Here is a 72089-nt window from a genome sequence, read left to right as displayed (position 1 = left end):
TCTCTCCCTCCCTCTCTCTCTCCCTCCCTCTCTCTCTCCCTCTCTCTCTCTCTCTCTCCCTCTCTCTCTCTCCCTCTCTCCCTCTCTCTCTCTCTCCCTCTCTCTCTCTCTCCCTCTCTCTCTCTCTCCCTCTCTCTCTCTCCCTCTCTCTCTCTCTCCCTCTCTCTCTCTCCCTCTCTCTCTCTCTCTCTCTCTCTCTCTCTCTCTCTCACACACACACACACACACCTTGATGCACACACCTTGATGCACACACCTTGATGCACACACCTTGATTGCATGTAAAGATTAACTCAAGCTATAATTCCAGCGCGAGTTAGGGAGAGGCTCATGAAATCCAGTCTGTAATGTGACCACAAACTTTTATGCTTTCTCCTTTCCTTCCTTCCTTCCTTCCTTCCTTCCTTCCTTCCTTCCTTCCTTCCTTCCTTCCTTCCTTCCTTCCTTTTTTCATTCCTTCCTTCTCTTTTTCCTTGTAAATTTTGAAGTCCTTCCTTCCTTCTCTTTTTCCTTGTAAATTTTGAAGATGGAAAGTAGAGTCCATATTAGTAGAACGTTGCGGGGACCCAGAGAGCAGAGTTTATGAAAGGAGGCTAGAGAGATGGCAATGATCTGCGGAAATGACATTGCACAGATTTATGAATTTAGGAAGTACTGGATGTCGCTTCTGTCTCCGTCCCGCAGAAAGGAGCGACATCACGACATTCTTCTCAAAGCGGCTTATTCAGGAACCTTACAACATGCAAACAGGAATCTTTCTTTTCTTTTTTTCTCTCCTTCCTCCCAGCCCCCGAGCACACTCCCTTATATCCTCCCTCAACTCCACCTCCTCAGTCCAGACTGCGTAATCTCAGTTCATAGGTCCACGTCCATGGCCTGCTCTTGCGTCATGGTGCGCCTGCGCAGCTCTCACAATGGACGTGTCTAGTTTCAGGTGTGTGAGGAAGTCAGGTGCTAGTCATGAGACTTAGCTGCAGTCCCAGGCGCCATCTTGGGACTGCCGCCACACCCGCTCCGCACAACTGGAGACTTTAGATACGTTTGTAGACCACTAGGAGAATGATATACCAGGCAAGAAGTTAGATAATCTATAGCTTAAAGTTTCCTCTATATGTAGAATGATTAAAAGGATGGCAAGAATGGGCTGGAGTGATGGCTCAGTAGGTAACATCCTTGCACGTAGAAGATCCTGAATTCTGGTAAAAGCTGCACATGTACACACATCTGTAACTCCAGTGCTGGGTTTTGTGGGGGTGAGAAGGAGGCTGAGACAGGGATACCACTGGGGGCTTTTTGGACAGCCAGACCAGCCTAAATAGAAAGCTCAGGTTCCATGAGAGTCCCTGTCTCAAACATAAGGTGGAAAACGATAGAAGAATATCATGGGAGTCAACCTCTGACTTCACACACATGTGCAAAGGGAGGATGGACGGACAGATGGATGGACAGATGGATAGATGGACAGATGGATGGATGGACAGACGGACACGCACATGTGCGCGCGCACGCACACACACACACACACACACACAGAGAGAGAGAGAGAGAGAGAGAGAGAGAGAGAGAGAGAGAGGAGATGTTCATGACTAATGAAGTAGTTTGATGACATGTAGAACAGATAATTAGGGGAAAAATTGTTGCAAGTCACCCAGGCAACAGGGCTAAGAACTTAGTGTGTGAGCCAAAAGTCAGAAGGGAAAGGCAAGCAGAAGGCAGGGTTATCTCTCCTTGCAAAGATGAAATTCAATCTGTTTTGTGTAACAACTTACTTCTTATTCGTTTCCTTGTTTGCTTCAATCATTTTGCCTGATTTTCTTTTTACAGTTTTGTTTAGCTGAAGTAGGAATTCAGCCATAGTGTTATACTACTTGCTACATCAGGAGTCAGGTATTAGAGAGCTTTGACTTGTGGAATGAGCAAGACTACAAAGAATATGTTTTCATTGTAGAATATGGCCTATACCTTTTATCCCTTAGCTATCCATACACAAAAATACTCCAGTTAATCTATTATTCATGGTTGATTTCTGAATTGAATTAAGGCAAATTGTGAAAATACATATTTGTCAATATTTTATCTGTATTTCTACCTCTACTTATTTACTTCTGTTATATCTATTATCATCTATTACCTATATATGCGTCATCTATCTATCTATCTATCTATCAATCTCTCTATCTATCTATCTATCTATCTATCTCTCTATCTATCACCTATGATCCTCATTAACATTGTCATCTACCTAATAATATATTTATGAGACCCGATTGAGCCTGAGAGTCAGAGCATTAGTTTCTTACTGTCTTACAGTCCCGGGCAGTTCTGTAACAAAGCACTACAAACAGCATTTCTAAGCAACAGAAGCATAGTTCTCAGGGCTGGAAGGGCGGAGTCTGGGTGCTGGCAGGTTTGTGTTCTGTCCACTTCCTGGTCCATAGGTGATGCTGTTTGCTATTGTCCTCACTTAGTGATGGGGATGGTGCTGGCCCCATCTGGCCCTTTGGAAAGGCACTGATTTAACTCACGATAGATAGATAGATAGATAGATAGATAGATAGATAGATAGATAGATAGATGATGCTTCACGTTCTTGATCTGGTGACTCCGTATTAGCACCACATTGGAGACTTGATTTTAACACAGGATGTTTCAGGGGTGTGTGTGTGTGTGTGTGTGTGCGCGCGCACACACACGCGATTACTGTAGCCACTTGATTCTAAGCCTAGGGTTGCTTCAGTTCCTCTTGAAAACGGGACTGAAATCTTGTATTTACTGCTTACATGAAGCCAAGGACATCACAGTTTTCAAACTGTGCTTTAGGAGAGAAGGTGTCATGGAGTAGAGCAGTGTCCTTGATGGTTAAGGGTCAGCATGGTCTCCATGTAATGCCAACTCCCTAATGCTTTGGCAACTTATTTGCCTTTTTACATTTCACCTTTTTAATTTGTAAAAGTAAAAGTAAGATTAAGGATCTCTGCATAAGATCGGGCCCTTCTACATCCCATCACTGACAGAGAAGTGTGCAGGGAATTCTATACTTCCTTAGGCGGTCCTGATAGTTAATGATTGGGAGGTGTCCAACAGGACAGTAGGAAGAAGGGGTTAGAAGGAAAGGAAGGGAGACAGGAGAGGGAAATGAGGGTGAATATAATAATATTACATTACATACACAAGTATGAAACTGTCCAAACTAAAGGGAAAGAAATTAAAGTAACAGTCTTTACCTAGAAGAGTTGTTGGGAGAATTAATGGAATCGTATGTATTAAGCCTTGCCACAGTTCACCCAGAGAAAGGGTTTGATGGTAGGTTTCTTTGACACACATTCCACACCCCCCTGAAATCTGAGGAGGTTCTGAGTAAGGACAATGATCTTTTCATTTAGTACTAATACAAAATGATAGAAAAAATCAAATATAAGAGTCAGACAGTTTTCACAATGCACTGAAAAGAAGGTTGATAGATTAGCACTAACCATAAAATGCTGGACTGTGACAGATAACTGTGCATCTGGACCACAGGACTCGGTGGGAGAAGAACTGGTCCGAGTGCTCCCTCAGGGTCCTAGCAGGTTGCTGGCTCCCTAAGCTTGCTAGTGAGTCAAGTACTTCCAGCCCGACTCTAAAGATGTATGTGAGGGTCAGAGGAGAGATGGGGGTCACACAGATATGCTATATACATGTAAAGGGCAAGGCGTGATGGGTGAATGCAGGTGTTTGGGAAAGGACAACAAGGACACTATTTTAAAGACCCCCCACAGTCTGCTTGCTTTTATTTAAGGGCTCCTTCCCCCCTCCCCCCGATTCCCCTTCTATCTGGACCATCAATGAGGAATCCAATCGAATCATCCGGACGCTCAGTATTTGGTGTCGTTCACTGAGGTGGAGATGTAAGACATTGTTCAAAAGCAAAGCAAAACAAATACCATGATCTTATAAAACCGTCTGTGGCTCCTAGATTGTATTTGGTCACACACAAGGCAACAAGGATGAATGTATATAGGAAGTGAAAGTTGAAGAAGAATCCTCTAGAAGGTCAAAGGGAACAAATGGGAGGGGTAGGTGGGGGACCAGGTTAGAAGGAGAATATATTCAGCATAAATCTATATATACCACCATGAAGATAGATAAATGAGAGAGAGAGAGAGACAGAGAGACGGAGAGATAGAAAGAGACAGACAGAGAGAGACAGAGACAGAGAGACAGAGAAGGAAACAGAGAAAGACACACACACACATACACACACACAGAGAGAGAGAGGGAGAGAGAGAGAGAGAGAGAGAGAGAGAGAGAGAGAGAGAGAGAGGTGCCTAAGGGAGACTGGAGCAGGTGCTGCTATTAGACTGGGATTCTGTTTCTTCATCTTGTATATATCTGAACCAGATCCAGGGCAACTTTATCCTTCTGGGCATCCCTCAACGGTATCATCAGTAAGATGATCTGTTCTCTCCATCTCTGTTATGTTCAGGACCAAGTAAGTAGCGAGAGATTAATGTGTCCCGAGTAATCCACGGGGGTTGGGATTCACCTCAGATGCACATGGTATAGAAGTGAGGTAAGGTAATGTGTAAAAGGCCTGCGCTCCCTCCAGAGGACAGACTGCCTAGCTGCTCTGAGCATTTGTACAGAAAAGTTAATAATCTACAAAAAATATATGAAATAACATTGAGTTGAAGGATATTCTACACACACGCAGTAAAAGGGATAAATCCTGAGAAAGAGTAAAGCCAGCTGTCAATCACACTTATTGCTTAGAATACCGAGATTCATAAATGTATATGTTTTTCCATAACTTTAAAACTTTAGGTCTGCAAAGTTAAGAAATAAAACCAAAAGCACGTGGGATCAGTGAATGGCTCAGTAGAGAAAGGTGTGTTCTGCCAAACCCCATAACCACAGTTCCCAAATCTGACCCATAGTGGAAGGGAGACCCTTATGATGATAGTAAAGAACCAGCTCCCACAAGCTGCCCTCTGACCTCTGTGCGTGTGCCACGATACATACAACCCATACATTTAAACACACACATGTACCCAAAATTAAAAATAATTATATGTCATTGTTAAATAAGGAAAAAAAGTACAAGAAAACAAATATTGAAAAGCATAAGAAAACAAAAGTAAGAGGATAATGTGTCAAGAGCCCACAAATACCCTCATCTAGGTACCCACAGAATACGTGCTACCTCACTGGTGTTTGTTGACTCTAAATACAAACTCATAAATCACAAACGACAGCAGGAGAACGAATGCCTAGGATCCGGACATCCGAGGATGTTCAAAAGGAATGGAAAAACAAGAGCCATCAAACAGGCCACGGCTATGAGGTCAACCCCTTGAAGTCGACTTTAGGAAAAGCCTTGATCCCTGAGCCCTGGACAGATGCTGTGACTACCTCCACTTCCTTCAGGACAAACAATTAACATCCAAGCGTCTCTTGTTCTGCGTCCAATCAGAACCACCTGAAGGATTTAAAATATCACGGAGCACAGCGCTATGGAAGCAGCTGGCTGGCTGGAGGGGTCTCATAAATGTCACCAGGAGGACGCCTAGCAATCAGGAAGACAAGAGACAAAAATAATAACAATAATTCTTTGCCCTCACATAGCATCTTTCATCTGAAGGGCTCAAAGGCTCAACGTATTTTACAGATGTTGTAGCCATTAAAATGTACGCGGCAGACATTATTCTCCGTGGATTACAGATGGGGAGGGGACCATAATCCTGTCACTCAGACTAAAACTGGAATAAACATCTAATTATCCCTGAGAGGAATTCTTTCTAACGCAGCCCCCTCTTTCTGCAGTTTCTTATCGCTTCTGAGTGGACAGGACAGGTCTCCTCGTTCGGCTGCCAGTATCCAAATACTGAAATGAGATCAGATCAGAATCTTTGTCCCAGACGAAACATATTTAAGCTCTCAAATCTTTCTTCAGAAGCCCAAGCTGTTTCGTTCTCATTTTCCTACAACCTGGAGATGGTTTTCAACTACAGTAACTGAAACCAGGGCAGGACGCTGTACCCCAGATCAATCAGCAAATTTCACCTGAATCCTGCCGCCTGTCTCCAGGTTAGACCATTTTTGCAGCTGTTTCTCTTAGGAAGAGAAGCTGTTTTGCTACTTTTAGGATAGGGCAATGACTTCTAGTTCCCTTGTCCAAAATATTCATTGTTTCTTTTTCTCCAGCCCCCCTTTGATGTAGCGATTAAACCTTTTCGTTTTCCTTCTGCCTGGTTTTGCTTGTCTGAAACCAAGGGTAAAGTCTGAAGCTTTACTCAACATTGGGCAATCATCTTACCACGGAACTATACCTCTAGCCCTTAAATTTCTGTAAAAGGTGGGAAAAAAATGAATAGATACTATTAACTGAGAGAAAAACCTTTCCCATCTCATCCTATCATGATATTTTCTCATTTACTATTTTTCTTCACCCAGGTTAACCTTGTAGCCTCAGCGAGATGAGACTGTGCATTTTCTAGTATTTAAATAGCTTTCGAGATCACCTTACGCTACAGAAGTTTTCTCTACTGATTTTTGGAAAAGAAGCGCCACATTTAGAAGCAAGTACCAAGGAGTGAATCTGTAACGCAATCTGCTCAGCTTTTAGGAGAGAATAGATTCATCTCCACCCACCACCCCCTCCACTGCAATGAAAATGTTTTGTTAAACATCTTTGCATTCAAAGTCTTTTTTTTTCATACTGCAAGGAATTTCGTTAGGAGTCTTAGAAATCTATTTTTAAACAGCTTCTCAGATGGCAAGTAGTAATTTAAAAGCCCAGTGTCCATATCGGTTATTCTATATCCTGCTCAGGACCAACTTTTCTCATTGTTTGAATCAGTCAGATGTTTGTCGTGGTTTTAGAACTAAATTCAAATGTCCTCCCTAGCTCCACCCCCTCATTTATCTCCTTAGCAGACTGGATGCATTCTCCTTTGGGGGGGGGAACTACACTTGAATAAAGAACAATATATAAATCTAAATTAGGTTAATGAAACCTTGATATGAAACTAGCCACTATCACAAAATCTTGTGCTTACTAAACTTCTCTTGCCTGTGGGTCCAGGCCACCATTTTAATTCTTTAAAATATCCCCGTAAGATAAATAAGAAATACTATTAATAGGCTGTAAAGAAAACAGAGTGCTTGGTGTCTTGGCTGAGCCCAGTCTCGCTGTGTGGTGCTCTGTCTTCTAAGGCCTCTCCCGAATGGAAGTCTCAAAGCAACATTGCTGTAGGTTTTGGATCAACCTTTTTCAAATTCCCCGACATTATTGCCTTTCTTTCCTGTGTTTTTACTATTTGTACAATTATTTATCCTGTGCTCAGAGAGCGGTGAAAAGAAAAAAAAAAACTCATTTAAGCCAGTCGTTTGGCAATATGTAGGAGAGGAGAGAGCACTTGTGAATTTAATCTGTTCTTAGAGCTAAAGTGATTTTCATACATGTCAAAGAGTCAAACTAGTTTGTGCACGCACTCCCCGCCTCAGACAGACTGGTTGTTGAGGGCAACATATTTCAGTTGACTCTGATATCTTTGGAACCTTATTTATAATAAAGCTCTGGGGAAAAAACCATGGCCAGAGACTAGAATTCCTCACTCTGCCCTGCCGATGGGTTTCTCTTCTTTCTCACTCATTTCAAGGCTTTTCATGATCTCTGTACATCTCAGTTATATACATTGATTCAGTCTCTGTCTCTGTCGCTGTTTCTCCATTGTAGGGACATTGGAACCTAAAAATCAGTAACTTTGTAAGCTGGTGATCCTCCTAGGACCCTTGGAACCTCTCTTGTATGTTAAGTCCTGGAATTCTTTTTCTTTAACCCTCCATGATCCTTAGTCCCTTTTCAGAATACGAGTCAACCACAGCTGGAAGGAGAGGTATTTTTAGATAAATTGTAGTTTTGAAAGTTTCAGAATCAAATCCAGTTTTTCAACAGTTCACTACAGCTAGGCTGTGGGGGTCCCTCAAGGTGGTGCTCTCCTGTGCAACCTGACTTGGTTATGTTTATTTAGGGCGAAATGAAGGAGAGAGTCGTTGCAAGGCAGACTCAACCTGCAAGCTAAAAGAAAAAAAAATTGGAATTGGTTCGTTAGCAGAAATGCCGTAGATTATTAAACAATGAAACCTTTTCAAGTGAGAGATAAAGTAATAGAAGGTGGCAGGGGGAGAGGCAGGAATGTAAAGAGGAAAACATCAGGGGCAGACCCCGATAAGATCTTCAGGAATCTGAGACAGATGGGGTGCAGGCTTGCTGTGCTCTCTGCCTAGTGCTTTCCTTCTTTGCTCATGACTTAGTTCTGGAACTTTCCAGTAACTTCTGCTGTGACACAGACCCCATCCAGTTCCTTCCCCTTCCCTGTCTTACCCTACAATGGGGGAAGGTGGTGGGGGAGGGTAATGGGGGAGGGGTTCCTATTCATGGTTGCTGGGAAGCTAAGTTCTTGTCTGGCCTGTTTGACCACCTGAGAGTAATTAAGCAGTCTCTCCTCTGGTTCCAAAATTCTATTTTCCTGGAACATCTTGTTGAACTGGAATGCCTAGGCAGTTGAGAAACCACGACTCACACCTGAACAAATCAGTCTGTTTTTCCTGAAATGTAGTACACGCTCCCCTCCTGGCACCGGCTCAGGTAAATGGCAGATCCAATTGTCTGGCTGAAGCAGACCGTGGTGAGGTCATTATCGTCCTCCTGGAGCCCAAGGTTAGGAATCTCAAGGAAGCACTACATGGATGGACTGGTAGTCTACTTATACAAGCAGCTCACACAGAAAAGGCTAGAAGAAGAAAACATTTGAAGGCATATTCAATATGTTTAGAAAAGGCCAGTCTAACTCCAACAAAGGAGCGAATCTCCCAAAGAAAGAGAAGTTCTGGAATATAAAACCTTTTAATGGCATGTTTCAGACAGACAAACAGATACATAGATATGGAGACACAGAGAGAGACAGAGACAAAGAGAGACAGAAAGAGAGAGACTAAAAGGGACAAAGACAGGGAGAGACAAAAGAGACACAGACAGAGAGACAAAGAGAGGGACAGATTTCTATTGGAAAACAAATTCTCTAAGATTTGGAGTTTGGTTAGATCTTTATTACCGTTGTTAACGTTTATCATGTCCTTTTTGCAGACCTCAGCAAGTCTGTGGTTTGTAGGCAATTTGAGCAAAAGAGTGGCAGACTATTTGAAAACAAAAGGCTTAAAAAGGGCTTACCCAGGTGAACTTTTGAAAATATCTCACCCATATCCAGACGTAAAGGTGATAATTTTGGAGAAGAAGCACAAACAAGCAACTAGGAAGATGACTAGAAATGGAAGACATTTCCCCCGAACACTCCAGTCCATCAACTGAATTGTCCCCCTTTTCCTGGTCTCCTTGTAGGAGAAGTAGCTCTCAGAACCTGACAGATAATTGCTGGAACCAAAGCGCCAATTGCATTCTGGGATTGGTCACCTCGTTCCCTGTCTAGGAAATAGGAGAATCTCCTCATTGACCTGAAGTTGTACCATGTATGGCCAGTGGCAACTGCATGAAGTGTTGTTACTCTGGGCTTTGGCGCTCTTGCTGAGAGTGTCTCCAAAAATATCCAGTCCCTCATCAGGAACGACATGTGCCTGGAAACAGGACAGGCTGTGTTTTGGTCTGGCCTAATCTCATTCACTTAAGAATGTTAAGATTTAAGCCAAACTTGTTAACTGGTGACCTTCCAGCTAGTTGGGAGGCCGAGGCAGGAGGATCACAGCTGCAAAGTCATCCTTGACAGTCAGGTAGCCTGGGTAACTTACCTGAGAAGTTACCTCAAAATAAAAAAGTAGAACTAGGGCTGAGGGTGTGGCTCAGCGCTCAAGAGTTTGGCATGCGCAAGGCCCTGGGTTCAATACCTGGTACTAACAGCCCTAATTAAAACAAAGGTTTCCTAGTGCCAGTGCACTCTTTGCCCCCTGTGTGCTCTTCTCCAAACAGGAGCTCGTGTCCCTGCCCCAGATCAGACACTAGGCTAGCCCTCCTGAGCACCTACTCTCCCATCTTCTTCTCTTATGGAAAAAGGAATATCCACGTCATTTGAAACCTGTGCTTTTTGACATTTTTCACTTTAGAAGACATGGTTGACAGTGTGAACTTTAGTATATTCTGGGATCAAAGTTTAGGTTACGGTAAGCCAAACATGGTTTGGCTTTGGGCGGAAATAAATGCATAACTGTTTAGAGTAACCTAAATAGTGAGTCTTAACGCCAGTGATCATCTCTTCACTTCTCTACCCTTCCCTCTCCTCCCCAGCTCCTCCTCTCCTCTTTTTCCTCTCTCCCTCCCATCCTTTCCTTCCTCACCCCACTTTATCCTCCCCCCAAAACTTTTTGATATTTTGACATAGTATCTCACTATGTAGGTCAGGTCGGCCTTGAACCTGAGAACCTCCTGTTCTGTCCCAGTCCTCCCAGTGCTTGGATTAGACACATGACCCACCATGCTGGGCTCTGATGGTGATTTCTAAAAAGTCACAGAGCGAGCACACTGGTTCTCCGATGCTACTCGACTTTTCTTTTCTTTTAATCTAAATGCTAAATACAATAGCTTAGACTCACTGGTTCATTTAGGTCATTTAAAAATATATTTTAAATTCTATGTATATAAATGTTTGTCTCTGTGTGTATGTAACTCACATACACGACTTTGCCTGTAGAGATCAGCGGAGAGTGTCAGAACCCCTGGAGTTGGAGTTACTGACAGTTTTGAGCTATCACGTGGGTGCTGGAAAACAAACCGGGTCCTCTTCAAGATCAGCCAGTGCTCTTAACTGCTGAGCCATCTCCCCAAATCCTATCATTTTTTGTCATCTTATATGCAATGTGCAAAATTAGAGAAAAAAATCGGCAGGGAAGAGACAGTTCAGTGGGACTTCTGAGTCTGTATTGTGCTTCCCGCTTCTATGTTACTTCAGTTGGCAGTGCAACGCACACGTTTATTTCAGGAGACAGTTTTAAAACACAGTTACATTTTATTACTCCTTTAAAAGTACTTTCTCAAAGCCCACATCACCAAGGAGTGTGTTTGATTTAATCTTTTACTGAGTGTAGCCCTTGTCTTGTTTATGACCCAAGACTGATGCCTCAGCCCATAAATGTGGCTTCTCCGAAGCCATACTGAACACGCGTGCAGCCCCTCGGACAGGACAGCATTTAACAGCCATTTTTCCCCCCTTAAACTAATCGAAAATTGCTTCTCTCAAGTGCCCAGAGAGGCACGGGTGCTTCCATGGCCCATGCATTTTCTGAAAAAGCACAGGATGTTTTGGAGAAGGTAGTTCTGACTTCTGGGAAACATCTTGAATTGCTGAAGGTCTAATAGACTAGAGAAAACCCGGGAGAATCAATGGAAGAACAACACGATGTAATGGTTTTCAAAAGATGGAAACCAGAATGAAAAAAAAAGCTTTAATTCATCTCAGAAAGAGATGTCAACTCAGTGTTTGTCGATAAAGTTGCCAGATAATCTTTTTCGATTCCAAATTCATTGGGGGGGGGGGGGGGCGGGAGGGGGGCTGGAAACCAAAGACAGTGTCAGGCACCAAGAAAAGTCTCAAACAGCCAGCGCCATCTAGTGGTTATGTAGGACAAAGCCGGAACATGTCGCGCAGAGAGTAGAATCCCGGACTTCCATTCTGAGAATGCACACCTAATTCCAGCCAATTTCTGGAGAAAGCTGGCTTGTCGTTAAAGCTGTATTCAGTCACTGAATGATGATCTTTGAGTTCACGACAGAAGTCTAAAATATGTTTGATAATGAAAGCCTAACCAGAAACGTGCATTGCCCCCAAATCACAATCAGAAAATGAACTCTCCACGTTTTAAGTATGTGAACTTTGCTGGGTTCTCCACTGATTAAGCTAAACCGTCGAGTGAGGTTTTCAGAAACAAAGTGTCACCGCTTTCAGAACAGCGGGTCAGCCAGAGCTTTCTGTTACCTGAAAATAATAAGCACATCTTAAAGTTGAGCAATTGAACTAAGCCTGCCCAGGAGGACCGGGTTAGATGGAATTCAATGGTGCAGGGTCTTTGATGGGAATCAGCTAAATCTTTAGATACATGACCTTAAGTCTCACATTCAGCATTTCCAGTGAGTAGCTGGGGAAGCACAGCCATTTAGTAAATTTCAGACTTTGATACCCAAAGAAATCAGGTGTTTTTAATGTCATTGTTTGTGCTTTCTATGGCACTGAATGACAGCGTTTACTGACAATCACATGAGATCTTAACCTTCTATCAGTAACACACAGTCTGGGCACGATGGTTCATGCCTGCCATCCCAGCACTTAGGAGGCAGACGCAGGACTGTCTCTGAAAATTTCATACCAGCCTGGTCTACCTAGCAAGGTTCCATCCAGGCCAGCCAGGGCTACACAGTGAAAGCCTCCCTCAAAAACCTTAAATGATTGTTTTTCAATATAATTTATTCTCTTTACAACCTTATGCATTTTATTCATAAATGTTATTTTGAGGAGGACTCTGTGACCCTCGAAGCACTGCCCATTGGGCATCACGGAACAAATAAACAACAAGGGGGGTTAAATCCTGATGTTGAAACGGGGTTTAGGAGTCAGAAACTCATGTTTTAGATCCAGTTGTTTAAGTTAAACTCAAATTCCTAGTAGTGTCCCCTCTCCTTTGCCTCTCCCTGCCTCAGTTTACTCATCTGTGATACCTTAGAGGACAGCTGTGAAGTTTAAATGAGTCAATGAATATAAATTGTTGAAATGAGCCCTTAGAAGTCCCCAGAATTACTTCTTGTCAGCACTGCACTATGCAGTTAAGTAAAGCAAACCAAGCAGCACGGAGGTCTGGTTGGGCAGCTCAGCTGAGTACCTGAATTTGTGATCTAAGCAGCTGCCAGTTCTGAAGAGACAACGAATCTTGGCCAGCATTTTTTACTCCAGAAAACCCAGCTACCAATTTCATATGCTTTAATGATGCTTTCAAAATTAAAATCGTTACCTCCAGCGGCTTCGACTCAGGGTTGGTTCCCAATTAAAGACACCGGCGCAGAGGAGAGCCTTGGCCACTCGCACCAGTAAAGAGAGATCAGAGGGAGAAGCCACCTGAAGACATGGTGCTTGCATATTTGGAGGAAGTGGTGCTGGAACACAGCTGTGACCCACTTACCTAATGGAACCTGAAGCCGTCATCCTGGCCTGGGCTGTCTACCTTAGCAGTGTGATTGATTTCTGGACTGTCCCCTCAGAAAAGCACACCCGTGGAGGCTGACAGCTTTGGCCAGCCCAGGCTCATGGTGGAGCATTTTGAAAAGCTCATCTTTTTAAAGGTGAATCTCTCCTTACCATGCTTTCAGCATCGAGCTCAAGAGATGGAGCTACCTGACTGGAAATGGGCTTCTGAGCGCTAGCTTTTGTATCAGGGCTGGCAGGGCCATGTGGGACACCAGACCTGGCATCTGGGGCTACACCTGCCAGTTCTCACCGTAATGTCCACATGTGTCTTACTCCTCCTTTAGACTAGGTGTTGAGGTACGTTTTCAGAAGCCACTGGAAAGAAAGTCTTGGCAATAATGAAATAGGGTGATCAGGTTTAAAAGCATAAAGTTTTATTTTTTTTAAAGGAGGTAGTAATCTGTTTTACTAGAGTGGAAGGAAGATGTAAATAACTTTATTGGGCAGGGTTTTTATTCAGTTGTGTAAAGAAAACCACAAATTAGGTGCCACATTTTAATTAAATATTATTTTAATGGCAACAAAACAGCTTTTGTGGCTGTCAAATGAAGCCTGTAAATAGGAGGTGAAGGTTAAGCCATCCTGACTGAATAGTTCTTAACCACGGGCTCCAGGGTATGTTGAAGAGAGGATATTCTGGAAACTATTTACTGTGACAGAACCAGGCATTTGAAAACAAAGCTGAACTTGGGCATATCATGGAGTGTCAGTCACATGGCTAGTTGGTCATGAGAACATTCCCATGTAAGGTGTTTGCATTCAGGTTTTTCATGGTCAGTTAACTCAGAGATATTCCACCTATCATGAGCTCCTTGAAATTGGATCCAAGGTTTAAAGTCATGTTTCGGACTTTACCAATGCATGATATGACACGTTAACAACAGATGGCCTGCTGATCAGATCTCCCGGCCTCTGATTTATTTTTGCATTTCTATACAATAAAGCTATTTATTATGTATTTAATGTGTGTGTCCTCTCACAGTTTGAGCAAACTCTAGCTCAGATTCGACTTTGAGGAGGTAGCTTGTTAACGGGAGTTTGTTTATTGCAGTCACGAGAACACCCTTAGACATTTAGATTTTTTTCCTATGATAGGGAAGACTCAACCATCATAGGGACATTATAGAATCCCAAGGCTATCAAAATGAAGTATCAGCTATCAGATTCCTTACCAGACTCCAAAGCTTTTGATTATGTTTAAAAGAAAAAAGTTTTTCATTTTCCCATTTTAAATCAGTTAAAGATTACGGGTAAAACAAATCACTCATTTGCCTCTGACCTTTTAGGAAAAAAAATGTTTTGTCAAAATACTGTATGTAGGCTCAGACTGAATTTGCATGGACTACACTTTAGTGTAAATTTAAAAAATAATTGATAAATAATAATAATAATAATAATAATAATAATAATAATAATAAATGATGAACTTGGATTCTGAAATTAAACTTTTTATTTGGAATTTTCAAAAAAAATTAAAATTGTTTTATTATTGTTGTATTGATTGAGAGAGAGAGAGAGAGAGAGAGAGGGAGAGAGAAGGCAGGTATGCTCGTGCCACAGTGCCCATGTGGAAGTCAGAGGTTGAGTTTGGGGGGAAATAGCCCTGGAACTTTTTTGCATGGGACTCAGGGTTGCATGGTAAGTACTTTTAGTCACTGAGTTACTGGCTCTCATATGCTTACCCAGTAAACACTTAGCACAATCCTATTAGTGAAGTGTCCTACACTTTCTAGGACCTCAGAGAAGTACCCGATTCAAGGTCATACAGATGAAGTGAGTAGGCGACAGACTGAAGTCTTCTGGCCTTTCAAAAGCACACACTGTTTTCAAAGACCGTTTAAAAGGGAAAGTAGGCTCTTGGAGGGATGGTCCTTACACAGGACCACATCTCAGTTCCCACAATCCCAACAGGAGCCTCAGAATTTCCTGTACCTGAGTTCCAGAGGATCCAACACCTTCTTTTAGCTTCCTCTGGCCCCTGCACACACGTGGTACATGCACATATAAACATGAAAAAGAAAGTCTTTTAAAAATTGAAGGGGAATCTTTAACTAGATCCAGGAGACAGAACTAGTTTATAACTCTAACTCTAATTTGAGGGCCAGTCCCGCGCTGGAATGGGAGGAAGAAACAACTGAAAACACTCATAAATATGAATTCCCTTGACATTTGTATAACGTGTATACAGGGGTTTTCAAAGAATTATTTAAATATATTTTATGTATAAATATGAGTAGTCACCAAGGTGCATTGAAGCCTTTCCATCATCGAGTGACATTTCCAAACATGGAGGTGAGAAGACAGATAGGAATAAATCAAAGGGAAGCAAAACATGGCAGACTCCCTCCCCTGCTACGTTGTAGTAGTGAGAAAACAAAAAAGAATAAGGATATTGCTGACAGAGAATCAATGTCAAGGGACAAATGACAATTGATTGTGCCACAGCAGAGGGCCTGATGAGAGGGGTTTTGTTTTGTTATTTATTTTGAGACTGAGTCTCATTGTATAGTCCAGGACTTGCTCTTAAACTCACAGCAGACATCACGACTCAGACTCCCAAAGGTCTGGAACTTACAGGCATGCACGGCTGTACCCAGTACATAGAGTTTTGGTGTGTGTGTGTGTGTGTGTGTATGTCTGCATGTGGGTATGCACAGGTAAGTGTAGGTGCCTGTGGAGGCCAGAGGTGGCAGGTCCCTCTGTAACTGGAGGTGCTGTTGATTGTAACCTACAGTGTGGGTCCTGGAAACCAAACGATTATTGAACCATTTCTGCAGCCCCGAGACATGGTTTGTAGAGTGGAGACGTAGCAGTAACCAGACTATGCCTGTTTTGTTGTAGAAAGTGATCATGGACTTGGGTGTTTTGCTCGTCTTGGGTGTAACTAGATTTTAGGGAAGCACTCTGTGATTGGCACGGGAAGTGCCACCGAGTGTGAGCATTGTGGCTGAGCCCGGCATTCTCACTCAAACTGGGATAAAACTTAGAAATGTCTCAGAAGCTTTGGGGATGATTAAACAAGTCGGCGTTTAGGAGTTCCTGCCACGGAGGGTGGTCCTCAATAGGCACATGGCAGTGGATCTGAAGCTGGGCTTCTCACTTATTTATATATGGAGCTAACTAAGGGGGCAGTAGATTCCATGAAGGAAACAGTTCATCTGTACTACGGGGTGTTTTCTGTTAAGCAGGATCATGGGGAGGATTAGCGGGGGGGGGGGGGGCTTTTTAATACAATTTGTACATACAGTTTCCATTCTAACAGGAGTTGAGAAATGGTGTCTAATGTGAATTTATGTTGATGAGGACTCTATGTTGAACCTGACTATTTAAAAAATGTTGAGAATTTAGATTGAAAGATTGCTTTTTTAAAAAATGTGTATGTATGTGATGGTGTGTTTGTGTGTGTGGTGGGGGGGGTGCATACGTCCCTGTGTGTGTGCATGTGGAGGCCCCAGGAGTTGTTCTCCTTGGTTTTTGAGACCAGGCCTCTCACTGACATCTGGGGCTTGCTGCTTAAGCTAGGTTGGGTGGCCAGTGAGCCCCAGGAATTCTCTAGTCCTCCACACCATGTGGAGTTCTGGTTACCTGATTCGGGTTGCTATGCCCGTGTGGCAAGCAAGCACTTTACCAACTGGTTCATCTCTAAGACCAGAGACTATTAACGTTTTTTATTAAATGCCCAAATTGCAGAATACTTAGATGAAAGCGTTACGTTACAAACCAGCAGAAATGTTCAACTCAAAGGAAGATGCAGCAGTTACACTGACTGTAGCTTTTTCATAATTAGGAGCTCACGGGTCTTCATAAGTGCATCTCCGAATGCCTATGTCCGCATTTCAATATTTTCCTGGCTTCAGTAGGACCAGGAAGTCATGCACACACCAGTGATGGAGTACAGCATCTTTAGAGTAGAAAGCATTTCCAAGGAACAGACTGTCCCACGAACTTGACAATTATCTGCTAAGTGTGATCCTCTGCGTTGTACTTAAGACCTGAAAGAGAATGTGGTGTTACAGGTGCAACCGGATTGCCATTAAAGGGTGTGTGTGGGGGGGAGTATTTTCCAGCATTCTTTGGGAAAGTAGGAGTCAAGTGTGACTACCTGGCCTCATGTTGTCTTTACCAAGGTATCTATCCATGCTGAACAATTACCACTCCTAAACTTACAACATGGTACCTTGCCTAAAGACGGGATTGATGATGAAATACCAACTATTGACATCATACATCCAAGGTATTCTCTTTCTCTGAAAACACACAACACAACACGCATGCACGCATGCACGCATGCACGCACGCACGCACGCACGCACGCACGCACGCACGCACGCACGCACGCACTTTGAAGACCCAACAACTTTTCTTATTGTGGAGTCGCTGACAAATTTACCCAGCCTTCTTTGAATTCCTTAGAGAGAAATGAGAACGTTCTCTGCCCCAGAGATTTGGAGTTAGGGGCTTCTTGCTGTGTTTGCATCTCTGTTTGGGACGCTCCTAGAGATGGGAGCCTGGAAACCAAGCCGTGGACATCACCAGCACCGCTGACTCTCCTGGGTGGATGCAGCCAGAGCTCTTAGCGTCTTTCTTCACTGCATCCTGGTACTCCCTCCTCTGGGATCATTCCCTTCTTTTGAGCTGCTCTGAGCTTAATTAGAGCAAGCTCGGCTCTCTGCCGGACTCAACAGCTGATCTCCAGGTCTCTAATTGAGAGACTTTAAGCTAAATCAGCCCAGCAGGAAGGGGTCCCTAGCAGAGCCCTGGCTTTCTTATAGCGCTTTCCCGCTATCCATGGGCTAAAGATGCAGTTGGCCCTTGGGGTTCAGACCCCACTCCAGGGGAAACATGTAATTAAAGCTTTCGGAGGCTTATGGTGGACTTGCAAACAGATAAGTCGAAAGGAGGGAGGCCTGTTGTAAAAATTGCAAAGCTTGCTTTTGATTAAACAGTTTAAAGAGCACACTGCCTAGGTAATTTAGGCGAATTAAGCAAAAATCAGGCAGCTTACGCGGGGTGCTCAAACAACGAACATTTTCCCATTGCCATTCTGGCTAACGCATAGTGCAGCTTCATGCATGGATTTCCAGGCCGGCGAGAGCTTTTACCACACACTCACCAGCACGTAAAGAGAAACACCAGCCAGACTTCGAATACTTGGTGAGTTGGAGAAGAAATTATCTCAACCTTCTTGCTGGCTATGGCAGAGTCTCAGCCAGCCACGGGATTTGATTTTCACTTCTTCCTACACACATATTCTGTAAATGGTCAATAATTTCACACAGTCAGATGTACTCCATGGACCCCAGCAACCTATTTATTACACACGAGGTAATTTGGGTGGAGGTAGGGGGTTTGTAGGCCCTTGGATTTTAGAAAACACGTTAAGAAGGCAGAATTGTCTTTGGTACCTTTTCCAGCCTATGTAGAATCCATTCGTCATATCTTCTTTGAAAGTCACTAGGAATGAATATGATCTCTGACCCATGCCAGCCCCACCCCTCTCCTCCTCCTCCTCCTCCTCCTCCTCCTCCTTTCCCTCCTCCCCTTCCTCCTCTTAAAAATATTTTCCTTAGTCCATTTTGTTGATTGAAATCTGCCTTTTTTTTTCTAGTGTCATCATCTTACCAATTTTTTTTTTTGGCGTCATACTCACTTTTACTGCAGAACATCATAAACTGTTTCAAATAAGTAGTAAACAATATCGAATGTTTGTTATTTATTATGTATTATGTATACATTTATCATGTATAATATAACATTTCAACAGTGAAAGGACACAAATATTGGTTCAAATGCAGCAGGAAACCCATTTATTTTAGACATCGAGTAGCTGACTTAAGCCATAATCACCAGTATGTACCTGCACACAGGGAAGGAGAGTCCTTTAGCACAACACGCAAAATGAAAACCTGATTTTCTACAAAGGAGTGGTCAGCGTCAGAAATGGCAACTATATTACAGGTCTCAAAAGAGCATTTATTCTTAGTATTTGAACTAAAAGATAGTTGGCTGGTTAAAGTAACAATTGCCATATACTATGGGTTTTATAGTGCTCGTAGGGGCAAAGTGCATGAAAACGACTGTACAAAGGTGGGAAGGCTCCGGGAAGTAGGAATCTTTTACAGTTAATCGTGCGGGGATTGAGCCTAGGGCCTTGCACATGCTGGGCAATCTCTATTCACTGAGCAATTACACATGTATTTCCTCACAGCCATAGAGGAGTGCGCTTCTCATACTTCCCTGTGCATGGGAGTCGCTCCAGGCTCCTGGTAAAAGGCAGAATCATCCTTAGGTCATAGAGCCTGAGCAACTGCATTTCTTAGAAAACCTCCAGGTGGCGCTGTTGCTGCTGGCTCTGCTCCAAGGACCACACTAAGAGTAGCCAGGCAAATCAGATCTTCTGGTTAAAGGGATTCCCCTTAATTAAGGTGCAAATGCGTGTTAGGCCCAACACAGCTGGTGTTTGCACATTAATAGAACTGAATGCTTTCCAGGAACGCGTGTTACAGGAGGACTTGTAGAGCGATCAGGGCCGCCCAGAACCTTCTTTTCTGTAACTGGTGGTAATGTGTAAGGGGAGAGGAGGTGGAGAGTTGATTTCAGAAAAAGCTCAAGGTGTTCTGTAGCTTTCTGTCTCTTCCTGCCCACTCTTCATTCTTTCCATCTTTCTTTACTACTCACGAGCAAGGACTTGAAAGATCCTTTTGATCATATCCTGTGTCATTTTTTTTTTAAGGGTTTACATGATAAAGACTTAGTTACTGGTAAGTAGATCGGTTCTTATCCCAATTTTGTCAAAGGATTCGGGTGAAACTAGTGCTTTTTTTATTTGTTTGTTTTAATGTAGAATGGCAAAATAAAATATGAGATAAAAATAGCTAACCTGTTCGAATTGGACAGAATAAACAACAGAAGGAAAAGGGTCCAAGAGAAGGCAAGAACCACAACCCACTTGTTCTCACACACAGGAATCCCATAAAAACAGTGAACTGGAAGCCATAATATGTATTCAGGGGACCCGGTGCGGACTGGTGCAGGCCCTGTGCACATTGCTCCAGTCTCTGTGAGTTCACAGGGGCTTGCTCCTGATGATTTAGATGGCCGTGGGTTGGTTGGTTTGTTTATTTTTTGTTGTTTGTTTGGGGTGTCTTTGGGAAGGGGCTTGGCGTCCTCCATTTCCTTCCATCTCCTCTTGCACTCTGTCTGCCTCCTCTTCAGGCAGTTTTCTGCGCCGAGGTGAGAGATTTGATGGAGACATCCTGTTTGGACCAGAATGTTCCAAGTTCTCTCGTTCTCTGCATGCTATCTGGCTATGGGTCTCTGTGTGCCTTTCCATCTCCTGCAGGAAGAAACTTCTGTGATGTGGATGAGCAGGGCACTGACCTATGAGGACAGCAGGATGTGGTCAGGAGTCATTTTATTGCTATTAGGTGACTGAGGTAGTTTCAGGTTCTGGGTCACCCAAGCAGTGTCACGTATGGGCTCCAGCTAATGGAATGGGCCTTAAATAAAATCAGATGTATTGATCGGTTGCCCCGACAAGCATTGTGGCTATCTTTCAGTCAAGACATCTTTGTTGATCTAAGTCTTTATGGCTGTTGGTGCTTTTGTTTCTTTTTTTGGTAGTGTGCAGAGTACATTCCTGTACCAAAGTCATTAGAAGATAGGGGCGAAGGCTCCCTGTAGGCACAGGCTGGACCTCTTCATGTTCAGTGAGCCCTGTAGGTGTTGTTCTTAGCACTTTCTCTCATGTATATAATTTAGGAAGCTTCTACGGTATTAGGTGTCAGCTCTCTCCTCTCATTCCCTCTATTATCCTTTATTCTATCCCCTCCCCACTTGGTCCTCCCATTCCAGCCCCCCATCCACCATCCATCCATCCATCCATCCACCTATCCACCCACCCATCCATCCACCCATCCACCCACCCATCCATCCACCCATCCACCCACCCATCCACCCACCCATCCACCCACCCATCCACCCACCCACCCATCCATCCATCCATCCATCCACCCACCCATCCATCCATCCATCCACCTACCCACCCATCCATCCATCCATCCACCTATCCACCCACCTACCCACCCACTCATCCATCCATCCATCTATCCATCCATCCATCCATCCATCCATCCATCCATCCATCCATCCATCCATAACTATCTATTTTCCTTTCCTAATAGGATCTATCAGCTCCCCTAGCCCCTTACGCCATGCCTAATCTCTGTGGTTTTATTAATTGTAGCTTACTTATAATTGACTTAAAAGCTAATATCCACATGCAAGCACATACCTACCCTATTTGTCTTTTTTGGTCTAGGCTAACTTACTCGGGATGAGTATTTTTCTAGTTCTATCCATTTACCCGCAAACTTCATGATTTCATATTTTAAAAATGAGTAACATTTGTGTAAATGTATCACACATTTTCTTTATCCATCCATTCATCTGTTGAGGGACTTGTAGGCTGTTTCCCATGTCTGGCTATTATAAATAGATCAATAATGAACATGGTTGAGCAGGTGTCTCTGTGGTAGGATGGTGCATCCTTGGGGTACATGCTCAAGAGTGGTATAGCTGGATTTGGAGGTAGATCAATTCCTGTCTTCCTGAGCAACCACTACACTGATTTACATGGTAGACATAAAAGTTTGCACTCCCACTGGTAATGGCTGAGTGTCTCCTTTACTGCACAGCCTGGCCATCATGAACCGGTGCCTGTTTTTGTTTGTTTTCTTGGTTTTTAAAAATCTTAGCCTTTCTGATGGACGTAAAATGAGATTTCAAAGTACTTTTGATTGCATTTCCCTGATGGCTAAAGATGTTGAGAAGTGTTTCTCAGTCATCTGAGATTTTTTCTATTGAGAATTTTTAAATTGGCTTGTTTTCTCTATACCCAGTTTTTGAGTTCCCTATATATTTTGGATATTAGCCCTCTATTGATGTGTAGTTGGTGACAACTTTTTCACACCCATAGGCTGTCACTTAGTCTGAATAATGGTGTCCTTTGCTGGGCAGAAGTTTCTCAGTTTTGTGAATTCCATTTATCAATTGTTGATCTTTGCTGGTGGTGGTCTTTTCAAAGTCTTTTTCTATGCCCGTGAGTTCAAGGCTATTCTCACTTTCCCTTCTATCAGGTTCTATGCATCTGGTTTTGTGTTGAGGCCTCTGATCCATTTGGAGTTGAGTTTTGTACAGGGTGGTGAGTGTGGATCTCTTTGGATTTTTCTATATGCAGATATCCAGTTTGACCAGTACCATTTGTTGAAGATGTTGTCTTTTTTTTTTTTTTTACAGTGTGTATTTCTGGCTTCTTTATTAAAAGTCAGGTGTCCATAGGTATGTAGATTTATGTATAGGTTAGTCTTCATTTTGATTCCAATGATCAATATGTCACTGTTACGCTGTTTTGATTACTATAGCTTTGTATTAGAACTTGAATCAGGAATAGTGATACCTCGAACAGTTCTTTAACTATTCATATATATTTAGCTTCTTTTAGCGATCCTGTTTTTTTTTTTTGTTTTTTGTTTGTTTTCTTGCTTGCTTCTTTGTTTTGTGTGTGTGTGTGTGTGTGTGTGTGTGTGTGTGTGTGTGTGTGTGTGTGGTGTGTGTGTTCTATATGAAGTTGAAAACTGTCCTTTGAAGCTCTGTAAAGAATTTGTGTTGGAATTTTGATGGAGTTTCATTGAATCTGTAATATGTTTGGTTAAGATGATCATTGTTTACTCTGTTCTTCTGACTGATCCATAAGCATGTTAAGAGTCTTCTATCTTTTAATATCTTCTTCAATTTCCTTCTTTCCAGTGTCTTCAAGTTTTTAATCATAGAAGTTTTTCACTTGCTCGGAGTGGTGGTTTGAATATGCTTTGCCCAGGGAATGGTACTCTCTGGAGGTGATTGAATAGGTGTGGCCTTGGTTGGAGGAAGTGTGCCACTTAAAGCATGGGCTTTAAGACCCTTGTCCTGGCTTCCTGGAAGCCAGTCTTCTCCTGGCCACCTTCAGATGAAGATGTAGAACTCTCAGCTTCTCCTGCACCATGCCTGCCTGGATGCTGCCATGCTCCAGCCTTAATGATAATGGACTGAACCTCTGAACCTGTAAGCCAGCCCTAATTAAATGTTGTCCTTTATGAAACTTACATTGGTCATGGTGTCTGTTCACAGCAATAAAACCCTAACGAAGACATTTGGTTAGAGTTAATTTTAGGTATTTGATATTATTTCGGGCTATTGTAAAAGGTGTTATTTCCCTGATTTGTTTCACAGTCTGTTTCTTGTTTATGTTATAGGAAGGCTACTGATTTTTGTGAGTTAATTTTGTATCCAATTACTTTGTTGAGAGTGTTTATCAGCAGTAGGAGCTGTTTCCTGGTGGGATTTTTAAGGTCACTTATGTATACTATCATATTATTGAACTCCTTCTGTTGTCTCACTGCTCAAGCTAAGAGTTCAAGAACTGTACTGAATAGGAAGAGAGATTCTGGACAACATTGTCTTGTTTCTGATTCTAGTGGAATTGCGTTGGCCTTTTCTACATTTATATTGATGTTGGCTATGGGCTCGCTGTAAATTGCCTTTACTATGTTGAAGTATGTTTCTTGTACCCAGAATGTCTCCAGGGCTTTTATCATGAAGAGATGTTGGATTTTATCAAAGGCCTTTTCTACATCTAATAAGATGATCATGTGGTTTTTTTTTGTCCTTCAGTTTGTTTATATGGTGGATTATATTTATTGATTTACATGTGTTGAACCATCTCTACATGTCTAGGGTGGAGCCTACTTGATCATGGTGTATCTTTTTCATGTGTTCTTGGATTCAGTTTGCAAATTTTCTTGTTGAGAATCGTCTCCATTTTCCTAATAGAAATTGGTCTGTAATACCCTTTCTTTGTTGGGTCTTTATGTGGTTTGGATATCAGAGTAACTGTGGCCTCATGAAATGAATTGGGCAATGTTCCTTCTGTTTCTATTTTGTGGAATAATTTGAGGAATATTGGCATTAACTCTTCTTTGAAAGTCTAGTAGCATTCTGTGTTAAAACCATCTGGCTTGGTTTTTTTTTTTTTTTTTTTGGTGGGAGACCAAGTCACTCTTTTAATGACTGCTTCTAATTCAGTAGGGGTTATGTGTCTATTTAAATTGCTTATCTGATCTTGACTTAACTTTGGTAAGTGGTATGTATTGAGAAAATAATGTTTCTTTTAGATTTTCCAGGTTGGTGGATTTCAGGTTTTTAGAGCATGATTCTCTGGATTTCCTTATCATGTTCACATTTGCATTTCTAATTTTTTAAAAATTTTACATAGTCTATCTCTGCCTTTTAATTAATTTGGATAAAAATTTGTCAACCTTATTAATTTTCTGAAAGAACTGACTATTTTGTTGATTCTTTGTATTGGTTTTTTTATTTGTTTGTACTTTATTGATTTCAGCCCTGAGTTTGATTATTATTATTTCTTACCATCTATTCCTTTTGGGTGTGGTTTCTTAATTTTGTTACCTCAGAGCCTTCGGATGTGCTCTGAGGTAACTAGTATGAGTTCTTTCCAACTTTTTTATGTAAACATTTAGAACTCTTAGAACTGTTTTCCTTGTGTCCCATAAGTTTGGGGATATTGTGTGTTTATTTTACTTCAGTTCTCAAAGGTCAAATTTCTGTCTTGACCTATTTTTCACTCGGTAGAGAGTTATTCAGTTTCCATGAGTTTGCAAGCTTTTTTTGATATCTAGTCTTAATTCATGGTAGTCTGTTAGGATGCAATTTTCTTGTATCTGTTGAGACTTGCTTTGTGTCCCAGTATGTGGTCAGTTTTGGGGAAACAACAAGGTGCTAAGAAGGTATATTCTTTTGTGTTTGGGTGAAATGTTCCATAAATATCCTTGATGTTAAGGTATGGTTCTTGGATGCAGCAGAAGAATGGGTCATGATTTCACATCTATTCTGTTAGTCTATGTCTTTTCATAGGGGAATTGAATTAAAACCACTGGTGTTGGTGTTGAGAGATATCAATGAACAGTATCTGTTGATTCCTATTATTTTGTTGTTGTTGTTTTTATGGTGGTGGTGGTGGTGGTGGTGGGGTGTGTGTGTGTGTGTGTGTGTGTGTGTGTGTGTGTGTGTGTGTGTTTCTCCTCTTGTGATTTGCTGGTCTAGGTTTATTTCCTGTGTTTTCTTGGGTGTTGTCAAACTTGCTAGGTTGGAATTTTCCTCCTAGTACATTCTGCAGGTCTGTATTTATTGATAGATAATGCTTAAGTTTGATTTTTATCATGGAATGTCTTATTTTCTCAATCTATCATGATTGAAAGTTTTGCTGGTATAGTAGTGTGTACTAGCATTTGTGGTCTCTTTGAGTCTGCAGCACGTCTGTCCAAGCCCTTCTGGCTTTTAGAGTCTCCACTGAGAAGTCAGGTGTTAGTCTACTAACTCTGCCCTTTATATTATTTGTTTTTTTCCCTTTGAAGCTTATAATACTTTTCTTTATTCTATATGTTTAATATTTTGATTATTATGTGCTAAGGGGACTTTCTGGTCCAGTCTATTTGCTATATTTGTACCTTAATAGACACTTCCTTCTAAAGGGGATTTCATTCTATGATTTTGTTAAAAGTGGTTTCTTTCTTCTTCTTCCATTGCTGTCATTTTAAACTTTGACTTTTTTCATAATGTCCCAGATTTCCTGGAAGTTTTATGCCAGGAGTTGTATTTTGCTTTGTTTTTAACATCGGTTTCTAACTTTTCTTTTGTGTCTTCAGTGCCTGAGATTCCCTCCTCCATTTCCTGTATTCTGTTGGCGAGGTTCCTGTTTGCACTCCTACATTTTTCATATCCAGATTTTCCTCAGGTTGAGTTTTCTTTATTGATTCCATTTCTACGTTCAGGTCTTGAATTCTTTTATTAATTTTTCTTCTGGTGTTTGTGGTTTCATGGATTTCTTTAAGGAATTTATTCATCCGCTTTAAGGTCTTCTATCATATTCATAGAGACTATTTTAAGGTTTTTGTTTTGTTTTGTTTTGTTCCCTGTGTGTGTCTGCTATGTTGCATACTCTGGGCCTGTTGTGGTAGGCTTGTTGGGCTCTAGTAGAGAGTGGCTGTTGTTGACTGTGCATTTACACTGGTGTCTAGGCATCTGAGATTGGGAAGATCTTAAAAACTGTGTTTTTTCCTTTGTTTCTATTTCTTCTCTGGTTCTTAGGAGAGTATGATGGTGTGTGTTGACTGGTAGGAAATTCTGGTATCCTGATAGCTGTGGGGTTCCAGGTAAGATGTATTTCTAGGTTTCTAGGTCCATGCAAGTGGACTCGGAGGGTGAGGTAGTACAGATGAGGAAGAAAAGCTGGGCACTCTCCCAGGGTCTGGTTAGTCCTCTGGGAATTGGGGCAGAGAATGAGGAGAGGCCACAACAGAAGGTTTGCTAGAGAGTTGGGAATGAGACTGGGGATTGGATTTGGAGGAGAGGAGAGATAGATGATGGTCTGCAGTTAGCCTGCCTACTTCTATGTTTGGATAGGCCTGTTGGGTTCTGGGATAAAGGAATGAGTTCAGGGAGAGAAGTTAGAGAGGAGAGGTCTTTGTGACCCACTGGCAAAGGAGTGAATGGGGAGGGAGACCATAGCTGGTGTTCTGTTGCAGATCTGGGGATGAGACTGGAGGTTTGGGTTTGGAGGGATAGAGGGAGAAGTGAAGATCTGCAGTTAGCTTACCTGATTCCCTGGTCACAGTGATTGGTTATTTATTAGTGATGGATTTAAGTGACTTAAGATTAGCTTCTAAAACCTGGTAGAAATTAATTAATTTTAAATACTAGAGTTAAGTAAACTAAGGTCATGGATTCTAACCTCAGTCCTTAAACAATCAGATTAAAGTTTGTGCTGTTCTGAGTTAACCAATATCTTCTCAATGAATACTTTGAGTTTTGTAGGACATATGTTAGACTTGAATAAGAAAGTTCCTTTGGTCCCAAGTCTGAGCTGAGTGGTCAAAGTAATAGTGATAAAAATTCTGCTTCAGTTTCCCACTAGTCAAGCTTATTCAGCATTTATAAAAATATTGATCAAATACTTACATCAAGATAACGAGGCATCTAGGAAGGATTCATTTCAGAAGCATTAAGTTCTTATGTATTTTTTTTTCTTTTTTCTTTTTTTCGGAGCTTGGGATCGAACCCAGGGCCTTGCGCTTGCTAGGCAAGCGCTCTACCACTGAGCTAAATCCCCAACCCCTCTTATGTATTTTTAACTGTAGGGTTTTCTGTGATTATGTTTATCTGTTCCCATGAAGGAATTCATGCTCTTGAAGGCTAGGCCTAGTTCTTGCTATGTGACTGTGGACATTGTGGATATAGTGGAAGGAAAGCAATCCTCTCTCATTTCTTACTGCCTTCCTGTATGGGAGGATTATATTATAGAGCCCTGAAGACTCAGCAGGCTCATTTTTGTAGCAACTTCTCTACTGGGTGATGGCCAGGGAAGGTGTCTAGTTGCACAGGAATCAGTGGCAACTGGTGAGCTGGGGCTGTTGTAACTTGGGTGGGCTCAGCCTTCAGGAATGCTGGCATGGCCAAAAGGAAGTGTTGAAGAAACCTAGGACCAGATGGGAATGGGTTAAAGAACTTTCTCAGATGAAGGGTTCATTCCAGAGTCAATCTGCAGCCCTGGAAAGGACAGCCACACTGTGGCTGTGGAGTCTAAGCACATTTGGAATACCACTCCTGCCAGCAATTGGGAATACAGTGAACAGGCAATGACCTCCAGAGGAGGAGGGGCAGGGGCAAGGGTACAGCAAGGTGTTGGATGCCTGCCAGATGCACTCTGATGGTTCTAGGCAGAGTTCCAGTCCCAGCAATGGGCTGGGATACTAAGCAGGAAATTGACACTGAAGTCTGGTTAGAGAAGAGGGCTGCAGAGATCCTAAGACCCATGCCTGTGATGGGAAGATGAACTCCAGACTCTGAACATTGATGTTAATCCCTACCCTGGTCCAGCCCAGATGACACAAAGGGGATCTGGGTGGTGTCCATAATTGGACAGGGAAGGTAGGCATTGTGAGAGGACTCAGACAAGACACTCTGTTGGCATCCTTAAGTATCGTCTTATCTACTCCACCTTGCATTGAGGTTATTATGCTAGCAGAAAACCAGTTCTTTGATTCAGGAAGGTTTTGTAAGAGCCGGGGTTATTTGGTGAAGTGCAAATACTTATGTGAGTTGTAACATCTTAAATGAAGTCTCATTTGTCCTGACTGAAAATTCCAAGCCAAATGTAGGGTAATTAATTGTTCCCCCAAAGACCCTCAGGGATATGCTGCTGGCTGAGTAAGTTGAACGAGGAAGAAAACATTTTGTGGGTTTTTTGTGGGCTTCTCAGTGACATTCTGGAGTTGGACACAGGGTTTGGAGATTATTTGGTGGGGAGGCGGGCTGGATTTTGGTTAGGTGATGGAATGTTCTAGAATGACTGCTCTCAGGGACAGTTCTCTGATTTGATGTTTTCATAAGTCTTAGCTAAGGTTAAAAGAATAGGGGTTAAGGATAAGTCTGTAGTTGGTAAAGAGACAGCACTGGAGCATATCATCTGGGAGAGATGGGATATATACTTTTTTTTATGGCTTGTACTATGATTTGTGGTTTTGCCTCTTCTTCCACACAATTATGAGGTCATCTTGCTTGATCTCATGTCATCACAGCCTCAGAGTGACTGTGCAACTAGCAGTCTTTGAAATGTTTTATGTCTAACAGGGGACACATGAGTCCACTGGTGGATTCCAGACCAGCTCCTACCAACACCTACACTTAGCTGTATATGCTTGACTTGTCCTCAGATGCCGGAGAGTGTTTTGGAGAGACGGAGACACTCATCTTTTTATGACATTGCTGTCAGTTTTGAGGTTTTACTCTGTAGTCAGGAACTATGGGGCATTCAGTAATCTTGCTTACATTTACCTTTGGCATAGCATACAGTTAGGGAAGTTATCACACAGCAGACAGCAACTGAATAGGCAGAGCTAAGAACGATGCATTCTAGTATCTCCCATTCGAAACCCATGCTGGTCACCCAAGGCACAAGATGGCTTCTGAATAACAAGCACAAGAGCGGTGAGAATAGCTCTTGATGAGAATGTTGGCATTCTTCACAGTAAGGAGGCATTAGATCTATACTTAGCATTTCTTTAGTACTGATATGTCCAATCAAGAACATATTTCCTCATCTCATTTCTTATGTGCATTTCTTGACCCTACTTACAGTTACTGGAGAGTTTGACTCTAGATAATGAGTTCCTTAGGTCGGCTGACCAGTCTAAGAGGTGCACCCTCATTCGGGTTATCTACATTTTCTTCTCTATATTATGTGCTACTTAAGGGTAAGGACAATATCTCCTCGATATTTCTTGAGTGGAATCCTATGTGAATGGTCGAGGGTGAATAAAAGCTTATCTATTTATCAGTGAATTAGATTATCACAGTTCCAAGAGTGTCTGGCAAATTCAAAATCTTAACAGTACTAACTGATATTGGGATTCCCAAATTTCTATGATCTTAAACAAAATGCTCCTGTTGATACTATGGGAGGTGTAAAATCCCAGATTGAAGAACAATTTAAATGCCCTTCAGCAGGAGGATAAATCAACAAACTCTGACCATAGCTCTCCAGCTTAGGGGAAGAACACTGGGATACATGAAGCTGTGAGTTCCAATTCCAGTTCTGAAGAAGCAAGTAAACCAATCAACCAGCAAAGCACAGCATGGTATGAACTCACCTTGGAATAATACACAGCAATGTAAAGGCAGGAAAATAATGACTATGTCAGTAAGTGTATTTCTCAGAAGCAAATTGAACAAAATAAGCAAGACACACAAATATCTATATCTATCTATCTATCTATCTATCTATCTATCTATCTATCTATCTATCTATGGCATCATTGCATCATTTAATTTGTGTGAGACTCTAAAACTATGCCATTACACTCAAGTGATATCAAGTAGATCAGGAGTTGGCTGGGTCTCTGAGTGAGGAGTTATTTGACTGGAAGGGATATAGAAAAAAATTGAGATGATGACAGAGTTATTTATCTTGATGTTGGTGGTGCTTACAAGGCAGCAATGAAATACATCACTGAAATTAATGAATTTTATTAAGAGAAGCCTGTATGTCAATATAGTTAGGGATGGGGGCATGGTTCAATTGGCAAAGCTCTTGTCACCCAGCATGATGAAGGAGTCATGTTCGGATCTTCAGCACCCACATGAAAGCTCTGACATAATCTAGTGTGTGGAGCAGAGATAGGCAGATAGATTCCTGTGACTTGCTAATCCTCAGGTCAGACACAAATTGGTGAGCACCAGCTTCATTGAGAAACCCTGTCACAATATATAAGGTAGAATGTGGTTGAGGAAAGCACCCAATGTTGACCTCTGTCATTGAATTACACACATACACACACACACACACACACACACACACACACACACACACACACACACACTTTACCCTGTGTCCTTCTTCAGTGTCTTTATTGCTTCTCATTGGATTGAAATTTCCCTAAAACATTGCATGTGAGTCCAACTTCGTTTCCTCAATCTTTTTAGAAAGAAAAACTCTTGTCAAGGCTCACAGTGATCTCAAAGTTGCTTCTCTAGTATAAACATTGTCTGTAATTCTGGAAATCTTCTCCACAGTATTAGGTAGGAAGGCCTCTCCTTCTTCATGGATAAATTCATATCTACTTCTACGATGTTCAATGTCTTCACTTTGTTGACTACTCTTCCTCAGAGTCTTACTTGGCTTCCTTACTGTTGCTTATGCTACTGGACATTGAAAGCTCACCCAATCCCATCATTTATAAATATCGTCTCTACCTGGCACTTCCTAGAACTCTGGTTCCACACAATATCTATTGACATTCATTCCAGATTTATAACCAATGGCTAAGTCAGATGTCTAACACACTCAATACACCCCAGCTTGGTGTTCAGAGTCTCTTCTAGATATATCTGCCCAGTAGATCCATTTCTCCCACAACCCATATCTCTATCAGGGAAATATCTTAACTCTGTAGCTAGTTAAGTCAAAACCTTGAAATTGTCTTTGATTTATTTCATGAGCTGTATTCATTTCAATGAAATTTTGTTGACCCTATATCAAAACATAGATCTAGAAGCCAATCATACCCACAAGTTTTATTTTAATCCAAATTATGGTTGTTCTGTGCCCAGATTCTTGTTTCCACTTGATGTCTTTTTGATGAGAAAATTGTTGGGTTTGTGTTTTTCTGTAGTCTGATTTCTACATGAAAGCCAGTATAAACCTAACAAAATGAAAGTCAGGCCCCGTCAGTCTGCAGGAGAAACAAGTGCTCCCAGTCCAGTGCTATAAGCTAATGTCTTTATGATAAGATATTAAGGAGAACTGGCCTCCTGCTTTTCCTTTTGTGTCCTCTGTTTAAACTACACTGGCTACCTTGTTATTCCTGAGATGTTGGAAGACCTTTCTATTATGGGCACAGCCCAACATGTCCAGATAACTCTCCAAGCTCAGCACAAAATGGAGGACTCCCTTTTTCAGTGGAGCTTGCTCTTCTCTGACTGATCTTATCTGAAGAGTATCTGTAAACACAAGTGTCTGACATTATCTAGAAGATGACCCTACAAGCACCGCATGATTTAGCACACGGGTCCAGCTCAGCCCTTCCCGAAGTAGGATGATTAGGTACTGTGTTATGACCAATTGGCGCTCTAATGGTAACCCGGAAAACCTCTGAGGAGTCATGAAGCCTATGGCCGGATTGTAGGTTTGACTTCCTCTATCTCAATAAATGTAAACGAAGATTTGCTCTTCATGTAAATGAAGAATTTCCAGCACTTCAGTGTCAGCCAATAATGTATACCCACCCTGGAAATTCCTACCCACTTCCTAAGGTCTATGTAGCCCTTGTTCACCCAAATAAAGTTGAGCTGTCTCCCTGACGCTGGTCCCAGAAGTCAGCCCATCATATTCACAGCTGTCTGAAATCTGCCTCCAACCTCTGCTTCCCTCACCTTCCAGGGCTATTGCCTGATAACCTCCAAGGATGAGGAAACCAGGAATTCCCTCTTCTTTGTGTTGCCTCTTCTCTCTCTGCCTGGATAGCACCCACTCTTCTCCATATATGTGCTTATTCAGTTCTTTCCTTCTTCTTTCAGGACATCACCCAAGTGTCATTTCCTTAGCAAACCTGTCTTTAAGATTCTGCTCAAGAGTCAGTTCCTTTTTCACTCTTCTGTTTTTTTCTTTCTTGTTTTATTTTACCATGTTATTGCTATTTCTCTGTCTCTGTCTCTCTGTCTGTCTCTGTCTCTCTGTCTCTCTCTGTCTCTGTATTTCTCTCCCTCCCCCCTCTCTCTGTGTGTGTTTCTATACATAAGTGTACACACATGGATATGAGTCTGCATGCATATGTGGAAATAAGAGAAAGACTACAGGTGTCATTTTCCAACCACCTTCTACCATTATTTGAGACAGGGTTTGTCATTGGCCTAGAGTTTTTGTTTTTGTATTTTCTTTCTTTTTTCCTTTTATTGGATTTTTAAAATTTATATTTCAAATGTTATCCCCTTTCCCAGTTTTCTGGACATAAGCCCCCTATCCCAAACTCCCTCCCCTTCATCTATACGGGTGTTTCCCCTCCCCATCCACCTCCCCTTGCTGTCCCCTCCAACATTCCCCTACATTGGGGGGTCCAACCTTGGCAGGACCAAGGGCTTCTATTGGTGCCCAACAAGGCCATCCTCTGCTACATATGCAGTTGGAGCCCTGGGTCAGTCCATGTATGGTAGTGGTTTAGTCCCTGGGAGCTCTGGTTGGTTGGCGTTGTTGTTCTTATAGGGTTGCAACCCCCTTCAGCTCTTTCAACCCTTCCTCTAATTCCTCCAATGGGGGGATCCCGTTCTCAGTTCAGTGGTTTGCTGCTATCATTCTATCATTCACCTCTGTATTTGACACACTCTGGCTGTGTCTCTCAGGAGACATCTATATCCGGTTCCTATCAGCATGCACTTCTTAGCTTCATCGATCTTATCTAGTTTTGGTGGCTGTATATATATATATGGAACACATGTGAAGCAGGCTCTGAATGGCTGTTCCTTCAGTCTCTGTTCCAAACTTTGCCTCCCTATGCCCTCCTATGGGTATTTTTGTTCCTCCTTTAAGAAGGAGTGAAGCAAAGGATGATAAATAAGCTGTCGTCTTCAGATCTGTTTCAGTTCCCGTCCTACCAGCTCTGGGATTATATGCAATGAGCCACCATTCCTAGCTGTTCATGTGGGTTCTGGTGATTTGAACTCAGGTCTCTACACTTCTGAGGTAAGCATAGCCATCTCCCCAACTCCATGTTTAATTGTTTTACATAGATTCTATCACTATCTGACATATTGTAGATCCAAGTGTTTTTTTTTTACATTTTCCTCTATGTAAATGCAAGTTTTCTGAGGCTGAGCTGTTTTTATTGATTTTCTTGTTTGTTTATATGGCATCGATACCCCAACATTAGGCATATAGACTGTTAATTAGTGAATGAGAGAAACTGAAACTCAAGGAGACTAAATGAATCGAAAAGTAACATTAAGAAGAGAATTTCTTTAAAGAGAGACCAATGTCCTGGATTTTGACGTAATTCTAAAACACATTCCAGGAAAACTAGTATGAATTTATGTTAGAAATGGCCCACATTGGTGAGCTGCTTCTAGAAATCATTTTTAAGATGATTAACTTTTTTTCTTTACAAACCATTTTGAACACTTTTTCGAATGTGATCACTGAGTAGTTGAGAAATTGCTTACCATTGGCAGGGCAGGTCATAATCACTGTAGAGGAAAGACTAGCCAAAGCTCCCTCAGTGTTGGTAATGCCTGTGTATGTGTGTGTGTGTGTGTGTGTGTGTGTGTGTGTGTGTGTGTGTGTGTGTGTATTTAAAGTTGAAAAGATTCTCTGTAATGGTAAGATTTGTATGAAATTTCGTCCTAATTCCTCTACACACAAGCACTATGAGAGGAGATAAAAGCTGGAAAGCAACACTAGAGGTTTGGCACAGTGGAGAGTCCTTCCCTGGCATGTCCAGGGTCCTTGCCAATTCCTAACACTGGAAAAAGGGAAGAGACGGGATTTGTGAACCTACACCATACACTTGGGTGTGCGTGTTACTTGAGCTTAAGATTTGCAGTGCTGTAAAAAATGCAAGAACACATACAATGTGTATTTAGAGCAGGCGGCTTAAGCCTCCACACAAATAAAACAATAATTTTGTCATATTCTTGTGATCAAAGATAATAGTTTTCTAGTGACTATAAGCTTACTCAGGTGTGCCGTTTGTTCAGTGTGTCGTAACACACACTGCTTAGGTCTCTAGACCACGCAGGCTTACTTGGTAATTACCTTATTGAAAGCCAGATTACTTATTGTTTGGATGTCAGCTCCCTGAGAATTTGCCAAGTAACTCTCAGACAACTGGGAATTATCAACAGTCCTTGCCTGACGAAGGCGCCTGCATTTCTCGAGTCACGTGAGAAGCTGAGGTGGGCAAACTGGTTCAGAAAAATGAACTTCACACCATGCTACAACAAGCCCCTGGGGAACCACCCGCAGTCTGGTTATGGGACTATTAAGGATAGCATTTTCTCTGAGGAGCTAGTCCTCAGAGCCTTCAGTCCAGAGAAACAATCTGACATTTGTCCTCTCCCATCATCCTTTGCCTGGTTCTGCTAAAATGCTGCCATCACAGGATTCCATATTCTAGAATCATTTCTGTGGGGCTGGGGAGATGACTCAGTGGCTGAAGTGTTTGCTGTGCAAGTGTGAGGAATTCATTTTGAATCTCCTAAGAACTAAGATTTAAAGTTGGATGCCGTAATGGGCATGCGTAATCCTAGCTCTCCCTCAGGGAGATGAATGGCGGAGACAGTAAGATTATAGGAAGCTCAGTCTACCTATTCTTCATGTATTGTAGAAACCAACAAAAAACTCTTTCTCAATTCAAGTGGGAGATGAGGACCAACACCCAGGGTTACTCTATGACCTCTACATGTGTATCATATCATGACTGTGTTCACATTTCTACATCTGTTTACATGGTCACATTTCTACATATTTCTACATTTAAATGCACACATACATGCATATGCTCAGAAGTAGTTGGTCAATACAAACTGAAGTTCAAGTATTTTTTTCTACTTTAGTTTTTAGGTTTTTTTGTTTTTTTGTTTTTTCGTTTTGTTTTGTTTTTGGGTTTTTTTTTTTTTTTTTTTTTTTTGTAAGAGACAGAAAGAATAGTGTTGGATAGGTTGAGAAGGGGGACAGTCTAAAAAGAGTTGGAGGAGGGGAACAAATGATGAAATTACATGGTATAAAATTCTCAAATAATATGCCTTTTAAAAAGGAAATCACATGTATCTAACAAAAAACTTGAATATAAACTGGATATCTATGGATTTATTTTTATTCTTATCTTCCGTCCTCTTCTCCATCTCTTGTATTTTGGTACCTTGGATAATTGGCTCCAGGAAGCTATAGAGGTAAAAAGGTCTGGATGACCAACTCTATGTAGAAATAATGTTTTCCTAATATGTTACTCATGCAAAGCTGTCAGGCATGCCTATCCTTTTGGCGTGGCCTCACTGCATTGCCATCTACAAAGTTTGTGCTTGCGAACTGCATAACCTAATTACAAAATTAAAAAAAAATCTCATAATGTTTTAAGAAGTTTTTGAACTTTATGATTTGTGTTGGGGCCACATTCATCCTTGCCCACATATCATCTGCAGGCCACAACTGATGTGTCTCCCTTAAATGATCTCTAGGTTATTTCTAATACCCAAAATGTTGTTAACTCAGTAAAAACGATTATTATATTACTCAGGAAGTAATGATGAGAACTAGTCAAACATACTCAATATAATCATATTTATTTAAAGCACTTTTGTTATGGGGTCATTTGAATTTGCAGACATAGAATCCACAGCTATCGATGACCAAGTGTGCGGTTTTGACTGCTCTGCAGATTAACCTTGGGGATATTTCCTGGCTCTCTGCGGCAAGGGGCAGTGACACCATGGCAGCGAGCTCAATGGCTTGGAATCTGCTCTGATTCTGCATAGTATTAATTTATTTAAAATGAGAGAAAGAGTAATCTCTCAGACTACAGGATCTCTTTTCACAACTAAAAGAGGAAAAATACACATGTGCATACCCGGCAGGGCATTACTCACTAGATGGGGCCGCTAGCAATAATGATTGAGGTTTACTGTCCACTCAGTTCAAGCAGCAATCAAACGAGAGGGACTGGCAGTTCAGTCAACAGAGTGAGTTTTCTAATCCCCTGATCCCTCTGAGCTTCTTCATTTTTGAGCCCTCAGGAAGTGCTGAGACCACAGCTTCATATGCAGAGGCCAGAAACATTAGTGACATCTGTATTGTTCTGTGCTGTGAAGGTTGGTAGATCCGGACCATTCAGCAGGGGAACCACCATTCTAATTAATTACTCTAAGCACTAGGGCATGAGTGAGGCCAGTGGAAGAGTTTACAACACGATAAAGTACAGTTTAGTTGGTGAGGCACACTTCATGTCCAGGCACGAAGCCTCTGCTTTTTAGAGAGAGCATGAGGTTTTGAGTTAGAAGACTTAAACCCAAGTTCAAGCCTCTCGTTTGTCAGGTGTACCCTTTAGCAGTCAAGTAAAGTTAACCCCTAGGCCCCTTGTCTATGAAACAGCCGTGTAAAAGGAAAGAAAGGGCTGGTATGTAAAAGGCTGCAGTGTGTGTAACTCTTTTTACCAAGCTCTGTATGGATGTTAGATAGTATTATCAAGGGATAGAAATTGGAATCTTATATACAAGATAAATGATTAAGTTTGTAGCATGTGAGGAGTTGATTGTTGTGACAATCATCTTAGGAAATTTCTTGGAGGAAGGGAAACAAAATATATAAGCATCAATCAAGAAAGGATGTAGCTTAGAAAAGAGCAGAGAAGAGCACATATTTCACTGTGACCAACGGCAAAGACACAAACCTAAAAATTGGAGATACCGGTAGCCATTCATGGCATCCAGTACCCTGGTTGTGGGACTCATGTAGGAAACTGGTGGCAGCTTGCATAGGGTGATTCCTATGGAATGTGGTAGCTTCAAGCCACCTGGTATGAAGTCATATGTTCCATGGTTTTATTCTAGAGTTCGCTATTTATAAATCATTTCATTGTGATAGTAACCAAATCTAACTTTCTTTAGGGAATAGGGCTTCTCTGTCAGAAATAGTCTAAGATATGAATAGTCAGTACGCAAACACATAGCCATGTGACTCTCATCTAGTAATTGATCATTGGAAAAATGTTATCTATTATCCAATATATTTAATTAATTGGCTTTTTAGATTCACATTTGTCCTTATTAATTACCACTCAACCAAAAGCAGGAAAGATTTGATTCCTCATCTTTTAAATACGAGTAATGAAAAGCACCCAGAATTCTATCAGCCAAATAAACTAACCACTTCTCCTTCCCCTTTGACCTTATACCTATAAATTTGTTTTCCATAGTTTTATCCATGATTACACATAAAGTTTCCATGGAAAGTATTATGTGTATTCCTTTACTGGTTTTGATAAATATAAGTATTTGAACATTTATCTTAAGTTTTATGACAATCATATTTCCAAGGGAGGCTTCACAAAACATGTTTAAATTTTGTATGAAATGTTGACTGAGAATGAACATAGAGTACTACCTCAGTCAGGAAGACTTTGGCCTTAGGAAGTTTGGCAATGTTTGGAGACAATTTTGGTGATAAAACTGTTGGCATCCAGGGGTAGATGTCAGGGGTGATGTTTAATATTATTACCGCACAGAAAAATGTCCCTTCTACAAGTGATGAGTCCAGGAAGCCAGTAACTTCAGGGTTGCCTCAGACCTAAACAGTTTCAACTGCCCTCCCTGCCTGGGGTTGATGGCATATGGCCAAGAGGTTTTCGGTGACGTGACCTGGCAATTCTCTACCTTTATCTCTTCATGTCTTCTGCTTAACCTATTTTTACCACCAAAAGTAAAATGGAAGGTGCTGGAAAAAAAAATCTCTTTTTTTTTTTCAGCAGGAAGTCACTGTGCATATTTAAGTTGGTGCGGTTGGGTGGATCATCACCACTTAGTGGCAACTGCAGAATTAACAACCAGTTGGATACCTTAACGAGAAACTCTTCATTCCACAGTGTACAAGTCCACAGACATTATCTACTGGGTATCATTTTATTCCTAAGTGCTGTCTGACAAACTCAGTGTTATGTGTCCACTAAGAGAAAAGTTCTGCTAATTTTCATCATAAAACACATTTTGGTGGGAGATAAATGGCAATTTCATACATGTTCAACTGTGTGAAAGTTCATCCTAAACTTTATAAAGTACGATTAGCATTATTCATGATATTAAATCATGTTAAGTGAAATTTTCTTTGAAAATACTTTGTTTGAATTATAGATATTCCTTTTAAATAACTCTAGGACTGAACAATTGTAGGACTTTGAAATTTAACCAGCATAAATATGAATAAAACTTTTCTTTTTAATGCAGATTAAGTAAAAATAGAAGTGTGAAAATATTAATTCCCAATTGCTACAAAACCAAAAATTTTGAATGCCAACACAATTTCAGAGGTGGGAAATTCTGTATTTGACCCAGTGGGGAGGGCTCGAGTCAAAGCAAAGGCATACTAAGATATTGTGTAATTATATGCAGGCTAAGTATGTATGGAATATAAAATAATTTAGTGTTTAGGCTTGAATTTCATTCTCTAGATGTCTTATTATGTGTATCCAAATCATATCACGAAATCTGAAAAAAAAAAACCCAAGCATCTCTGGTCCCCCACATTTTGAATAATGTGTATGCAGTCTATTGTTGATCTCCATTGTGTATCTTCCTGGACAAAGGACACATGCCTTGTAATTCTTATATATAGTGAAATTAGAGGAGGATAACTATGTTTTAAATGCCTTGGAAAAACTATACAAATGTTGTATTGGATTGATGCATACATTTGCATGCATACACATGCACAAATATGTAATTGGAATTGTTATATATGCATATATAATATTCTTTTGCATCTATTAGTGTATATTTTCCTGTGACATTCTAGAGCTATATGTTTTCTCTCACTTTATGATTTTCTTACTAGTTGGGAATTTCCCATAATGTGTTATGGTTATATTCACCCCTTTCCCAGCTTCTCCCAGAGTCACTCCATTCTGTATTCCCCCAATTTTGTGTTCTCTTTTGCTTTTACCTCCCACCACAAAGTCCAGTTTGTGATGTCCACGTCTACTTGATTTTACGGCCACCTACTGGAGCAGGAATGGCTTACCAGGTGACACTTAGAGAAGACTGACAATGGCTCCTCAACCGGGATGGGACTTCATGTCTATCTCTCCTGTACACTGATCGAGCTTGCACAGAGCTCCTGCACTCTGTCACGAAGGCCATGATTTCGTATGTGGAGCTCCCCTGTTGTATATGAGTGATACTCTTTCCCTGTAACAGTCCACCAATTCTGACGATTGCAGTCCTTTTGTGCCTTCTTCTACAATGACCTTCAGCCTTGGGAGGAGGGAACTCGCTATTGACATTTTGTATTGAGCTGCTGTTTCTACCTTCTTTCATTCTCTCCTTGTCCAGTTGTGCGTCTCTGGGTTAATCAACATCTATTGCAATCAGAAGCTTTTTTTGGTGAGCCTGGAAAGATATACTAATTTATGGGTGATGTGAGAAATCACTAGAAGATGGTTTATCATTATGTCCGTTTAGGATAATAGTAGTAGTAAATTGTCCCCTCTGGCCTGTGACATGTCTAGCCTGGCAATGGTGACAGATATGGCTTTCACCTCGTGGAGTGTGACTTGAATTTAGTCAGAAAGTAGCTGTTTCCTCTCATGACATTTTTGCCACAATTGCACCATGAGCATATCTTGCTAGGCTAGGTTGTAGCACACAGAATTCATAGCCTTGTAAGAGTGATGATTACTTTTTTCCTTTAGTAACATACATACCACATGCCAGTACAATGAAAGCCAGCCAGGAAGGAGGAGGCTTCCAGGTCAGCAGCCGTCTGATACCTATATGTTCTGTGACTCAAGTATGTGGTGTCTTCATCAACAGGGTCTTGCCATTTTCTTCTGGAGGATAAGCAGTAGTGTTGGCAATGGCCTGAAATGTTTGATGGCCTATGAGACCTTCCAGGCAAACTAGTCACAAAGCGCTAAACCAGTCCTGGCACTGGGCTTCTTATTTGTTAGCATCTGATGTCTGGGGGTGGCACAGCCATCTTGTTATTTTAACTCTGTTTTAGGTATGTATGCATGCATGCATGTATGTATACGTGTGTGTGTGTGTGTGTGTGTATGTGTGGAAGGTTTTATAATACTAGGTAGGTTTCAAAAAATATAATTTTTGAAAGTCATTCACTTTTTGTTATAAAATTAAGTATTTAGATTAGTGTACCAGGTAGTGGGCTTCACATAGTGTCTTCAAGCACAGGTGCTATCATACTTTGCTCTCAATCATTCCCCTCCTCCATGCTCCCCTTCCCTCCAGCTGGACCCTATCTTCGGCATTGGTACCATTTTTGTTTTTCTTTCCCCTATATCCACTCTCCCGTCTATTTCCTACTTCCCTTAAGATCTCTTCCTCCCTCTTATGATCTCCTTTCTAGTTTCATGACCTACAAACGCACATATAAAAACACACACACATAGATATGCATATATTATATATAATTATATATACTTTTAAATATAGGCTTTCCATATGAAAGAGAACATGTGTTATTTGTCTTTTGGGCTCTGGCTTATTTCACTTAGCATAATGATTTCCAGTTGCATCCACTTTCCTGGAAATAGCATGATTTCTAGTTTCTTTATAGCTAAACAGAATTCCATTGTACCCAGGTACCACACTTGCTTAGTCCATTCATGTGCGGAGGGACAGCGAGGCTGGTTCCCTTCCTGGTCACTGCGTCTATTGCAGTGTAAACATAGCCGCCTTGCTCAGTGTGACTTTCTGAATTCTACTCAGTGCTTTGGCTGCAATTCCACAATTTTCTGTAATCATATATATATATATTTTTAATTCTAAGAGTTTCTTAACCCCTACACAGTAGCCCTGAATTAGAGACATGTGTACATTTTGGCTACAGTAAGAGGCAAGGATGGAATTCTTTTGGTCTCATGTAATTTACTTATTATTGGTAGCCATTAGAAAGCTCACGAGGGAGAGCCAGGGATGCCAGGGTATAAGATAGATAGTGATAAATACCACAAGGTCACTGTTCAGTGGCGGGCATACATGGGCAGCCACTGAAAGGGAAGTTTATGCCGATGGTGCTTAGCCCCTGGTAACTAATCCAATAGAATGTTCGTTATGAAATAACGAAGTTCCTTCACAAGGCACTAATGGAACCTACCAGAATGTAGATCTGCCAGCCCATTTGTGAACGCTCACACACTTGAGTGTGCCTTGGATGTCTTACTTTTGAATGCTCACAGGAATACTGGCTTTTAAAGTTACTATTTGATTGAAAACATGCAAAACTCATTCCTGTATAATAACTGGCTATATTTAAAATTGCTTTCTTTTAGGCTTTCCATTAACACGAGCAGAATTTTTTTCCCCCTAATCCTGAATTCATGCAAAAGAAACGACAGTTGTGATCTCTTCAAATTGCTAGTGAGGGCTTCCCATCCCCCACCCCTGTACTGCTATAGTCTTTGCCCGAGAAACCGAAGATGCTGCCCCTCTGTTCCAAAAAACAAAAAACAAACAAACAAACAAACAAAAAAAAAAAACGAAAAGCAGAAAACAACATTTTGCACTTATTTGCATCAAATTAAGGAGAAATATTGTGTAATTTTTTCATATAAAGATACGCATTTGTGGCTACTAAGTTTGAAATATTGAAGCAGCTGATCAAAAGCATCCTTATGAAAAACAGCCAAGTCATGTCAGGGTGCTTAGTGGAATTAGTGAAAAATCTGCTTATGCAGATTCATTACCGACTTAAGGATATCCAGCGTCAAGACCGCTTCAGAACTGAAGTGAGCGCTTTAATCCCTATTTCAAACTGTAAAAGTGGCTTCCTTTAAACCAGACAAAGTTAAGCATCAAAGACTACAGTCAGCCCTCTTGTGGCAGGTGCAGAGAGTGATGGGAATGGTCTTCCAAGAGCAGGGCAGTCCTGCAGAGTCAGAATCAGTTTCCTCGTACACTGGATCTATGAGTGTAAATTAAAACAACAACAGCAACAACAACAGCTTCTTCAGGTGATTGAAATTGCAAGATATAATATAAGACCCCTGACTTCACAGTCAGAAGAAATCACCCTGCAAAGAGGACTCTTGGTCTTTTGGTAGTCGGTGTTGGAAGGTTCAAACTCTTAGCCTGTACAAATCTACAGATCTGAAGCACCTTATGACACAAGGAGCAAGAGTGACTGTGCATAAACACTCGGAAATCACCGCCAAAGGCTTGGTGATGTCTGTTCTGACCTTAAAAGCCTCTCCTATTAAAAAACAAACTACATTTCAAATGAATAGCTTTTCCCCATCCTATTTTCTTTTTCTTCTGTTTTATTTTGTAAATCCTCTCCAAGTCTCACGTCTGCTTTCAGTTCGTTGCCACCCTCAGTTCTTCTCCCTTTACTTCTAGCTCTTCACTTCCTCTTGGGCATCATGTTTCTAGAATTCTAGTGTCATTCTTTCGGTCACTCATAGATGTGCCTGCAGCTATTGCTGCTTTATGTGCCAGGGATGGGACAGTAAAATCACAGTGCCAGTTCCATGGATCTCATGATGCTGATAGAGACGAAGGTTAATAAGTGAAAATCATGTGTACAATGTATGTATCTCTGTGTAATGTCAAGCACAGAAGAAAGGGCAGGCGAGGATTCAAAAGTAGTTCGAATACAGAAAAACATCATTTCAAAGGCTGAGCAGATGCCAATGTCCTGAGGCAGATGGACAGTTATAGAGTTGTGAAAGATACTTATAAAAGACAGGTCATTGCAAAGTATGACCATGAAAAGAGGCGTGATGGAAGTCACTGGCCGCTGGAAAGCAGAGTGTTGGTCTGCCTCTCTGCCTCTATCTACACAGATCCCATGACTGCTCGACAGGGGAGTGACAGCTGGGAGCTAGCATGGTTTTGCTGTCTTCCTCCAGAGACCGTGATAGATGGGACCTAGATGATGTTGGTGGTGACACATGGCAACCAGACGGTTGGTACAAATATGGAGAATGCATGACTAGAAGATCATACAGAGGCAACATGGAGGGTTTGACCTGTGAAACTTCTTGAACTGTCATGACATTAATAGCTGGAGGGTGCTGGGGGAAATTAGATTCTTCAGTGATGGTGGGAGGCCCATTATAGAAATGTTGTGTTTGAGGTCTTGTATTGACTACTACTGGAGTCTGAAGTGGGAAGAAGTGTAGTGCAGAGATCTGGATTTGAGCCTCTACAACTTCCAGGTTATATTTAATTCGATAGCCCTAGAGGTTCCATAAGAACAAGTTGTCCAAGGATAGAGTCTCAGAACACTGGAACATGTAGACATTGGGAAGATGTGGGACCGGTGATGGTGACATCTGGGGACAGTTGGAAGTATAGAGGGGCCATCAGAAGAGAGAGTAACAACCTACAAACCAAGGCAGGGAATATGTCAAGGTGCAGTGAGTGTTGTACTTTGACAAGGTGAGGGGTGTATAAAGGGGACGAATGAAGCATTGGATGGAGAAAAAAGAAATCATTGTGGGGCTGGGTACATGGGCCAGTGGCTAAGGGCTCTCTGCTCTTCAGGAGGATCCAGGATCGGATCCCAGTATCCATATCATGGCTCCCGAACATCTATAACTTGATTTCTAAGGGAATGTAACACCTTCTTCTTGCTCCCCAGGCACCAGGCACACACATGGCATGCATGTAAAGATGAAGGAAAGACACACATACACATCAAATCAAAATAACTATGACTCTTTTTTTTTTCCCCAAAAGAAGAGGTCATTGCAATTAAACATGACACCCTATGCACACCTTTAAAGGCTGCTTGCTCCAACCATATCCAACAGAGCTGACTGTTCTCTCAGGTCAGATAGTGCCTTGCCTCTCCTGCCCAGATGCTTCAGGACCAGTCATGCACGTGAACTTACTCAGCTTCTACACAAGAAAAGACTACTACAGGACATTGGCTGTTTGCAGGGCCACCACTGACCAAGGGGGTTTGGATTGGCCCTTTTGACTAGCTCTAAGAGCCTTCAGACCAGTTAACCTGGACAGTAGAATACATATTTCAGCTCTGTTCTTTCTGTGAGCTTCAGGGCAGGACTTGTAATGCCAAAGTGCCACAGCATAGGCCATCTTCAACTTGCACAAATGAGTATATCTAAAAAATGAGTATGAGCTCTCTAAAAAAACCCCCACCCATGGCCCTTTGGCCTGAAAAGGAGGGAAGCCACTGTGATAACTCCCCTTGGCCACAGGAGGTGGCAGTTCTCAGGGATAGGAGACATGGATCTAGCAAGGGTGAAAACCACACCCTGTGCCAGGCCCGGGACTTGGGCTGTTGAATTGCTGCTCTCTTGCATGGTCACTTTTTCTGTTATATGAACAAACAAGCTGTTTAGCTCCAACCTAAACTGTGGTTAAACTCTTGAGTCGTTGCCCTCCCTTGGGTTTCACTGTGAACTTTACAACATGCAAATGATAGCTTTTAGGCCTTTCCCACTATTCCCCAAATGAAGGCCACGGGAGCCAAAAGCACTGCATTTGAGCCTCACGAGAAAGTGAATTATATGCTTCTGTACCCTCTCTCTTCACTCAGCTGTGAGGTTGACAGCTCATTTTAGAGACTCCCAGATCCTCTGAGTCCGGGATGGAGCCCTGCAGCCTGTCTTGTTTCTCTCCTGCCACGTTACTTTGGCCAAACCCGATTGACATGAACTTTCTCTTGGATTGATGTTACACTTGGTTATGTCTTCTCTTTGATAGTGGTTACCCTTGGAGGCTCTAAGCAGTGTCCCCGACTTCTTGCAGAGATCCGACTCCTTCCCTGTAATTTAGCATTTTCCTGTCAGTGTCGAGAGTCTAGGTTGTCTTTCTTCTCCCAGGGAGAAGACTGTGGTTGGTTGCCTTTTGTTGGAAGGACTTCACCGCCATCACCCTGACCCATCCTTCCAGTGCTGGATGGAGGTAAGGAGGGAACCAGGTTCATACGAAAGAAAGGCTTAGGAACCCACCCAGGCCAGAAATGGCCTCCTGAGTAGAACTCTCACCCATTTTCTTACTTCCAGCCCTAGTTCAATTCATTGAGGCAAGGGTCTTTGGTTAAATTGCTTTAGTAAACCATGTAAGTAATTTGTGTGTGTGTGTGTGTGTGTGTGTGTGTGTGTGTGTGTGTGTGTGGTATGTGCATGTATGTACACTCATGTGCATGTGTGGCAGAGAGAGGTGGAAGGGATTAGCATAGCTAAATATAACTAGAGGAGAAACAATGGAAAAAATATGAAAAAGAGAGCAGAGAAATGAAGATTTCCTAAACCCCAAGTGAAAGTGTACTGCACATGTTATATTTCCTATATTTGTTCAGCAGGGCAAGCCTGTCTTAGCTTCTTCATTTTTCTGGACTGAACTCCAGCAGGCAGCTGCCTTTGCCTCTCTCTCTTTCTACCCCCGCCCTTCTTTAGACTAAACACCCTGGCCCAGGCTACTCACTCTGGTTCTTTGTCACCTACATCTTCAGATCGTCCCTGTAGCATCCAGTCCTCTAGTCTGCCATAATCCAAGTGCACCACTCAGGAGGCATTTTAAAGAAAGTTCTATCCTAGGATCTAAAACAGTTTGGTCTCTTCATAGGCTAATCCTTGGGATGTGTCACCCTCCTAAGTATGTCTGGTCCTGTTTTGTCCCCAAACTCCTAGGCATAGATTATTTTTAGATTGTCTAGTAACCAGACCCCTCCGTGGCTCAGCGGAAGCATTTGAAACACCAACCAACAAATGTGGGAACAGCAACCACCACAAAAGTGGGCCAGCAAATAGTGAAAAGGGCCCGATGGTGGGAGCAGACGTTTCCTTGTGAGAGGTTTCCTTTTCCCTCAGGAGCTGTGTAGAGAAGGAAGGTCATCTTAATCCAGCTTTGCCTCTATCTCTGCTTCCGAGAGAAGCTGGAGGCAAGAGAGACTTTAACAAAAAGTCTGCTGTCCTCTAGCCAGAAACCCATCTGAGCAACGGACCAGGGAGTCACTGTAGATTCTAATGCTACCCAATAGGACTTCATTTTGGACTGAAACGGACAGAGACAACAACACATGGTGGAACTTGTGCCCAGCATCGACATCCTGAAAGATGAGCCGGGAACTGTCAGCAGCATTTGGATCTGGCGGGCTAGAGTTAGGGTGGGGTGGAGTGTGGCTGCCAGGTATCTAGCGTGGGCCCTAAAGAAGAAGGTGATGATAGAATTGAACGAAGGAAGAGCAGGTTGGAGCAGGCCAGGGAAGGGCACATAGGGTGGAGGATGGTTTGTTTCCTCTGGTTGGTGTTGAGTGACATGCTGCTGAGCCATCCGAGTGGAGATTCCAGAAAGGGTGGATGGATAGTTCGAGGGTTCATTAGAGGTTTTAGAACCAGAAACCTGGATCTGGGAGTCACTGGTATAGACAGAAGCACTTGCTGACTTTCTTCTGACCTCCGATTTCCTAATCTGGATAAGGAGGAGAAAAGATTATCTTTGTCAAAGTCATAGGACTGTGGCAACTTTCAAGCACGATGACCTAACATGAAAGGGTTTTTAGCATGCAGTCCAAGGCAATGGCAAGTTCTTTGTGTGTTACTGAGTGATTGCTGTGTGCACATGGCCCCTTCACAGCAGGGAGTGTCCAGGGCTGTTTTTTCTGTTACCTCACCCAAGGAGCTCGCCACTGATAACTAGAGACCTGGGAAAGGATATCTATTCCCTCAGAACAGTGAAGAAAGTGAACAAGGGCCCTTAGCAGACCAAAGGGGTCCAGCACAGGGTAAAGTAGTTTCTGGTAGAGACATTGTGATGTGCTTAGTTCTGCCTCTGGTCTGAAGACTCGCTCTACAGAGGTCTGACTGTGGATGAGGCTTGGTACAGATGAAAACCATGAGCTTCTTGTCACAAATAGTAAGGATCCCAAGGAAGTGCCAACAGAATGCTAACCCAAGGGCAAGGTACTTCTGAGCTGGAGGCCAGTGCAATTCTATTTATAGTCTATCACCAGGACAGATCTGGGTCACCACTCAGAAGAAGAGAGAAAGTAAGGATTCTCACATAGCCACTCACAGCTACTAAGTCACAGTATTGGCACCTGCTCTGTGCGGGGCCAGCCCTGGAGTGGGTACAGAGACCAGGTATCTAGAAATCCCTATGTCGCAAGAACACATTTGATAGTATGCTTAATCTTAGCCAAAATACTGAGAAATAAGGAGAACATATTTCATTGATTAATAGAATAACATTATTTCTTTAAGGTCAGCATGTGTGTGTGTGTGTGTGTGTGTATGTGTGCATGTGTGTGCGTGTGTGTATATGTATGTATGTGTGTATGTGTGGGTATGTGTGCGTGCGTGCATGCATGCGTGTGTGTGTGTGTGTGTGTGTGTGTGTGTGTGTGTGTGTGTGTGTATGTGTGTGTGGTGTTATGCAGTTTAGGATAATCTTAGACTCAATCCTTCTGCCTCAGCCTCCTGGGCTCTGGAGCCACCTGGCAAGGTTATTTTAAATGCTGTCCCTGAAAATGGCTAACAATATTCTCCTTGCTTCTGCCAGTCTTCGAACCCTGACTATACTTTCTCCAGGGGCGTGGACGCAGTTTCACAGCTGACCCCCTGTGAGCTGGAATCAGAACTTCCTGTCCAGGATGAAGACATTGTTTCTGGCATCGGTACTGTTCACAGAATCTCACTGTTCTGCAGTCACAGGAGTAGGGAGGAAATACAAGCGCATAGGTAATAACCATGTGGGGCCATGGCAGCATTCACATGCGCTCTCCATCCCGACTCTCCTTGGGATTTCCAGATCTAATTGACCTTTCGAGGAGCCCTTTTGAGCTGGCAGCAAGGCCTTGACACAAGAGAGTTAGGATGTGGATTTGTGTGGAAGCCACATGCCCCATCTCTGCCTCCTTGTTTAGCAGCTGGAAGGTAGAACTCAGTTCGCCCCATTTCTCCCTCTGTTCCCCTCACCTGTTACATCTTCTCTCCCTGCACTGCACTGTCTAGTGTTTCCACTGCTTTTATCCCCAATAGAGCTCCTTCCAGTGGGATTTGCCATCGACCTTGAGAGAATGTATAAGGAGCACTCAAATGTGGAAAACTGAGGAAGCCACACCTTTCAGGCTTTGGCATCCTAAACATCTGGGCCTCCTCCCGAGGAGCTGTTCCCGCTTTTGATGTTCATTGTGTAACTGCCCTTTGAATGGATTGTTAAGAACTAAACTCATGATAGACTTTTTTAAAGCTTGCCTGGATTGTTGCAGGTGGAGGATCTGTAGAAAGACTACAATATACAGACTTAATCTCATGTTGCATTGACCTCACCTGGGCTTTAATTTCCCTCCCCGCTTCCTCTCAGCGTCTTAGTTTTATATCTCTGGCCCTTTAAATCTCTCTCTCTCTCTCTCCTCTCTCCTCTCTCTCTCTCTCTCTCTCTCTCTCTCTCTCTCTCTCTCTCTCTCTCTCTTCCTTTCGTGTGTGTGTGTGTGTGTGTGTGTGTGTGTGTGTGTGTGTGTGTGAGAGAGAGAGAGAGAGAGAGAGAGAGAGAGAGAGAGAGAGGCATCTGGGTGCATGTATGAGTGTTGTCCACATGTGTGGGCCGATGTGCAGGTGGAAGCCAGAAGCTACTCTCAGTGAAGTCTTTCTCAGGCAGTACCCATCTTGTCTTTTTGACAAGGCATAGCTGGCTGGCCAGGGAGCCCCAGTTTGACTCTGTTTCCTAGTGTTGCTCCCGGCCCGATTGATATTTCTTATGTCCTGGGACTCAAACTTGGGCACTCATACTTGTGGGGTGAACATTTTACAGGCTGAGCTATGTACCCAGCCCTTTCTCTCTTTCTAGGAAGGTATAGCACGCATGTATATTCAAAACAAAGGTGTAAATTTGTAAACCAACAAGAAATGCATGAATAAGTACAAAGTAAAGAATGAACTCGTCTGCGTTCTGAACCCCTCTGTTTTATTTTCAAATTTCCTTCTCGTCCCACCTGTTCCACAGAGAAAGGAGAAGAACCAGGGACCAAACATGCTGCCCACTATCCACATGGGCCATTGCCAGAGAGCAAGTAAGAAACATGTGACTAGGTCCTCACACCGGCTGTTGCTCAGCCCATGTGGGTGGCTTTGCTTGTGTTTTCCTTAAGAAGGGTCACTTACACACAGGGAACTTAAACTTCAGGAAGGGAGAGAATGTGTCTTTAATCAACTCCAGGCAGTTCACAGTGTTTGCCCCTCCACTCTCAGCATGGAGACCGGGCAGGAGTGGGGGGAGGAAGGACCATTTACAGCAGGACAGACACTGTGCACTTTCAGATAATGTAGTCTCAGGTTTGCAACTTGGAACAAGGGGAGGTACCAGGAACATCTTTAGAAAGACTCCTGGGGAAAGATTGACAGGTGAGGGGGTGGGGACACTTCTGGGCTGCAGACAAGCAGCTCTTGTGTGTGGTTTCCTCCATAAGCTTCAGTTTTTCTTGCCAATGCAAAGTACACTGCAGATGCAGCTCTCTCTGTGGAACAGCCTTGTTTCTGGGCATTTCCATGTAAATTGAGCCTCCTACAGTAAGTGGGATCATTTAAAGTACAGCTGGCCAGCTCCCGGTTCAAAGGAGCCCTGGAGGGAAGCCTTTGAAAGCAAGAGATCCTTGGTGACTTCAATAATCACATTCTAATTTATATTTTCTCTTAATTTAGATCGTAACTTGAAGAGCTTCCCTTTCAATCTTTCTCTTAATAAGAGTAAATAAATTAGCGCATATCCTATAATATTTTCCCAGGGGCATAATATTCATAGATGTGTCATACTTGTAATTATATTTTAAGTCAATGATTTAATCATAGCTGTAGGAAAGAAACGGATGTCATGGAAGGGTTCTGCTCATTAGCTCGGATAACACAGGGACAGCTAGAGTCGAGTTTGTTCATTTAAGAATGTCTAGCCAGGCTTTTGCCCTGGGATGTCTCAAGTTCTTTGGTGAAAAGCTGCAGAGCACTGTGGGGTATTCAGTGAGTTGAGGTTGGAAGAAATTGGTTTAAATCATGCCTCGCCTGGATTCAGTCTCCCGACTTAAGCCCATTTGACTTGGAGATGGTTCCTGACGACTTTAGCAGTGACTGTCACCTTCTTCCCGTTAAAAACAGACTGGGCTGTGGCAGTCTCCACGAGCACGCAGGCACAATTTCCATAGTGAGCATTATAAATGCGCGGAGTTCAAAACATTAATCACAGGTAGATAGACGGGCAGGGTTGTGGTGGCTTGATTATTGGTTGGACATTGACCTATACTTGATTCTGGAAAACTCCATCCAATCTAATTGAATATTGTTGATTGTTTTGCAGGTTTTCTGGAAATCGGTCCTTTAAAATTAAAACAGGACAAACCAAAACAAAGCAAGGAATAACAAAACCATCTCTTAACCTTTGAAAGGATACGCAGTAGAATTTCTAGAGAAGGGAGAGTTCGCCCTCTCGTGGCCAAGAAGAAATGGTTCATGAAATTGAAATGTGGATCCTATGGTGCTTTTAAAAGAAACTCACCTCTAAGTTATGACTTTCCTGCCCTTTGTGTCGACGCTTCTTTACTAATGGATCTTGATTACTAGATCCTTCTACTGTTAGTTTAAAAAGCGAATAATTTTTATTTTATAATAACATGTTTTTCCTCTAACTTTTAAAAGCATTGAAAGAAAAGAAATTCAGGGGGCGAACAATTTATTCTTACTCGGTATATTTTTTAAAGTCCCAGTTGTGATGTGAGGGCTAAATAGAAATGTGTTTTGATTTACTTTGCTTTTATTATATTTGAAATTAAATAGCCTCAATCAGGCTTATGAAATGGGGAGGGGAGGGGCTACTGGCTTTAGTATATAGGCTTTGTCTTGCCTTGGAATCGCCGATGGCTTTTATTGTTTGGAGTGAGTGTAAGTCTGTCTTTGTGATACTCTGACCTGTATGCCACTTGCCACTGCTTCTAGGACACATCAATAAAGATGGGGCATGTGGGGGTTACAGAAACCCTATCCCCGGCAAATACGAAAGTGATTCACTATCTTTGTTTCCTATTTGAGTATCTCCTTTGATTTTTCATTCTTACTAAACAGACAAAAGAACAAATTGGAACTAGTTCAACCAGCACACTAGAAGCAAATGTCAAGATTTCATGTAGAGCTCAACTCTTGATACATCATTTCTACCTTTTTGGTGGATTGCTACTGGTTTTTCTTCTGTCATGACAGAAGGGTCCGAGGGAACTCAGCTCATGATGAGGGATCCTAGCTAGGGCATCGAAGGTCAGTGAGTCCCTGGTGGTTTCATTCCTTGAGTCTAGAAATATGATAGGGATTATTTTTCAACAGTGTAATTCTCCACCACAGGCGGCATGGTTGAGGTCTTTTTCCACTGCAGAGCCGGGCTGTGTGTATTCTATGGTTCCTACATGGTGTCTTTATCCAACCGTGGAGGTCCCTGAAATTACAAATTGACTGGACTGTTGATCCCGGATAGTAGGAGTTTCTAGACCTTAGACCAGCTTTGAGCCCTTTCTGCTTGAGGTTGTACACAATGCTCGCAGCTCTTCATACCACCCAGCTCACGGGCTGGAGCAGTAACTCCTAGGTGTGGAATACAGCACATCTTCTTCTGCTTCTATGTGATAGGCAGCCGTGTGCATTAAACTGCCGTTTACTTTGGCATGGATGCCCTGGCCTGCTCCCGATCCCTGGAATTCTAACCATCAGTAGATACGGCAGATGTAAATCTGTGCAGGAATAGTTTCTCACCTCTTACAAGAGGCGACCTGGGGCATACAGGCTTCCTTCTGCTCAAACGACCTGCTCAACATAATGAGGTGGTGTAATGGGTCAATGCACCATTCTAGAACGTCTGCATTATGTCAAAAGACAGATGTTAGCATAGTCCAGGGGGCAACCTGTCCACATGCGTGTTCTCTGATGTTAAACTGCAAACTACATTTTACCTCTCTTTTTGACAGTGTTAGAAATGAACAATTTCACCTAATTCATGGCCACATTCCATGTGCCAAAACTACCCCATCTAGCAATCAAGGCTGAGCTTACAGTGGTCTGTGGCTGTCCTCAGGATTGATTCTTATATACTCAGGTGTGATCGGGACCCTGATCGTACATCCTCTTGCTGTCCGTAAGCAGGTCACGCGTGCATGCTGTCAATAGGGATGCAGTTCTTTTCTTCTTCATTAATTTGTTACCCTGGCCAAACGGTGTCTGTTTCAGAGACCCTCCTCGCCACCATTTTGATAGCTCTTATCCCATGGAACAATCCGTCAGCATCCAAGCACGCTGATTTAAACAACGACTTTGGAACAAGACAAATGGCTCTGTGGACTCAGCGTGACTCTCTGAATTCAAGACACACTGGGGATTCCAAGTTCGACGTGGCTTCCATGTGCTCTCATTCTAGCTTGATAGAAAGCTCGTTGGTGCTGAGGATATTGGGGATTGTTGCCAACTTTGACACTGTATGATGTCATCCTTGAGATGTCCGAGTATCGTACATCCTCCACTGTCCAGTTATTCACGCACATGACACGAGGTCCCTTTGTGATGGGGCTAGAGACAGTCGACATTGTACTGTTGGAAGGATGGTGGAATGCCAGGCTTCACTCATTGACTGGTGGTTCTTATGTGGGAAAACTGGCTCAGATTTGGAATCTGTGAAAGAGATCGCTGTCATTTATTGGGAATGGCTGCTCCTGGCTGCCTGGCCACTTTTGCTTTCTTTTGCTGCTTCTACACTGAGTGGTATCCTCCTCAACTGTCCACCTCTCCATCTCCCAGAGCTACTGCAGCCTCTTAGTCATCAGTGGTCCCTGGGCTGCCACTCAAACCCTGATGGTCCCTCTGTCAGGCATCTGTGGCATCTGAGCCTCTTGCTTTTGCTTCCTGTCATCTAATTGCTATTGATGAGTGAAGTTCTATGGCAGCCTCTTGTACTTCGAGCCTGCATAGGACCTCCTTAGTGATACAGAGGCAGTCCTTACAGCAGGATCCCATGGCTTTGCTGCACGCTCCTCATTGCTCTGAACCTTCCGATGAATCCCCATCACAGCCAGGTCTTCTGCTCTGCACAGAAAATCAACTTTTCTAAGATGTTCAATCCCCGTCTCCTGTGTCTGTCAGCATTAGTCTTGGATGTAGGCTGTGGCTTTCTCCGTGCCTTGAGGAACCACGCAAACCTCAGTTAGCTCTCTGGCATCACTCTTAAATACTATCTCTTGAGATTTCGGCCTCATTTGAAACAACAGAATCGTCTTCACCTAGTTTTATATTCTGCTTCCTTAATCAAACATGCCGACTCCTTTAGACCATGGCTCATTCTTCCTTATCATGCCAGCATGCCTCTGGGTGAGCTATGCCAAGACTTAATCCCCTCTATAAATCTAGAAGGATCATGCAAGGGTGCCTGTTGCTGCTCTTTCCAACACAATCTCTCTGGACTTGCCCTGCATTCCTAGATTTGGTAGGGATCTGGTTCTTCACATCCATATCCTTATTCCTGGCATACTTTGATATATTTTACACTTTTCTGTGACAGGCAAGAAGGACAGTGTGATGGATAGAAACATGCTCGGTTGTACCCTTCAATGTGTTCTTTGTGTATAGATACATGCCTGATATAGTCAGTACTTTATGTGGCTTCCTATAAAGAAGGTGGAATACAGTCAGTGTTTACCCTGGTTTCCTTCCTGCTTCAGCCCCCACCCCTCACCCCCACCCCGTCCACATGCACCTTCTTGTTTACTCCTCAGTTCTGTCACTGAGACGGAACTAGCGTCTTACAGATCCGGTAGCTCTTCCTTCTCCCTCATCCCCTCAGCCTCCCAATGTTCCTTACACCAATTGCTTTATTCCCTTTCAGTGATCCTCGGAGATGCACATGTGTGGGCAGTCACTCAGATCCAATACTTGTTTTGTGTGTATACTCATGACTGAATGACTATATAAAGTAAACTCCATGAAATGAGCTAGGGTGGCTTCCTTAGAGCACTTTGCAATTGTGTTCTGTTACGGCCATACGCCATTAGATACTGTTTTTCGGTTCACACATTCCCTTTCAGAGAGGTCCGTCAGCCCTTCGCGTCTGGCATGCGCAAGCTATTGCTCTACTCATGCCGCTAATCGTTTCTGATTGGTCAACAAGTGATATGTCTTATGGACAGGGACTGCACAGCTCTGTAGCACACAGGGAATGCGCTTCCTCTTTGTGTGCTATCCCCGCTTGCAAATGTAAATCACTTCTTTCTGTCTGTCAAACGGCAGCACTTTCCAGTGATTAACAGCCCAGTGTTAATGTGATAAAGGAAATTAATTTTAGATGTGTTTGGAGTTTCCAAGTAATCTGTGTAAAAATAAGATCCCGCTGTGAGTCAACTCTTTCCTACCAGTCTGAAATATGCTGGCCTGGAAAGTGTGCTATTGGCACATCTATCACAGATCACAGCTCATTATTTCAAGGGCTGACAAGTGTCTCCTTGCACATTTATTAGGGAACCGAGCCTTAATCATATCTGTGGCTTTAAGAGATTCTGTCCTATTAGATTTGTGTCTTTTTTTTTTAAAGCAGAAGAGTTTTAAAAGGAAGAAATGTCCCAGACCCAGGACTGAAAGGATGATAATTTTATGGAGTATTTAAAAAGAGTTATAAGGACTCACCTACATAAAAAAGATGGCTCCTATTTTATTTTTATGCCCTGATGAGCAAACTCGTTTCTTTTTATTCCATCCAGTAGCTCTAAGCTGCAGCCTGAGCTTGTAAAAACTCTCTGGCTCCCGGAAATTTCATAACCTTTGTGTTTCCTTTGGTTTTTGTTGTTGTTGTTGGGTCAAATAGGTAGGATAACATCTACTAATTATTATTTAGAAATACAAAATCAAGAACAAATCTAAATTATCAAGGAAAAAATGTTTTCTCTCCTTTATTCCTTCCTCCCTCCTTCCTCCCCCTCCTTCCCTCCCCTTCCTTCCCTTCCCCTCCTTCCCTTCCCCTCCCACCCTCCCTCCTATCTCTCCCTCCCTCCCTTCCTCCTTCCCTTCCTTCCATCTCTCCCTCCCTCCCTTCCTCCCTCCCTCCCTCCCTCCCTCCCTCCCTTCCTTTATGTTTTGGAATATTTTTATTGTGTTATGTTTTGCTTCAGCCTCCGGAGTAGATGGTACTGCTAAAAATATGTTTTTTCAGGAGTAGCCAAAATGGTGCATTTCTTAAAAGTTTTTATTTACTGTAGCAAATATTTGAGTCACTGCAATGTTTCTTGCCACTGTCCCTTGCATACATCGGTGAGAAAACTGCTACAGTTAAATCCTTAGGAACAGCCTGCACTCTGTTACACACGACTGTCAAGTGGTAAGCACACTGCACACTCAGAGAGTGAGGTGTGCTAGGAGGCTCAACGGTGGGGAGAACAGTGAGGTCAGAGGGGTTCAGGGATAGGGGAAAGTGTGAAGTCGTAAATGATATCATTATTATCAGAAAAATGGCTAACATTTGAGTAAAAACCCAGAGGAGAGGGCACCAACCCTGGAGAATTCTGCAAGAGGAATATCCAGGTCTAAAAAGAAACTGGATGTGAGACACCTGTTTGGGTCTCTATATGGAAGATTCAAGAATGATTAGGATGTTGTGTGGTGGGAGCACAGTGAGTGAGGCGTCACAGGAATGCACTCAAAGAGGGGCTCACGGGATTAGACTATGGGAGGCCTTGTACTATAAGGATCTTGGCTCTTATTCTGGGAGAGATGAGAGACTGGTGGATGCATTTAAGCAGAGACATGACTTGGTGAGTTTCCAGGATCCCACCTCTTCAGAGCTCTTTGCTATATCTGGATGCAAACTGGTGGTAGACCTCCCAACACAAGATAGCTGAGGTTATTGGGGTCAATCAGATTTTGGATATATTTGAAGGTTACAAACACTGCCTTTCTGACCGATTGGATATAAGACATGAATGAAAAACAAAAAGAAATCAAGGATGAATCTGAGATTTTTGGTCTAAGCGAGTAGCAGGATGGAGTTATCATTAGCTGACATAGGTGACGCTCTGATTGTGGCAGATGGTGGCAGGGGCGAGGTAGCTGCTCTGGTCTGAACACAAGGAACAGTGATGTCTATTAGACATTTAGGGGGAAATGTCAAGGAAGGATACAGATGGAAGATGTTTCTTTAGAAATGCTAACTATATAAATAGCAACTCCAGGCAGGAGTCTCGTTGAGATGGGGTAAGGGCAGACTTGGGAACAGAAGGTAAGAGGAGAGGGTTTCTTTACAATTGCACTTATCATTTACAGTTGACCTAATAAGTAATGTCCTAGTATCAAACACTAATAAGTACAGCTGGCTTAAGTGGGCTTCAAACCCCAGCAATTCTCGTGATGTTGACTGGTTGATTTGTGAGCTCAGAGATGATAGGCCTGCTAGAGAGAGGTCACTAGGAACCAGCCAGCACTGTGAAGAGGTGGTTCAGCTGGAGGATTGGGAAGGGCTCAGTTATTTGCTCACAGTGACAAAGAGGAAAGAAAACTCATACTCCATTGGTGGTACGCAAATCAGGGCAGGCTTTATGGAGAACAATGTGGAGGTTCCTCAAAAACATAGCAATAGATCTCCTCTGTAATCTGATTACAGCACTTCACATAGCCAAATGAAAGGAGACTGACAGGCCAAAGAGATATCGTCACATCTGTGTTATTCCAACCTTCACAAAACTAAAATATAAATTCAACCTAGGGACTATCAAGATGAGTGGGTAAAAGTAATATGCTTAAGTGTATGTACACATTATGTGTGTATGAATGTATGTGTGTATGCATGTATGTATGGATATATGTGTATATGTGTGTGATAAATACAAAGACAGAACATGGAGTATTGTTCAGTCATAACAAAAGAACTGGGGGACATGATGAGCGAAATAAGCCAGATACAGAAAGATGGGTACTGCTTGTTCTTTCTAATATCTGGAAGCTTATTTTCTAAAGACAGAGCTGGGCACAGTGGTGCAAGTCTTTAATCCCAGCACTCAGGAGGCAGAGGCAGGTAGATCTCTGTGAGTTTGAGGTCAGCCTAGTGAGTTCCAGGACTATATCGTGAGTTCCAGGACAGTTGAGGCTATGTAGAAAGACACTATCTCAACAAAACAAAACAAAACAAAACAAAACAAAACAAAACAAAACACAAAAGACTAGGAAGTAAATCATTACTAGAGATTAGATTGCAAAGAGCAGAGAGTAGAAAATGGGAAGTTGGATTTCATCAGTGCATGCTGTATGGATGGATATAAATATACTGTACTTCTATATACAGTTAGTACATCTTAATAAGGATTTTCCATGTTTAAAAAAAAATGTTATGTTTGGCCAACGTGTATGTCTGCGCACCAGATGCATGTAATTTCCACAGAGGCCAGAAGAGGGCCCTGGATTCCTTGGAACTGGAGTTGAAGATGGGGCACTAGGAATCAAATCCTCTCTGAAAGAGTAGCCAGTGCTCTTAACCCAGGAGCCATCATCCCTCCAATTCCTGTTAATACAGCTCTTTAAGAGTCAATATTTAGGGGAGTTTCTACTTCAATTATGGAAATAACAAGGAATGGTAGTCAATCATTTCCTTAGAAACTTCTAGTATCCACAAGAAATGCATGAGGGGCAAGAAGAGAGCTGGTTGTCAGCCACTTGGTCTTCCTGCTTTATTCTGTGCCAGGCGTGTCCTAACTTCAGGAGTTTCACTTTCAGAACATGTGGCCCTCTGGCTTCCAGATGACTTTTACTAAGAGAAGGCACCTGGGGTAGAAGAGGGACAGGGATGGGTATGTTAGACAATTCACCTTTATTCTCTTGAGATGATTCAGATGGTACCTGTGTCTTTCCAGAAGAGCAGAGCTTCTGCCCAGCAGTGGTTTCAAGTTAGCTGTTCTGTTCTCTGTTCCCTGTTTCCTCCTATTTCTCCTTCAGTCTTCCATGTTTGACTTCTTACTGTGACAATCCTGGAGTGGGGGCATTCTTCTTGTCCACATTGCACTCTTTGATATATATCACAAGCTAATACCCTCCCCCTGCCCCCTCCCCCTGCCCCTCCCCCCCCCAGCCCCCTCCCCCCCCCAGCCCCTCCACTACTTCTTTTCTTTCTGGTGCTTCCCTATTGACTCTTTTCCCAGGAGGTCTAAAGAGAGATGCCTGGGTAACCACATGTCCAGTTAAGAATAAAAGAGTTGACAAAACATGATTCTCATACAGAAAGACATAAAAACCAGATATGGATAATATTTATTATTTGAGTTGAGCAGGACAGGCCAGCAAGCTGTATATCATGTCAGGTTCAGATACGTGTTAAAAAACGCAAGGTTCCAAAATGCCCTCTCAGCTTACAAATTTATGAGGAAGAAATTCTAGAATGTTGTTCTGCAGCATTACCCAACACAACAGTGCAGGATACAAGGAGTCTGCAGTAATCACAACCTCCTTGCCTTTTATTCATCTGGTGAACCTTTATTGACTGCCTTTTATGTGACAGTCACAAAGATAAATACAACATAATTACTGCCCCGAGGGTCCTGCTGTCTTCAGAGAGAGTTCTGAAGGCAGGTAGTTCCTCCACAGTGTGATGGTTGCTTTGATGGAGGTGGCTGTACCATGGACACCAAACAGGGGAAATAGGGGGGCGGGGAGAAGGGGGGGGGAGAAGGGGGAGGGGAGAAAAGGGCGGGGGAGAAGAGGGCGGGGAGAAGGGGGAGGGGAGAAGGGGGAGGGGAGAAGGGGGAGGGGAGAAGAGGGCGGGGAGAAGGGGGAGGGGAGAAGGGGGAGGGGAGAAGGGGGAGGGGAGAAGGGGGAGGGGAGAAGGGGGAGGGGAGAAGGGGGAGGGGAGAAAAGGGCGGGGGAGAAGGAGGAGGGGAGAAGAGGGCGGGGAGAAGGGGGAGGGGAGAAAAGGGCGGGGGAGAAGAGGGCGGGGAGAAGGGGGAGGGGAGAAGGGGGAGGGGAGAAGGGGGAGGGGAGAAGAGGGCGGGGAGAAGGGGGAGGGGAGAAGGGGGAGGGGAGAAGAGGGCGGGGAGAAGGGGGAGGGGAGAAGGGGGAGGGGAGAAGGGGGAGGGGAGAAAAGGGCGGGGGAGAAGGAGGAGGGGAGAAGAGGGCGGGGAGAAGGGGGAGGGGAGAAGGGGGCGGGGACAAGGGATCATTCTTAGAAGGGCTGAGGCCTGAGTTGAATCCTTGAGGATTCACATATGTGTAGGAGCTGTCTGGGTATTAGGTTTCGAATGTGTGTGGGTGGGTATGGAAAGCAGGAGCTAAGAGAGATACTCTGGAGTCTGAATGCAAAGGTTTTGCAATGACAGTGTATAAATAGTGCTGAGTAAAACCAGAAATCTTCCGCGGATGGAGGATTAAGAAGAGAACCAGAGAGAATGCCAACATTTTAGACTGGGGATATAAAGAGAAATGAACAAAGGCAAAGGATTAGAGAACATTTACAGGGCGGGAACACAACCAGAATGCAATAGTATCACGGAAGCAGGGAGAACAAAGGAAAGAATGAATGTCAATTACAAAAAGACAAGAGACAGAACTTTGGAAGGGTCCATCAAGGGCAGCCAGCTGGTCCATACTTTTGCCTTTTTAGAAGGGATGAATGGGACGGGGCTTCATTACAGCATCCTCACATACACATCTCACGCACTTTGCTCACAGTTACCCCATTACCCACTCATGGCCTAGTTTGCTCTCCCTGTTAATCCTTTCTTTCCACCTGACAGTGCCCCCTTATTTTCATGCCCTTTGAGGGGTGGGTGAATGGGGTGAGGCTGGGAAGAGGGATGTGTGTCAATTGTTTGGGCATTGGGTGTACATGGGGGTGGGTGGACAAAAAGAAGGAACCTAGCAAAGACCCCCCTATGTGGATTCTCCCTTCATTTCAATTCGTTTACTTGCCAAGTGCTGGTGTTATTTCTATACAGAGTATATCTTTAAAGTTAGTGTTGAACACGTCAAACAAGAGATCCTAGGCCTTAAATTTTAGCCCAGGGGGAAAAAATACCCCCTTTCCCACAATCTTGAAAATAAGAAGCTCAGAGCCAACTTGGTTACCCATTAAAAACTCCCTTCATTGGAGACAAGGGCTTCGGTCTAAGGATCATTTGAAAGATCTCTCTGCAGGGTGACTTTTTTTTTTTCTCTTAAGGCAGTAATTTTGCCAAGCACCCAAATGTTTGTGACACTCCAGGAGGGGCAGTTGCATTGACTGATGTATTAAGCATGCAAAAAAAAAAAAAAATGGAAGTTGTTGAGTTGAAGTGGTTTAAAATGAGCATTGAAGTTTATCGTGCAAAAAACGCAGTGAGCTCCTGCACAGAATTAAGCTTTATATATTTCTTGTGGGTAGGAGTCCGCTCGGAGGGTAGATGTGGTGAGCTTGCTGCATGCAGGTCTCCTCTCCCTCTGCTCGCTTCCTGGATTTCTGCTTCAGTCGTCACTCTCACCTCATCATCTTTGGGATTCTCCAGGAAATGAAGCCTTCCTGAGGCAGGATGTAATGAGCGGCCCCACTAAAGGGAAGGCAATAGAATTTCTGCTGACTGATTATTTTTCCTCTCCCCATTAATGTTTCCTTATGATGGTAATGAAAACCTTGAAATATTAACTCAATTACATATTTTATAGTGAAGAGGAACTGCCGTTTTATAGAAGTTGAATTTCTGGCCTGACGTGAGTTTTTACTGGGTTGGCAAAAGCAAGCGAGGTGGTGGGAGAATCGATGGGTGAGACACAAATCTCCCAGTGTGGGCTTGGGAGAGAATTTTAACAGCCATATTTCGCTCTGATTAGCTCTCCTTTTCCCAGAAGTGAAGAGGATGTCCTCTGCTGGAGCAGAGCATTGAGGACAATCTGTCATCTATAATAGGGCCACTAATAATAAGAAATCCATTTTCAGACTCTTCCATTTTAATTAGATGCTGAGTAACTATCATCATAGCTCATCCCATTCTTTCCCCAAGAGTTTATGCATTATAGCTCCGTGTGAAAAGCCTTAGTACACACGATGGCTTCAATCCATTCTGGCCAACACAGGTAACTCGTGTGGATTGTGCGACAGGGGAAGACGTAACCATTTTTCTGTTTTTGTTTTGTTTTGGTGTGGATCAGTGACCCTACAAGAGTAGGTTACTGGGATTGGGAAGCATGGCTCAGCTGGCAAAGTGCTTGCATCAGGATGTGAGTTCTAATCCCCAAGCCCCTGTGTAAAAAGCCATGCGCAGTAGTGCATGCCTATAATCCCAGTGCCAGGGGAGTGCATCCCGGAGACTTGCTGGCCATCCAGTCTATCCACATCAATGAGTTTCAGGTTCAGCAAGAGATCATGTCTTGGAAAATAAGGTGGGAAGTGATTGAAGAAGACACTCGACATAAGCCCAGGCCCTGGACATGCACACGCGCACACATGTGCTTATATGAATACTTACATGCACACACACAAAAGCAAAGAGTAGACTGGATGGAGACAGACCTGTAAGAATATGTTCTAGAACAAGCCGAAAGTTTAAGGTGGCACATCTGAGAAGCCTGGAATAGTCTGAGGTGGATGGAGGCTATATGTCTCCCTTATCCGGAGCCTTGCTACTGGATCGTATATTGCAGTGCAAACATGCCTTACATTATTATTAAGCGGTGTTATTTGTCATCAGCAAGCAGACGCAATGTGCATTCTCTTCTTGCTTATGTAAAGTCAGTCAACTGTGTCCCAGTCTCTGTCCCTAAACCCTATTTCAATTGTGCCACATCTCCAAGGAGCAAGTTCTCTGCATGCATGAAAAGGTCTCTGGAGGCAGACTACATGCTATTCCAACACCTCAGCCTCTAATGGAAATAAACTGTCAACTCCTCCATCAAGCTGTGGGACTCAGGATTGAACTAGAGGCCAAGCACAGCACTTGGAGAAGTAGGCTGCTGGACTTGCATAATGCCTGCACACAATCTACCATGCTTAACTGCTGCTCATTACATCTCTGAAATATGATTTCAAACACCCCTTATGCAAATGAACATAGTTTATAGTGCTGTTTGAGGTAGAGCTAAGTCAAGTGTTTGTGACTCAAATGTCATGTAGCCACCATGAGTCATTCATTATTAGGGAGAGCTCTTAAAATAGCAACTAAATAGTTGGACATTTCACTTCTTAAAAAGAAATAGCAAATAGCAACATCCATAAGACATTTGACCATCAAATTCCCTTTCCTTCCATCCATCTTCAGCCTCCGACTTAGCCACTTGGACAGGTGAAAGATCTGGCTTAGAAGCAAACCATCACTACTAGTGTGCAGGCGAGCGATGGTGGGGGGTGTAGTTTTCCATGACTTTGAACTTTCCACTTTAGGCAGTCAGGCAAACTAGCTTCTCTAGTTGCTGTTCAGTTACTGTTTAATACCCGAACCCCTTTACAGCACAAACTGAACTTCTATTTAATGTCACAGTGAAGGGTAAATAGCAGTGTATTCCACATACATGAAGCATGATGAGTTTATATGACATGATAAATACTTCCTCTTCCCACCCCACCTCACAACAATTTTGTCCTCAAGGAAAAGACCCACTGATTGGTGAGCAATTTGCTGACCTGGGTGACATATGCAAGGAATAGCACACCACATAGCCCCTAAACCATTCTCTGTGCCTGGATTGTCTTCCTCAGTGGGCTCCGAACTCAGGGGATAACTTACACAATAAGTCAGAAGGAGGTGTCAGGAAGAGAGCTTCTGTATAAAACGTGGAGTCTTGTGTGTCAGACAGTATATTCTCCCTTCTTTCTATGAAGTCTATTTTGAATGTTATAGAATACATTTACAGTTAGATCTTGCTTTAGTTTATGGTGAAACTGAGTGGAACATTGAGAAAGATGCACGGCAGGAACAGAGGTGGTCCTCTGAAGGGTCATGGTGCTTCCTTCACATGGGTTTGCTCTTCGAAACAAATGACCTTATGTGTATGGAGCATGGTGTCTGTAGGAAACTCATAAAATAGTGCTGATCTCCTAAGCACTTTGTAGGTGTTAGTTTTTAGCTTTATGATTATCAGAGCAGGCTGTTCTCAGTGAAAAAATAAAAAGCATTCATTGGGAGTCACTGTCTGATTTCCTTTTTTTATGTGATCCTGAGTTATCTTTTTCTCTCTCTGATGTATATGCTTCTACCAATGCTAGCACAGATCCTGCAGAAGGTCAAAGTTGACTTAGCCTTGGTTACCAGTTTATTCACTGCATGGACTTTTACACAGTGCTGTTCCTGTGTCTCCACAATCTTCTGCTTTCTGTTCACTTCATGTTTCTGCCTTTCCAACCCACTCAGCATGTGGCCAGATTTGCAGTAGATCTCAGTTTGGGATTTAAACAGAAAAGACAATGATGATTTGAGAACTTCAGAAGTCCTAGGTCATGTAACACTGGGTCTATGCTGGAAATCCTGCCTCTTGGTGGCCCAGAAGGTGCTGATAGAGGTCTCTGCACAACAACCAGAGTGGGTTATTCTTAGATGTAAATCTATATGTTTGCACACACACACACACACACACACACACACACACACACACACACACACACACCCTTCACAGACACATGTATGAGAGGAAGTGGGGGGAGTTAGGGTGTCACCGGCTCTTTTGCCTGTTCTTGAACCCTTTCCCTCTGACTGGGTTGCCTTTTCCAGCATTGATGTGAGGGTTTACAGAATCTTACTGCATATTTTTATGCTCTGTTCTGTTGATATCTCTGGGAGGCCTACTCTTTCTCTCAAGGGAAGTGAAGGAGCAGTAGATCTGGAAAAGATAGAAGAGGAGGGAAGACTGTGGTCAGGATGTATTGTATGAGAGAAGAACAAATTTAAAAAAGAGTGAAATGCAAACCAACCAACCAACCAACCAACCAAACACCCATCACTGGCTTGGAATTCAACTCTGTGGACCAGGCTGTGCTTGAACTCACTGAGATCTTCCTGCCTCTACCTCTTGAGTGCTGGGATTAAAGGCAAGAGCTACAGTGCCTGGCTAGAATTTTTTTTTTAAGTGATGACTTGGTTCTCCTGTCCTGAATTTGATAGAAAGATAAGAAGAGTCTTGGGAACCTGAGCTGATGTGTAGAGCAGTGAAATAAGTGCTTTGGGCGTGTTATTGGAGCCTTGGGTAGAAGAGAAGTCTTTTGACCTCTAAGATTTTATAGGTCAAGCTTCTGCTTTCGAAGCCTCATGAATAATTGAAATACACAGATACTTCTGTTGGAAAGCACACTTGATTTATTCAGCTGCTGCTTGTCTCAATTCTGGGTTATTCATTCAGAACCACTTCCAGGTACACCTGACAGCTTCAATTACCCAAGCCCCAGATCTGGGTACTCATGCCTATAACTTGGTGTAATTTAAGCTCAAGTTATATTGTGAGCATTTAAGAATTTCAAGTGCTTTTACATCCTACCTCAGACTCTCCTTGTACAATGCCTGAGTTATCCCTAGACAGTTCCAGAGTGTCTGCTGTCCCGGGCCCAAATGCTGGTGAATAAATGAACGTGGTTAACTGCAGGCCTGCCCTGGGAACTGGTAGATATGACCTGCAAGGACAGTGGACACATCAGTGAGGAAAATTAGACACACAGGACAGGAAGTCGACACAGAGCCCCCAAGCAAAATTATTTTCATTTTTTAAAAATTTATAAAAATGTGTATGACTTAATTTTCCTCTGAAAATAATTTTATCCATAGGTTTAGATAAGATTACCCATTCATTCACATTTTTTCAGTGCTTAATATAGATAAACTATTTTAGAGTCACGAAAATAGTCATTAAATATTAAACCTAATTCAACCACCAGGATGGTTGTCTCTGCTGGGTTGAAAATCAACCTGACAATTCATGCATGCCTAAGGTTACAATAAGGAGACACAGAGGCATCTGTTAAGTATTTTCTTATTTAAGTGTTTCTATTCTTTTAGCCGTGTATGTGTGTATATATAAAACTAAATACATGTATAACTACATATATAGTATAGTTATATATGTTGAATATAATATGTAATATATAATGTGAAATGTATGCTGTGTATTGTATATGTATTGTGTACACACACACACATGCACACACACACATGCACACACACACACACCAATGTGAAGGATGGGGCAGTGTTTTTCATGTCTAGACATGCACATATACTCACAGATGAACTTATACTCACATAAAAACATATGCTCTTCTAATCAAGTGTGTAACCAGCTTACCATACCCAGCAGTTCTAATGCACATTTCTTTTATTGAAAATGCACTTTATTCCTCCTCTCTCCTAATGGCATATACTTTGTATGCAATGCGATTTCACTCCGAACAGTTAAAGTTCTTAAAAAGTTACCTGGAGATTAAAACAAATGTATTTTTCTAAGGGCATCTTTCATTTCTAAAAGGTCCATGGCTTTATCAAAGACTCTAGAGCCAGTTATAATAAAAATACAATACTGGAGATTAATTTACCTGACAACTTAATGTGAAAACTAGAGAAAGCTTTCTCCTCCCATTAGGAAACTGCAGAACTCAATATATTTTTGCAATTCTAAAATCTATGAACCATCAAGCAGATGAACAAAACAGGCTTAGACTGGAGAAGGAATTATCAAAAGCCAAATTTAATGAAAGAATACCATCCCAATAACAAAGAACGATTGTAACTAGATCAAAACCCCCAACCGTGTGGGAAAGAACTGAGCAGTGGCTTCACGGAAGAGAACAAGCAGAGAGCAAGCAGACACATGAGAAAATGTCTTAACTAATTTTTTTTCAAGACCATGATAAAATGCCTGACAGAGTCCACTGAAAGAGGTTAGGGTAGATTTCTGTTCAGAGTATCAGAGGGCGCATGATGGGGAGGCATCGTTGTGGGACAGGGCAGCTTGTGTTTTGATCGTTCAAGAAGCAGAGAAGCATGTGGTGTCTGTGTTCCTCTGACTCGTGTTTGTCCCTTTACTCCTTGGGATAGCGATACCCAGATTCAGGTGAACCTCAGAGACATGCCAAGAGGTGAGTCTCATCAGGCTCTTCTGTGACTTTGAGTCCAGGGAATGTGACAATGAAGACTAACCACCAGATGTGTCTTGGAGGTATTTTAAACTAAAATGACAATGAAGTACTCACATCCAAAACACTGCCAATATTCATGATACGAACAATAATAATACAAAACAAAACAAAACAAAAAAGGTCCCATTCAATTCCCAAGAGAATTAGCAGTTTCTTCCAAAGAAAATATACTATTTACATATAACCCCCAAATCACATTCTTTGATTAATTACTCAAATAATTAAGAACTTAAGTTTGAAGGAAAACCTGGAAGCGAGTGTGCATAGCAGCTTTACTTGTAAGTGTCCAAATCCTGGTAAAGAAGACTTCCGTAGACGGTATATACAGACAATGGCATGTGATTCTGTATTAAACAAAAAGGAGCTCACATAAAACCGTGGAGAGACATGAAGGAAACAAATGCATATTAATGAGTGAAAAGAGATCCTCGGCAAATATGGTGCACTGTAAGGTTGCAGCTCTATGACGTTCTCGGGAAGAGGAAATTATGACGATCATTAAAGGGCCATTGCTTGTCAGAGAAGAGAAGACATAACAGGTGGTGAATAGGAGGAATCCAGGGCGCTCAAGCAGCTTTGGAGGATGGCACTGTGGTGGGTACCTATCACTGTCCATCCGTCCAAGCCCTCAGAATGCACGGTGCCAAGAGGGGGAACCCAGGATGAGCGGTAGACTCAGTGATAGTGACGTGCTTGCAGGTTCAGAATGCACGGTGCCAAGAGGGGGAACCCAGGATGAGCGGTAGACTCAGTGATAGTGACGTCATTGCAGGTTCAGAATGCACGGTGCCAAGAGGGGGAACCCAGGATGAGCGGTAGACTCAGTGATAGTGACGTGCTTGCAGGTTCAGAATGCACGGTGCCAAGAGGGGGAACCCAGGATGAGCGGTAGACTCAGTGATAGTGACGTGCTTGCAGGTTCAGAATGCACGGTGCCAAGAGGGGGAACCCAGGATGAGCGGTAGACTCAGTGATAGTGACGTCATTGCAGGTTCAGAATGCACGGTGCCAAGAGGGGGAACCCAGGATGAGCGGTAGACTCAGTGATAGTGACGTGCTTGCAGGTTCAGAATGCACGGTGCCAAGAGGGGGAACCCAGGATGAGCGGTAGACTCAGTGATAGTGACGTGCTTGCAGGTTCAGAATGCACGGTGCCAAGAGGGGGAACCCAGGATGAGCGGTAGACTCAGTGATAGTGACGTGCTTGCAGGTTCAGAATGCACGGTGCCAAGAGGGGGAACCCAGGATGAGCGGTAGACTCAGTGATAGTGACGTGCTTGCAGGTTCAGAATGCACGGTGCCAAGAGGGGGAACCCAGGATGAGCGGTAGACTCAGTGATAGTGACGTGCTTGCAGGTTCATTCGTTGTGATGAATATCTTACTGTGTTGTGGGCTGGGGATGTGGTGGGTCTGTTTGGGATGAGGGATATGGAATGATAACCATCACTACACATATTTTATTTTTTTTTTTCTGGTCTTGGTACAAATCCAGAACTACTCTAAAAACAAGATGTATTAATTAATTAAACAAACTACTCAGTTTTATGGTGAAAAAGCCTTCTGGTTTTAAAGAAAAAAATTTAGAAAGCAAGGTGTGCTGCTTCCATTGCATCATTCATAACACGGGCATGTTAGGCATGTTATGAATTCTGTTTGTAAGTTGAAAGCAGCATTCTTTTTTTTTTTTTCTTTTTTTCCGGAGCTGGGGACTGAACTCAGGGCCTTGAGGTTGCTAGGCAAGTGTCTACCACTGAGTTAAATCCCCAATCCGAAAGCTGCATTCTTATCATTAGGTTACAAAGTGACTAGTATTATACTACTAAGTCTTGCAGTCAGCCAGTTATATCTTCTTTTTTTAAAAAATTATTTTTCTTGAATATTTTCTTTATTTACATTTCAAATGTTATCTCCTTTCTCCCTTTTTCTAGTACCCCCTCCCCTCCCCCTGGTTCTATGAGGATGCTCCCACTCCTACCCACCTACTCCCACCTCAGTGCCCTGGCATTTCCCTACATTGGGGAAACGAGTCTTCATAGGACCAAGGGCCTTTCCTCCCATTGATGCCCAACAGGGCCATCCTCTGCTACATATGCAGCTGGAGCCATGGGTCCCTCCATGTGCACTCTTTGGTTAATGGTTTAGTCTCTGGGAGCTCTGGGGTGTCTGGTTGGTTGATATTGTTGTTCTTTCTATGGGGTTGCAAACCCCTTCATCTCCTTCAGTCCTTTCTCTAACTCCTCCATTGGGAACCCTGTACTCAGTCCAATGGTTGGCTGTGAGCATCTTCTTCTGTATTTGTCAGGCTCTGTTAGAGCCTCTCAGGAGACAGCTATATAAGGCTCCTGTCAGCATGCACTTCTTGGCATCCACAATAGGTCTGGGTTTGGTGACTCTATATGGGATGGATCCCCAGGTGGGGCAGTCTCTGGATGACCTTTCCTTCAGCCTCTGCTCCACATTTTGTCTCTGTATTTCCCCTGTGAGTATTTTGTTCCCCCTTGTAAGAAGGACTGAAGCATCCACACTTTGGTCTTCCTTCTTGAGTTTCATGTGGTCTGTAAATTGTATTGGGTATTTCCAGCTTTGGGGCTAATATCCACTTATCAGTGAGTGTATAAAATGTGTGTTCTTTTCTGATTGGGTTACTTCACTCAGGATGATATTTTCTAGTTCCTTCCATTTTCCTAAGGATTTCATGAAGTTATTGTTTTTAATAGCTGAGTAATATTCCATTGTGTAAATGTACTACATTTTCTGTATCCATTTCTCTGTTGAAGGGCATCTGGGTTCTTTCCAGCTGCTGGCTGTTATAAATAAGGCCGCTGTGAACATAGTGGAGCACATGTCCTTGTTATATGTTGGAGTATCTTTTGAGTGTATGCCCAGGAGTGGGATAGCTGGGTCCTCAGGTATGCCTAATTCTCTGAGGAACTGCCAGACTCATCTCCAGAGTGGTTGTACCAGGTTGCAATCCCACCAACAATGGAGGAGTGTTCCTCTTTCTCCATATCCTCCCCAGCATCTGCAGTCACCTGAGTTTTTGATCTTAGCCATTCTGACTGGAGTGACATGGAATCTCAGGGTTGTTTTGATTTGCATTTCTCTGATGACTAAGGATGTTGAACATTATTTCTTTAGGAGCTTTACCTTGGTTTTTGTGACAGGTTGTCTCTCTGGGAACAATGGGGAACCCATCAGCTAGGCTAAGCTGGCTGTGAGGAAGTCCTAGGAATCTACCTCTCTGTCTCCCCATTAGAGTATTGGAAGTCACCATGCTGGAAATTGTCATAGATGCTAGCTCATGTTTACAAGGTAAGCACACCACTGACTGAGCCATTTCCCCAGCCCCAACAGTAAGTTTATCTCAAATCTGGACCATTTCTCCCACCCTTTACCTCTTTCTTTTTTCCCTCTCTCCCTTTGTTCTCCTTCTCTTTTGCCTTCTCCTCCACCACCATCCTGAAACATAACTTTACTGCCTTCCAGACGAGAATGTGACATTCATTTTCTATTAAGAAATGAGCCCATTTGAATTCTGCTTGTTCAACTTTTCTTAACCAGAAGTCCATGTAAGTATGCATACTTCCCAGAAGACTCATGTTTTGTGCATTTTATAGTCCTAAAATAATAAAAAAAAGACACTGAGAATTGATGCAAGTGCATTGTGTAATAAGCATCTCTCACACACTACTCTCCCTCCGCCTTCCCCCTCCTCCCCTCCCTTCCCCCTCTCTTTTTTCTTTATTCCTTTCTTTTTCTCTTCCTTCCTTCCTTCCTTCCTTCCTTCCTTCCTTCCTTCCTTCCTTCCTTTCTTTTTTCGATTTCATGGGGATAGTCAGGAACGTGATGGTAGTCGGGACAATCAGCTTACTCTGAGAAGAATGGTCACATTTGAGAATGTGTCCTCATACTTGTATTGAGGAGAATATCTGTAAATGGAGCCTAACTTATTTGATACCAAAGGATATACATATGTTTCTGAGTTCTTACCAGTGCTTTACAAAGGGACAGTTATGAGTCACTAGTCATAAAGTCAATTGATTTGTACTTATAGAGAAAGGATGATTGAGAACAAAAACTCAGAATACATGTATGTAGGAAGGTAAGTACTCTTTTGGGAGCAACTGTTTAATTAATTTGCTAGATTAAGTTACTCATTTAATTTTTTTATTATAGATTGTAAGCAAAATCATTACATGATTTTGTCCCCTTTGTCCCTTTTAAAATTAAGATTATAAAGTAGTAACAATGCCTAGCACCTTGACCTTGCCCTGAGTCCCTTTTTCTTAAAGCACTCTGAGTATTCCATTAGTGAATGGCAGTATCTCACATAGGATGGCGCTTCGCAGTGGTACACATGGATAGCTATTCTATTCCCTCTCATTCCTCACAGCACCTGCAGCTAGTCCATGGTGCACTTGCCACATGCCTGACCTCAGTTGTTTGAACTCTCCACATGCCTTCCTCAGGATATTGTGTTTGCTCTTCTTTTTCTATAGAAAGATTTTCTTCTTGGCCTTTTTGCAGTCCTGGATCCTTCATCTCTACAAATCCCATCGCGAAATCTTCCCGACAGTCTCACGTTTGAACCAATGACCCTCATCTCTTACTGTCATCAATTTACTCTTCTTAATTTCTGTTCTCATTTTATTTGTACAATATAATTCAAAACCAGGGGTCCATGTCTATTTCATCAAAAGTCTCAGATGCCTGCAGCCGTGGCTGGCCAATGTGATTTGTTATATGAATGAATAGATGTAAGTATTCATTTACTTAATTGTTCCTTAATTACCTTTCCCACCGCAATAAAATTTCCTTGCGGGTACAATGTTATCATTTCAGTTTGCAGCTGTCTCACAGGGTTGGAAATAGCACCAAGCTCAGAGGATAGATATAGTAAATGTTTTTAATGAATCTAATAAAACCAGATTCAAAAATCTAGCTCATATTATTAGGGTCTAGGGCAGAAATACAAGTTATCCACATACCATAGATTTAAATATTTATAGATCATATTAACACATTGAGCATAGTACATTCTACTTTCCTACCTTGACAGATATGCATGCATAATAATCTAGGGGGAAAATAGATCCTAGGACTTCGCAGAGCTCTGGGGTACATGCAGAATTTGATGGTAGGGACAAAATTAGCTCATGTCATCCACCCACATTTGTGATCGGTTTTTCTCCCTCTACCTCCTCAATCTTGCAATATGGAGGATCCTAAATGAACACATCGGTCCTATATGGATGTTTAATTGGAGATACATAAAGGCATATCTTACCCTATATCTCTGTCTGAAATATATTTGTACTTAAGACCAATTGCCTCATAAATATTCTCCAACTTGGACGCTGTGTGTTGACCCAGGAAAGAATCCCTGTGCAGGTTTCAGAAATGGACTTGGGGCTATGTTTCTGCCACAAATATGGGCTCTCTGGAGT

At 42.6% G+C, this 72089-nt stretch overlaps 1 protein-coding gene and 2 long non-coding RNA genes across 4 annotated transcripts; 1 reads left to right on the top strand and 2 right to left on the bottom strand.

Moving 5' to 3' along the window:
• The first annotated feature begins 17559 nt into the window (after positions 1 to 17559).
• LOC148003799 (uncharacterized) lies at positions 17560 to 51559 on the top strand. 2 transcript variants are annotated; one of them, XM_087569120.1, is made up of 5 exons: positions 17560 to 18374; positions 45398 to 45479; positions 48078 to 48256; positions 49521 to 49587; positions 50862 to 51559. In XM_087569120.1, exons 1-5 carry the CDS (start codon positions 18289 to 18291, stop codon positions 50883 to 50885), a joined length of 438 nt encoding a protein of 145 aa, XP_087425246.1. In that variant the 5' UTR covers positions 17560 to 18288; the 3' UTR covers positions 50886 to 51559. The 2 variants fall into 2 exon arrangements, with proteins under 2 accessions (XP_087425246.1, XP_087425247.1); XM_087569121.1 differs by lacking the exon at positions 17560 to 18374 and adding an exon at positions 19752 to 19981.
• LOC103690559 (uncharacterized) lies at positions 30344 to 46162 on the bottom strand. Its single transcript, XR_015629978.1, has 2 exons — positions 46002 to 46162; positions 30344 to 30587 (listed from the first exon to the last, which is right to left on the bottom strand). It is a non-coding gene; the product is annotated as an uncharacterized LOC103690559 (long non-coding RNA).
• A 12088-nt stretch (positions 51560 to 63647) lies between the features above and the next one.
• Positions 63648 to 67055, bottom strand: LOC120094851 (uncharacterized). The gene is made up of 4 exons (XR_015629977.1): positions 66889 to 67055; positions 64991 to 65123; positions 64260 to 64339; positions 63648 to 64025 (listed from the first exon to the last, which is right to left on the bottom strand). It is a non-coding gene; the product is annotated as an uncharacterized LOC120094851 (long non-coding RNA).
• Between the last annotated feature and the right edge of the window lie 5034 nt (positions 67056 to 72089).

The sequence above is a fragment of the Rattus norvegicus genome, chromosome 9 (genome assembly GCF_021556685.1).
Source record: "Rattus norvegicus strain SHRSP/BbbUtx chromosome 9, alternate assembly SHRSP_T2T, whole genome shotgun sequence".
Taxonomy (NCBI): domain Eukaryota; kingdom Metazoa; phylum Chordata; class Mammalia; order Rodentia; family Muridae; genus Rattus; species Rattus norvegicus.
This window is presented reverse-complemented; position numbering and strand designations above follow the sequence as displayed.

What these genes read in the sequence shown, in the direction of transcription:
- LOC148003799 (XM_087569120.1), top strand. Translation starts at nt 18,289, where the DNA reads ATGCATGGATTTCCAGGCCGGCGAGAGCTTTTACCACACACTCACCAG. An exon ending in AGCCAGACTTCGAATACTTG is followed by an intron (nt 18,375 to 45,397) that starts GTGAGTTGGAGA and finishes TTCTTCTCCCAG; the next exon opens with GGAGAAGACTGTGGTTGGTT. An exon ending in GAGGAAATACAAGCGCATAG is followed by an intron (nt 48,257 to 49,520) that starts GTAATAACCATG and finishes CCTGTTCCACAG; the next exon opens with AGAAAGGAGAAGAACCAGGG.